The sequence below is a fragment of the Pelobates fuscus genome, chromosome 3 (assembly GCF_036172605.1).
Source record: "Pelobates fuscus isolate aPelFus1 chromosome 3, aPelFus1.pri, whole genome shotgun sequence".
Classification (NCBI taxonomy): Eukaryota; Metazoa; Chordata; class Amphibia; order Anura; family Pelobatidae; genus Pelobates; species Pelobates fuscus.
In genome coordinates this window covers 362,412,238-362,484,326 of record NC_086319.1, presented here as the reverse complement: position 1 = coordinate 362,484,326, position 72,089 = coordinate 362,412,238, and the positions used below count along the sequence as shown (strand labels likewise).

The following is a 72,089-nucleotide window of genomic DNA, read 5'->3' as shown; positions in this document are numbered from 1 at the left end:
CCGTCCTCTCACACCTCGAACCTCTGCCAGTCCTTACATTGGCTTCCTGTATCCTATAGGAGTCAAGGAACAATTCCAGCATCTCATATCTCTTCACTGATCCATAGGTATGACCAGCGGCGTACACATGACCTATAGGGCCCCGGTGCGAAAATTGATCCGTGCCCCCCCCCGCACGCTTACTCTGCGCAGGCCGGGGCCGCAACACATGGCAGCGGGCACCTGGTCGCAGGGGTTGCAGGGCTGCGACCGCGGTATGTACACCAGTGCATGCAGATGCACACACACTTAAAGGACCACTACAGACACCCAGATCACATCAGCTCAATGAAGTGGTCTGGGTGTCAGGTCCCTCTAGTTTTAACCCTGCAGCTGAAAGCATAGCAGTTTCAGAGAAACTGCTATGTTTCACTGAGGGTTAATCCAGCCTCTAGTGGCTGTCTCACTGACAGCCGCTAGAGGAGCTTCCGCGATTCTAAGACACTGAACGTCCATAGGAAAGCATTGAGTAATGCTTTCCTATGGGCGGTTTGAATGCGCGCACGGCTCTTGCCGTGCATGCGCATTCTGAGCTGAGCTGAGCGGCGGAGGGATCCCCAGCGCCAAGGGAGTCCGGCACTGGAGAAAGGTAAGTGCTGAAGACACACACACACTCTCACGAACAGATGCATACACACTAGCTAACAGACACACACATTTACTGACAGAGACACACTCAGCGACAGACATACATACACACTCACTTACAAAACATACACTCTCACTGACAAACACACACTTACTAACAGACATAAAACAGACTCACTAACACAGACACACACAGTAACACACTCACTGACACTCACTAGCAGACACACACTCACCTTTTGGAGTGCTGAGGGGATTCCCTGGGGTCCAGTGGTGCTGCTGGGCTCTTGGGGGGCCGGTCACCCGGCGGGCAGTCAGCCTGGCGCGCGCGCGAGGGAGCACTCTCACCTGAGTGCTTCCTCTTCAGCTCCCTCGCACGCCGCGTACTGATACCGGCGCCGGAAGATGACTGCCCGCTGGGTGTAAGCAGGGCCAGCCTCGGGGGGCCCGGAGGTGGCCGGCTCCTGGGCCCCCCAGGAGGAGAGGCTGGCCCAGAGCGTACATACCAGGTCGCAGGGGCGGCCAGGCCCCCTGGTGGGCCGGCCCGGTCGCAGCCGCGACCCCTGCGACCCTGGCATGTACGCCACTGGGTATGACCCTTCTTAGTCTCTCCGCTCTGCCCGTGACCTTCTCATGTCCGCTGCTCACACCCTTCCGGCCAACTCACGGTTGCAGGACTTCTCGCGGGCAGCTCACTTCCTATGGAATAGCCTGCCTATGACCATCAAGCTCTCCCCTAGTCTTCAATCCTTTAAGAAGTGCCTTAAAACCCATCTCTTTAGGAAAGCTTATGGCCTCCCAGAGTAACCTCTACCGACATACCTCTCTCTTTCTCTCTCCTAAAGGGCAGCACTTTACTCTCTCCTCCATCTCTGCCTCACTCCTACATTACTTGATTGCTATTTCCTGTCCTATTGTGTTTTATACCCCACCTCCTATAGACTGTAAGCTTGTTTGAGCAGGGTCCTCTTCAACCCTTCTTTTCTGTAAATTTTCTTGTGATTGTCCTATTTATAGTGAAATCCCCCCTCTTATAATATTGTAAAGCGCTACAGAATCTGTTGGCGCTATATAAATGGCATTAATAATAATAATTACAGTGTCTGCCTCTTTAGTCAATGACTAGCAACTGTTTCCATACTGAATTATTTAAAAGTAGCGTCAGGGACTTACCAGCAGCTGCTACTGAACTCCAGTCGCTAAGATGTGGCCCCCCATTATTCTTTGAGTGACGCTAACCACTACATAACAACTATTTTACAACTGGTCTTTAACCCTGTCGCTACTCATTACTGGCTGCCACTAACACAAAAAACTTCACACAAGCTTTTGAGAGGTTAATGAAAGCTAAATCCCAATACATTTATTGAAACAAAAGTCTTGTTTCCATCCTGTCAGTTTTATCACCAAGTTACTACTTGCGTAATTACTGGCCGCACTGTGTGTAGTGCGCATGTTCAGGCGTGTTCTATAATTTAGCAGCAAGGTCCTAATATGTGAGTGGTTGCTATCTGTGGTGGCAGATATTATTAGATATAGATATTAGACATTTACAACAAGGTAGGAAACCTGATGGTAATTTGCAGACACTACAAGCTACAAGGTTTGTTAATAGTGACACCATATTATTATTATTTTAAAATTTATATAGCGCCATCACATTCCGTAGCGCTGTATAGCAGTTATTCACTTCCAAGGTTTTAAAGGAGCCCTATATCAGGAAAGTAGAAGAGGCAGACACAATAGTTCACATTGATTTTGTATTATTTTTAGGCAAAAACAACATAAATTATTCCTAGAGGTAAAGTGTCCAAATGATAGCTATATATTTGATAGCATTATATTGGTTGCTTGTCCTATCCTGGTGTGTGTCACTATAGCACTGCTATAGATCTTTTTATATACAGAGCTCCTATGGCAAAATTTGTTCAAATGGTTAAAAAGAGCCATTATCCTAATATGGGCTGTGCCTATCGTGACATACTGATAACCATTTAGAGCAATGTATCTCAAATGCATAAAATAATCTCTAAACACATGTGTAGTAGTTGAAAGACATGCTTCTGTTAGTTCTGAGCGTCCAGAAAAGAGAGACAAAAGGGGTTAGGGTTCAAAATAGGGACTCTCCTTTCCAGTAAGACACGTAGTAAATATGGATAGAGCTTGGTTGCTTCATCTAAGTGTTGCTTCTAAGTGTGTGTGTGGTTGGAGATATTCTGTAGAGTTTTACAGAAGCTTCAACTGTCTAAGAGTTGTGCTAAGAGTTTTCTTTTTTACTGTTACAGGTAAGATTCATCTGTAGGAAAAGGTTACTGATTGCACAAGGTTTGATTTCCTGTTGGTAATTATAAGGCATTTGATTTGATTAGGTAGCTACTTGCTATTGATTGCTGTGTAAATTAGCGATTGTTTGCTAATAAGCAGAGGCCTGTCCAGGTGTTAAACATTCCTAGTGGGAGGTGATTTGAGGAGTATATAAGGGCTGTTGTCATTAGCTTGGCTAATAGAGCTTGGTTGCTTCATCTAAGTGTTGCTTCTAAGTGTGTGTGTGGTTGGAGATATTCTGGAGAGTGTTGCTTCTAAGTGTGTGTGTGGTTGGAGATATTCTGGAGAGTGTTGCTTCTAAGTGTGTGTGTGGTTGGAGATATTCTGGAGAGTGTTGCTTCTAAGTGTGTGTGTGGTTGGAGATATTCTGGAGATAACCTGGAGGTAATCTGAGGTATTCAGGAGGATAAATAAAAAAAAAAGGTAAAATTTGTTTGATTTAAATTATTCGCCTCATTGGAATGGCAGACTTAGTTCAGTGTAATAGTTGCTTTGCATTTGTTTCACGTTCCACTTTTTGGAGGTTTGGTTGTTGTCTAATCTGTAGACAGTTCTCTATCTTGCGGCAGGAGATTGTATTTTTGAAGTCTGAGATTTGTAAATTATCTGGTAAACAAATTCAGGCTGGAACTGCTGCAAAGCCATTGCCGCAGAGACATACTAGGAATGGCAGATGGATTACTGTAGGATCTCGTAGACTTGGAGTTGTGGATAAAAGGCATATTGCACAGTCTGTTGTTCTACATAATTCATTTTCTGCACTTTCAGAGTGTAGTGGTGTCCTGGAGATAGGCACTGAGGCTAGTGGTGTTGTGCAGAGAGGCACTGAGGCTAGTGGTGTTGTGCAGAGAGGCACTGAGGCTAGTGGTGTTGTGCAGAGAGGCACTGAGGCTAGTTGTGTTGTGCAGAGAGGCACTGAGGCTAGTGGTGTTGTGCAGAGAGGCACTGAGGCTAGTGGTGTTGTGCAGAGAGGCACTGAGGCTAGTTGTGTTGTGCAGAGAGGCACTGAGGCTAGTGGTGTTGTGCAGAGAGGCACTGAGGCTAGTGGTGTTGTGCAGAGAGGCACTAAGGCTAGTGGTGTTGTGCACAGAGGCACTGAGGCTAGTGGTGTTGTGCAGAGAGGCACTGAGGCTAGTGGTGTTGTGCAGAGAGGCACTGAGGCTAGTGGTGTTGTGCAGAGAGGCACTGAGGCTAGTGGTGTTGTGCAGAGAGGCACTGAGGCTAGTGGTGTTGTGCAGAGAGGCACTGAGGCTAGTGGTGTTGTGCAGAGAGGCTTGAAGACTATGGTGAGGCCTAATAGAAAGCAGTTGTTGTTGGGGGATTCCATCATAAGAGGTGTGGAGATGGACAATGGTGGTTGTGGCGAAACCAACCTCGCCACTGGGCCCTGGAGAAGCCTGTTTGCTAGCCTCCTACCTGCTGACTATGGCCCCTGGGTTATTTGGGGCATATTGTACTGTATATTGCTGCTACTGGCCCTTTTAACAGCATCTATGGACATATTGGGACTTTTGGGACTACTGTCCCTTTAAGACTGTGATACATATTCTAGTGTACTGCCTGTAATATTATATGTGTATTTGTGTGTTAAGTTTAACCTGGGATATGTATGCAGCATTCATCTGATTGTTCGGTAGAATCACTCCATTTATTATATTGAGTGAAACTACCGAACAACCAGACCACCCAGGAATAAGTGTGCCTCCAATTACAGTTTGCAACAATGTTGCAAACGGGTAATTGGCAATCAGTGTAATGTATTCTTTGTCCTCTGGGTGGCCGCCATTCGGGAAACAAACACGTGGCGGCGGCCATCTTAAACTACCGAACAGCGGTGTTTTGCCGTCGAGTGTCTGGAACTAAAATCGGACACTTGACTAGGCAAACACCGCTGAGACCTCCATACTTCCAGAAATTCGTATGGAAACTACCGAATGACCCGCCGTTCGGTAGAAAGAGCCCCATAAACAAGGGAATTCATTCAAACCCTCTCCAGGCTCTATAACACAGGCAATTCGCCTGTTTTCATTCCCTTGTTTGTGACCGACCGCAGGGCCAAAATGCATGGAACTGTTTTCGGATACTTTACCCATGCGGTCGGTCAAATCTTTGGAACCCCATATCTCACGAACCATTCATCCGAATTACTTGAATTTTGGATATGTTGTCCCCCTGAATAAGGGCTATCCAGCGATGCTGGATTTAAAGGTGTACCCCCGGGTTTTGGGGTACATCCAGAACTTGGCTGAAAAAGTGTACCGGATAATTGAGTTTAATGTTATCTGAGGGGAGGGGATGTGTGGGCTGAACCATGTATGTGATTGGTTATTTTATGCCTCCCCCTGGGTGTGGCCTGTATGTGGATTAGTGTAATAAAAGCCAGACTGGATGAGCCAGTCCAGAGTTCCTGTTTTACCCTCAAAGTGATGTGTCGTCTCATTATTGGGGGGAAGGATTTATTGCATGCTGTTCCAGTTGACTGCTAGGAGTACAAGCCTATTCGTATGGTTCCTATTCAATGGTCTACAGCATTCATATGCTTGGGAGAATTTAAAAGGTTTCTCGGATTCGGTGATTGTGGTGTCTGCCAGAGTGCTTGGAGTCCTCAGGAAGCACTAGGAGCATCCATTAACGGAGGTACCAAGTCGGGGTGCCAGGTGATCCGTTACAGTGGTCTTGTGAGGTGTCTTCCCGGAGCTACTGCTCACAGAGACAGGAGACGTATCTGTAATATTGTTAAGCAAGCAAAGCAGGAAGGGGAATTGGATGTACTTGTCCATTTAGGGACAAATGACTTGGCTTGCAATGAGGTTTCAGAGGTTAAGGAAGTTTTTAGTGTTTTTGCCAATGATATACGGCAGGTTGCTTCCACACTGTCATTCTCTGAAGTTCTGCCTGTGCATAACACTCAGAACGACAGGCGGATGCGTATTAGGGACTTTAACTTGTGGCTTGGTGAATGGTGTCGGGAGCAAGGATTTGGCTTTATTGCTCATGGTAGCTCTGTTTGGAATGGAAATAAACTGTACAAAAAAGATGGTTTGCATCTTTCTCAAAAGGGAACAAATGTTCTCAGTGAGCAGTTCAGAGGTTTTGCTAGGATGTTTTTAACCCCTTAAGGACCAAACTTCTGGAATAAAAGGGAATCATGACGTGTCAGACACGTCATGTGTCCTTAAGGGGTTAAACTAGGAGGGGGGGGCAAAAGGGTGATAAAACATCAATCCAATTGTCCCCCAAAACAAGGACAGAAGGTGCCTGTAGCAAGTGTGTTAAAAAATGATAAGCTTAGAGTCATGTCTACAAATGCTCGCAGTTTAGGGAATAAGATCCATGAACTTGTGGCAATAATGGCAACTGATAGTGTAGATTTAGTCGCTGTTACTGAGACATGGTATAATGAGAAAAATGACTGGGACATAGCAATACCAGGGTACTCTTTATATAGAAAAGACAGGGAAGGCAAGAAAGGGGGAGGGGTGGCCCTGTATGTAAAGGATAGCATAAAATCTAGCCTAATAAAGGTTAGTGAGGCGAACATAGAGTCCGTTTGGGTTACGTTAGAATTTGGTAATCACACAGTAACTCGTGTAGGTGTGATTTATAGGCCCCCAGGACAAATTGAAGAGTTAGATAATCTACTAGCTGAAGAAATAGCTAAAATGACAATGAAGGGGGAAGTTATCATCATGGGTGACTTTAATCTTCCTGATGTGAATTGGCAAACAAAAATAGCTACTTGTGCCAGGAGCACACATATTCTAAACTCCCTACTGGGATTGTCTCTAAAACAAGTCGTTGAGGAGCCAACTCGTAAAGAGGCCATACTAGATTTAGTGTTAACAAATGGAGATTTGGTATCAGATATTACTGTAGGTGAAAGTTTAGGATCCAGTGATCATCAGTCAGTGTGGTTTAATATAAGAACAGTGACTGAGTCACACCACACAAAAACAAAAGTTTTAGACTTTAGAAAAACAGACTTTTCTAAAATTAGAATATGTGTAAAGGAGTCATTATCAGACTGGAGCAATTTATATGGAGTCCAAAAGAAATGGGATTATTTAAAAGTTGCACTACTGAAGGCAACAGAAAATTGCATTAGGCTTGTCAGCAAAAGCAAAAAATTCAAGAAACCACTGTGGTACTCCGCAGATGTGGCCAAAATAGTAAAAAACAAAAAGTTAGCATTTAGTAATTATAAAAAAACCCAGAGTGAGGAAGACAGAATGACCTATAAGATTAGGCAGAAAGAGGCTAAGCAAGTTATAAGAGCTTCCAAATCCCACACAGAAGAGAAAATAGCACAGTCAGTAAAAAAGGGGGACAAAACTTTTTTTTAGATACATAAATGAGAAAAGAAAAGTAAAACAAGGATTAGTTAGATTAAAAACAAAAGAAGGAAGGTATGTAGATGAGGATAAAGGTCTAGCTGACTGCCTCAATGAATATTTTTGTTCGGTATTTACAGATGAAAATGAAGGAAAGGGACCTCAGTTAAGAAAAAGGATAAATGAGTCATTTATTACACGTGAGTTTACAGAGGAAGAGGTTCTATTTCAACTGTCAAAAGTAAAGACAAATAAGTCAATGGGACCTGATGGAATACACCCAAAGCTATTAAAAGAGCTTAGTGGTGTACTAGCAAAACCATTAACAGATTTATTTAACCAATCATTGATAACAGGAGTAGACCCAGAAGATTGGAAGTTAGCGAATGTTGTGCCCATTCACAAGAAAGGTAATAGGGAGGAGTCGGGCAACTATAGGCCAGTAAGCCTTACTTCAGTAGTGGGGAAAGTGATGGAAACCATGTTAAAGGATAGGATTGTTGAACATCTAAAAACACATGGATTTCAAGACCAGAGACAACATGGGTTTACTTCAGGAAGATCATGCCAAACTAATCTTATTGATTTTTTTGATTGGGTAACTAAAATTATAGATCAGGGTGGTGCAGTAGACATTGCTTACCTAGATTTCAGTAAGGCTTTTGACACTGTTGCACATAGAAGGCTTATCAATAAACTACAATCTTTGAGTTTGGATTCCAATATTGTTGAATGGGTAAGGCAGTGGCTGAGTGACAGGCAACAGAGGGTTGTAGTCAATGGAGTATATTCGAAGCTTGGGCTTGTCACCAGTGGGGTACCTCAGGGATCTGTACTTGGACCCATTCTCTTTAATATTTTTATTAGTGATATTGCAGAAGGTCTTGATGGTAAGGTGTGTCTTTTTGCGGATGATACTAACATATGTAACAGGGTTGATGTTCCAGGAGGGATAAGCCAAATGGAAAATGATTTAGGTAAACTAGAAAAATGGTCAGAGTTGTGGCAACTGACATTTAATGTGGATAAGTGCAAGATAATGCATCTTGGACGTAAAAACCCAAGGGTAGAGTACAAAATATTTGATAGAGTCCTAACCTCAACATCTGAGGAAAGGGATTTAGGGGTGATTATTTCTGATGACTTAAAGGTAGGCAGACAATGTAATAGAGCAGCAGGAAATGCTAGCAGAATGCTTGGTTGTATAGGGAGAGGTATTAGCAGTAGAAAGAGGGAAGTGCTCATGCCATTGTACAGAACACTGGTGAGACCTCACTTGGAGTACTGTACACAGTACTGGAGACCCTATCTTCAGAAGGATATTGATACCTTAGAGAGAGTTCAAAGAAGGGCTACTAAACTGGTTCATGGATTGCAGGATAAAACTTACCAGGAAAGGTTAAAGGATCTTAACATGTATAGCTTGGAGGAAAGACGAGACAGGGGGGATATGATAGAAACATTTAAATACATAAAGGGAATCAACACAGTAAAGGAGGAGACTATATTTAAAAGAAGAAAAACTACCACAACAAGAGGACATAGTCTTAAATTAGAGGGACAAAGGTTTAAAAATAATATCAGGAAGTATTACTTTACTGAGAGGGTAGTGGATGCATGGAATAGCCTTCCAGCTGAAGTGGTAGAGGTTAACACAGTAAAGGAGTTTAAGCATGCGTGGGATAGGCATAAGGCTATCCTAACTATAAGTTAAGGCCAGAGACTAATGAAAGTATTTAGAAAACTGGGCAGACTAGATGGGCCGAATGGTTCTTATCTGCCGTCACATTCTATGTTTCTATGTTTCTATGGATATAAGGTTTTATTCTCAGTGACCTCGAGTCTCACAATCTCTGTTTGCAAGATAAAGGTAGATTGAATATACTCACCGCTGCAGTACTGCCCACACCAGCTGACGAAGATTTATTGCTGCGGTGTATATATCATTACTAAGTGCTAGCTACCATTACATTGTGATGCAATATGCGGCATTATATTCAGCAAACAATAACGGTAGGTTTATATGCAGTCTGCTGTCTAAGTCGAAGTTAAAAAGTTTCTAGATTTTGGGGATGGTGGTCACCTGGTATTTGGTAAGGTGATCGCCCTAAAAAAAAGCTATAATATAAAAGGATATATAGAGTTTGTGGGCGCATAAAAACACATTCTTTGCACCAAATATCGCCATCCAGTTACACTTCTAAGACATAGCCCAGGCATGGGCAACCTTCGGCACTGCAGATATTTTGGACTACACCTCCCATGATGCTTTGCCAGCATTATGTGTGCAAGAGCATTATGGGGGATGTAGTCCACAACATCTGGAGTGCCGAAGGTTGCCTATCCCTGACCTAGCCCAAGGGTAGCCAAATGTTAGACATGCAGCTGTTGCAGAACTTCGCCTCACTTTGCGTTGTCAGTTATAAAGGAACATTCCAGACACATGGAGTACTTCAGATTAATGCAGTGCTTTGTGTCTCAATTTGTCCTATTTGTGAGAGTTTATAAACGTGCCAATTTCAATAGAATAAGTTCACAGAAATCAAAATGAAGACATTTTCAAAGGAGTGTTGCTGTATGGGTGGTAGAGCATCATGGGAGTTGTAGTTTTACAGCAGTTTGGGGATATACACCTTGGTCATCACTGGTTTATTCAATTCCAAAATGTCCAAAAAAGATTTTAAGGCAAGGACATGAATGCAAAATAAATCCCTACCATACTATTAGTTACACGGTCACGAATCATTCAGATAATGAGATAATACTGGTTTATAACCAACATGGATGTTAAAATGGTTTACAGCTAACCAATCTTTCATAGAGGATTGTTTCCTCTCCCCCCCCCCCCCCCAAATAAACCTCTAACTACACCATTGACAAGCTGATGCTATAGTTCAGCTAAAGAGCTTATGTCGCCATCTTGTGTCCAATATAAACAATGTTATCTCCATTGCAGACACTGAAGAGAGGCATTAAGTTATTTTCTTCATTAATGACACATGGCTCCGCATTACAGTAAATGTAAGCAGGTTTATTATTATTTTAAAATATTGTGTCTCATAAAATGTCAGGGGTTATCTTCCTTTCCATTTTTTTTGTCATCACTACCCTGGCTGAATATCTTGGACTATTATTCAAAGTTAAATCTGATTGGCAAACTCATAAGGTATACAAATAAATATAAAATGTCACTTTTATTATATTACCATATTAATGGGTCACTCTAACCACCATGACCACTTCAGTGATTTAAAGTGGTTATGGTGGTAGGAGTCAGTAGGTGCAGTGTTTCAGCTTGCATAAATAACGTCTGTTGTCAGAGTCCTCTCTGTCGCTCCCTCTGTCGCTTCTTTCTTTTTTTTTTTTAAAAAGACTCTGCCTCCTCCCCACTACTTTCCTCCCCACACCCGCCAATTACTCCTGTGATTGGACTGCGCGGCTGCCATGATGTCAGGTAGGGGCACAGAAAAGTTGCACCAGGGGCCTCTACCAAGCGCGGAATTTCTGGTAAGTAAAATATTTTTTTACCAGATGAACAGTAAATTGAGAGGCTGGACCTTCTCCACAATGCCCAATAGGGCAGATTACACTGGGAAGGTATCCCATCTCAAAAAGGGAGAGTAGCCCCTAAAAATGAAAAATTAAGAAATAAAAAACAGACATAGAAAAATGAAGAAACAAAAATGAACCAACCACCCTATAAATTAAAATGATAGACCTCTCTATGTGATAATCTCCTGAAAATTTCAACCGTAATCAAATGTTTCTTAACAGTAAAACATTGTTGCAGAAATGAATACATTAATGGATTGATACATTTCTATGAATCATTTAAGCAACAATGTAATACATTATGTAGCACAGAAAAATGTTGTGAGATTAATCTATATACAACAGGATATAAATAGTAATATTGTCAGATATATAACTCTCCACTGTCAATATAGACTCAAAATCATGGAACTGCAGAGTTAAAGGAACACCATAGTGTCAGAAATACAATTGTATAGTGCTAATATCACTATTTAGCCCCCCCAGCCCCCTGTTCCCTGGTCCCCCATCAGCAAAGCACCTGTATTCCTGCATCGCTGGCCCCACTCTCGATCAGTCTACTTGGGTGACATATCGATCAGTCTACTTGGGTGACAAAAATATGCAAGGAATTATTTATCAGTGTAAGGAAACAAGTGATTGATGATCTCAGTCAATCCAATGCCTCCCCATAGGAAAACATTGGGAAACTATTGCCCATGCAGGGCAGAACTCCGCACTGCGCCAATCAGCATTTCCTCATATAGATTAAATCAATATATCTCTAAGAGGAACGTTCAGTGCCTAAATGCAGGGCGTGGAGATGCTGAATGTCAGTGCATTGACCCAGGAACCACCTTCAGTTGCCGTGTAACTGTCACTAGAGGTGTTTACATTAAATAGTCTGCAGGGACTGACAATGCCCACCAAAACAACTATGTTAAGCGGTAGTTATTCTGGTGACTATAGTGTCCTTTTAATTTTCATCAGGTCATTTCCCATAAGAACCCCAGCAGGCAAGTCATTTGTCATGCCCCAGTCAAGGTGGGGCTCTGAATTGTAACCTGATCTAATTTGGTTTGGGTCCTTCCATGAGGTGGGCATTCTCCATTACTATCATATCCTTACGGTACTCCATGCCCAATGGTTGCACATCTTGTGTGAAAATTACTCCTTATGTGCCCCTGCTGTTATAAGCAAGTAAAAACATTGCTGTTCTGTAGAACAGCAGTGTTTTCATTACAGAGTTTAAATGCCTCTAGTTGCTGTCACTCAGACAGCCAATAGGGACACTTCCTCTGAAGTGGCAGAGTGAAACTCAGCTATTGCAATCAGGTGGTCACATAGATAAATGGGAAAGCATTGGATTGGCTGAGATGAGTGATTTTGATTATCTCAGCCAAGGAGGAGTGAAGACCAGCGCTGCAAGGGAAAAATGGTAATTAAACAAAAAAATTTAACTCCCTACAGGTGGGGGCTTGGGAACCAAATGTCTACCAGGCCACTAGAGTGTTAGGAATGCACATGTGTATTCCTAATGCTATAGTGTTCCTTTAAGGCAGGGGTAGTGAACGTCTGGCCCGTGGGCCACATAGGGACTGCAAAATCATTTAGTCCGGCCCGTGGCATACCCTCACACACACACACTGCACTCTTCACACACACAGCACTCCTCACACACACAACACCCCTCACACACACACACACACACTGCACGCCACACACACTGCACCCCTCACACATACCCAGTACCCCCTCACACACACCCCCACACACACTGTGTGTAGCAACATCATCAATACAAGCTAACATCACACGCATCACCAAAGAGAAGCAGTTCTGGCCATCACATTAGGAGTGAATTAATTAAATATTTGACCAAATACAGCAGGCTAATAATTTGATAATTTTGTATGGCCTGCAAATGATATTATAAATATCCAAATGGCCCTTGGCAGATAAAAGGTTCCCCACTCCTGCGCTAAGGCAACACAAACATATAGATGCTAACATATGTAAATGATCTAGCTTGAACATTCTCACAACAATGGAAATAAAGGACTTCAAAGACAGTGTATGTGTCCTTACATATTACTTTCTGGGGACAGCAAGTTATTCTTTGAGTTGTAATACAGTCACCGCTCTACTGTAAAGAGTCAACGCCTGAATGAAAACTCTTAGGGTTATTCGTTAAAGTGAGAATTCAAAGTGATTTTCAAATTAAAGGCCAAGGCAGCTGAACGGAAAGCATACAAAGATAATATTTTCAGTTCGGCTATTTTGATCTTCAAATTTAAATTAATTTTGATTTCACCTTGAATTCTCTCACTTTAGTGAATAGCCATAATAATGGCATTATATAGAGCAGTGTTTTTGGAACAAAGATATAAATACTGTGTTTTTAGAATGATAGGAGAAAGGGTGGGTTTAGAGATAATAATAATTATTATTTTTAATAAAAAAAAAAAAAAAAAATGAAACTAGAGCTTAGTAATTACAAAATAAAAACAAAAAAAAATCCAGCTATAACTTAATTTACACATTGTACTAAGGCATGTGAGCCCCTGGGGTGTATCTTCTAGCTCAAGCTGCATCCCAGGCCAGTGCTGTAGGTGTTTATATTGTACATCAATTATAATCTTATAATAATACATACATTATCGTGTGCACCTTGGGGGAAAAAAAGACAAAAAAATAAAGACCTGAGCCCCATCACACCTTTAATGCTATAGCTCTCCCACCTATTAATAGGATCTCACTGTCTCATGTGACTTGTTTTAGCGCTGCTATAAGATTATTACTCTAGTTACCCCTCCAACCCGCCATTTTACTCCCCTTCCTGCACTAATGAGCCATGCTGCGGCTGACGTCATCAACAAGCGCTTACCGAGCAAGTGGGGGCGAAGAGCGAGATAGGCCAATCACAGGCCGGCATTTCTCTCGTGCTCCTCCCTGGCGTTCTATTGGAAGGGCTTGGCGTTCCTCGTTGTCTTGGCTGGTTTGTTTCTGTGTTCCACGCTGGCTGTTCCCCTTGGCACTGGGTAGCCGCCATGTTTAAAGGGAGGCAGGCCTGGTTTTCAGACAGTGTACCCGAGGAGCTGTGCAGACTCTGGGGTTAGACATTATCTCTCTCTCTCTCTCTCTCTCTCTCTCTCTCTCTCTCTCTCTCTCTCTCTCTCTCTCTCTCTCTCTCTCTCAAACTCTGTAACCATGGAGATCACTGGCTGCCAATTACTGTAGTCATATCTGGAGCTGAGTTACCCCTATCACTGCCCCCTCAGGCCCAGTTTGGGTTTTCACATACATTTTAATATCTCCTATTCCTAGTTATAACATTTTACCCAGAAATTATCACATCTCACTTAGTGAATGTTTCCCTTTTTGGGTATTTCAGCATTTTATGTTTGTTTCCTTACACTGAGAAATATAATTCCTTGCATATTTTTAGATGCCAGTCATACCTCTCAATTTTTACATAACCAAAGAGGGATAAATATTCATTTGGAGAACACAGAGATTGTGTTTTTCCAAGTGGATTTTTAACTAGAAAAAAAATACAAGAAACTGGATATAAAGGAGGTATTTTAAACAACAAATACACTGGATATGACCCCCGTGTTATTATGCCTGGTAGATTATGAATTATAAAAGGATACCTGCAGTTTGGTTTCTGCAATACTGCAATTTATTCAAAGACCGGGAAGTGCAAAGCTGAAAGTGCTCAGGAGTTACTTGGTCACTCCGCAGCCAATAGGAGCAATTGCGCAGCCATTGAGGAGGTTTGGAATGGTCTACTGAGGTTATTCTTCAAAACAGGAAAAGTGGAAAATTGACAAGAGAGTTGTAATCTGTAGACCAAAAGAGCTAAACTGGAAAAACAGCTGGGCTGGAGAAGTATTTAAGTTCAGGTACTTTGCCCTAAATATTGCAATTCCTTTAGAATTTTCCACTTTTCTAGTTTGAATTCATGTGTGCTAAATTCTACATTGTCATAGTGGAATCTGGGAGTGTGATAGTAATAGTCACCTCGTTGATGTATTTAAAGTGGATTTTCTAATTAGCATTTTAATGAGTGTAGGTGATGCAGCATGTTTAAGAGGAAATTATAAATACTAGTCTTAAATCTCATTCCTGCTCTTCATAGAGGCTGAAGGAGGAGTTACCACCACTCATCATCGCGCTGAGTATCTTTTCAGTAATGATGCATCTCACAGGGACACTCAGAGGTACACCTTCTTTGAGATTTTTTCAGAATTATAAAGTCTTATATTACCAATGGCAAAGTATCTGACAAAAATTACTGAACCTTGTTTATTGTCAATTGAGGAACACTTACAATAGTGCTACAGGCACTTACTATGCAGGACAAGAGCCACATTACTCTGGAAAGTGGAAGCAGGTTCAGAAAATCTAGCTTTAACCTAGCATTGTTTGAAAAAGTAATTTAGCTGTCAATTGCTCTGTTGCAGAAATACTATGTTTGATTCTCCAACTTATGGGAAACAGACATTTGGCCACCCTTCACTACAGCAATAATGCCACTTTCATTGTAGGAACACTATAGTCACCCAGATCCCTTCATCTCAATTAAGTGATCTAGGTGCAGTGCCCCAACCCCCTTAAAGGAACACTATAGCGTTAGGAATACAAATATGTATTCCTAATGCTGTAGAGCCCTAGTCACCGTTTATTTGCTTACCTTAATCCAGCGCCGGGCTCCCTCAGCACTGGTGACCTCTCCTCCTCCATCGACTCCATGGCCTCTCCTCCTCCATCGAATGCACACGCGCGGCCATTACTCAATGCTTTCCTATGGCGATCTTTTTTTACGCTGGAGGTTTACTCAGTGTAAATCGTAGGAGCGCCTCTAGTGGCTGTCAGGGAGACAGCCACTAGAGGCTGGATTAACCCTGCAGTGTAAACATAGCACTTTCTCTGAAACTGCTGTTTTTTTAGCTGCAGGGTTAAAACTGCCACCCAGACCACTTTATTGAGCTGAAGTGGTCTGGGTGCCTAAAGTGATCCTTTAAAGGGACACTATAGGCACCCAGACCACTTAATCTCATTGAAGTAGAATTGATGCAGTGTCCCTGTCCCCCTTAGTCCTACAATGTAAAACATTGCAGGTTTTGAGTGTGATGAAGCTCCTTGAGTGTGATGGAGCTGGGTACCTCTGCCAAACTTGCTTCCTAGCAACCACAGGGGGAAACCTGGAACGCTTCTGCCCCAGTTGCTGTAGCATGACTGGGATCTTCTTGAAGCTTTCCTATCCTGCATTAGGATACAGTGACATAGCTCTGATGTGTAAAGCTGTATAGCAGTCTCACCCAAACACTAGCCAAGACTTAGTTAAAGGTGAAGTAGAACTGACTTTATTGAACCACCACACGGGGATTTATAGGCACATTCCCCACAGGAGGTCATCAGTTAAAACAATGTAAGTCCCTCCAGAGTCTTAGTGTCCTGGACATAATTACCTACCGGACACCAAGAAGTGTTGCACTATAACTATTTCAAGATCATACAATAACCTAGATAACTTCCATTCTGTTTTACATTAGTGTGAAAGCAGTACTGTGTTTACAAGGCTGAGTGGGGACAGACAATAACAAGGGCCAAGAACCACATGGGAAATTTAACCCCTTCAGGACCGGCCTGTTTTTGCGATGTTTGTACGTTAAGGACCAGAGCAGTTTTAACACTTTTGTGGTGTTTGTGTTTAGCTGTAATTTTCCGCTCTCTCATTTACGGTTCCCATACAAGTTATATACTGTTTTTTTCACGACAAGAAGGGCTTTCTTTACATACCAGTATATATATTATGTCATATATTGTATTTAAAAAAAATAATAAAATATGGTGAAAAATAAAAAAAAAAACATGTTTTTGGACTTTTACTTGAAAAATCTTTTACTTATCTACAAAAGCTAATGAAAAAAACTGCTAAATAGATTCAAAATTTTGTCCCGAGTTTAAAAACACCCAGTGTTTACATGCTTTATTGCTTTTTTTTGCAAGTTATAGGCCTATAAATACAAGTAGGAAATTGCTGTTTCAATATATATATATTTTAAATGTATCAATAGTGACATTGTTACACCGTTATCTGTCATAAATCCCCGAAACACACCTAACATGTACATATTTTTTAAAGTAGACAACCCAGGGTATTCAAAATGGGGTATGTCCAGTTTTTTTTAGTAGCCACCTAGTCACAAACACTGGCCAAAGTTAGCATTTATATTTGTTTGTGTGTTAAAAATGCAAAAAACGCTAACTTTGGCCGGTGTTTGTGACTAAGTGGCTACTAAAAAAAGCTGAACATACCCCATTTGCAATACCTTGGGTTGTCTTCTTTCGCAAATGGTATGCCATCATGGGGCTAATTCTCATTCCTTGGCTACCATACGCTCTCAAAGGCAACCTAACCAATCTGACAAATTTCAATAAAAAAAAAAGTAAAATCAAGCCTTATATTTGACCCTGTAACTTTCACAAACACTATAAAACCTCTACATGTGGGGTACTGTTATACTCAGGAGACTTCGCTGAACACAAATATTAGTGTATCAGAACAGTAAAATATATCACAGCAATAATATCCTCAGTGAAAGAGCTGTTTGTGTGTGAAAAATGCAAAAAACTTCACTTTCACTGACAATATCATCGCTGTGATATGTTTTACTGTTTTGAAACACTAATATTTGTGTTCAGCGAAGTCTCCCGAGTAAAACAGTACCCCCATGTACAGGATTTAGGGTGTCATAGAAAGTTACAGGGTTAAACACAGTGCTAGCAAATTAAATTATCTGGACTTTTGGCCTGGGTTGGCAGGCAGGTCCCTCAAATTGCAATCATTAAAATTACTTAATTAGGTAAAAATATTACATAAATATGCACGTAGAATTTTAATATATATACATATTTATATATTTGACGTCTACGTGTATATTTATGAAATTATTTATGTAATTATGTATGTGGACATATGTATATTTCGTATTATTTTTATTTATTTATTTATACATAGATATATATATCATTACATTCTAAGTATATTTTGATATAAATATATATATATCAATATCAAAATACTGTTAGAATAAAACTGAATATATATATATAATTTTTTTTTAATTATTAAAAATTATTTTTATTTTTTGTTATTTATTTTTATTAACATATTATTTGTATTTTATAATAATATATATATACCATATATATAGTTATTATATATATTGTATATATTCGTGTGTAATTTAAATATAAGTGTATTTTTATAATTATATACGTATATATAAATATAAAAATACACTTAGTGTGACATTATATATATGATATATATACATATATTATATATAGGTATATATAGATATAATACATGTATATATAGCATATATATACACATATTTTTTTTTTTTTTACACAGATTTTTTTTTACACTTTATTTTGGATTTTTCACTTGCAGGGAGACTGCCTGTCAGCACAGACAGTCCCCCTGCAGGCAGACACATGGACACCTATTGCGGTCATGTGATCGAGTGATCACATGGCCGTGGGGTCCTGATCTGCCGAAGGGGGACTGCCTGGGCAGACAGGCAACCCCCCTGGACCGGGTGGAGCACTGATCGCCGCCGTGGGACCGACGGCGATCAGGTAAGTAGCCCAAAACCGTTATGACGGTTCAGGACCGTCAGCGGTCCAAACGCACGTTTTACCGCTGACGGTCCTGAACCGTCAGCGGTCGTTAAGGGGTTAAGGGCATGGTAGAACAGCCAGTTTGAACTAGGCTGCAATTGTCCCTTGGACAATGAGACCCTTCTGGGAAAACAACAAGGAAATTGGGAGGGAAATAACTAATAAACAAATACATTATACACACCCTGTAACTATAATGGGCACAGGGTGACTAAAACATAAGAGCAATCTGGGGACGTACATAAAATGTGCGTCTTTAGTCCCAAGTGATGGTGAGTGCCGTCACATTGAGAAACTGGAATGTCTACACTGCAGTACTAAGAAAGCCACTAGGGGCACTTCCAGGGGTTTACTGTTCTCGTAAACAACTCTGGACGTCCTTACCCTCTGCATTAGAACATCCATCGTCAGTGAAACCTGCAAGGGAGGGGGGGACCAGAGGGCACTATATTGTGAGGAATACAGATTTTTATTCCTCACCCTATAGGAAGGATCCCTTTAACTTTGCAGTTTTTGAGCACCTGAAATGTTTTACATTTACTAGACGCGTTTCCGGTGCACTGACCGAGTAAACCCCAGTCACGGGACGCAGAAGCCACATAGGAAACCTTGAATTTTCTACCGCAAATAGGGGGGACAGCTATGGAGCGCTAGCGAGAGGGACACTATGGTGTTGGGAAGACAGATTTTTCCCCCCCTAAAGTTACTGTTTCTTTAAAAATAAATAACTTCAATTTTATATCATTGTATGAGTTTTTCTTCGTACTCTAGGATATATAATAGCTTGGATTATGTGGAAAACAAGGCGACAATTTTCCATGCCAGCTTCATTCAAGCAAAGACCAAATCAAAAGCTGAGAATCTCGTATTTCTTGGTAATTTCATCCTTCCCCCAGCTTGTTTACAAGAAGGTAAGAGAACGTGTACTAATTATATAGATCAGGGCTGTCCAACCTGCGGCCCCCCAGATGTTGCTGAACGACAACTCCCATGATTACCTGGCTATCTGTTTCATTGAAAGAATCATGGGAGTTGTAGTTCGGCAACATCTTGGGGGCCGCAGGTTGGACAGGCCTGATATAGATGGTTTGCAAGGATGCAGAGAGATTGTTGGTGTCAGAAGTGGTATAAATTATATGTAACTACGTATGTGGATAGTATAGTGGGTTAGTAGTTATGAATAAATTTAGGTGGTTGGTTATAAAATGTTCATGCATTTGATGCATCTAATGACATTTAATAAAATAAAGTTTACAATATATTAATACAACTTAATTTAAAAAAAAAGCCCTTTTCTTCTTTTTGTTCTTTTTTGATTAGCAGATAACTCCTTAATTTGCTATACTAATGCGGTATTGCCATATTTAAGGATACAAAATAAGGAAGCTATCTGCTAAACAGCTCCTAAATTTAATATCCTTAAATATGGCAATCCCACATAAAAGAACCAAGTTAGAGAGTTATCTACTAAAGAGCTGACAGACGGAATTAAGAAACAGACAGATAAAATTTAATTTGGTCTTGCAGTTCTTTGGTACATAACTCCCTAATTTGTTATCTTTAGGTGGGGTTGACTTATTCCAGAATTAAGGATCTATATACTATACACATGCTCATTTTTATTTCTCACGCACACATATACACACACATAATCACAGACATACACACAGCCAAATTTGATTTATTTTTAAGAGGTCCACCCAACCTCTACTTTTTCCTAAAAGAGAGCTGGAGATGATATTTCTCCTGTGGCCAGTGGTTGCTGCCGGGCACAGTGCTCTTCCTGCACTGCTGCCATACACACCTTGTAAGGATTTTAGGGCTGGGGTGAGGCCATATCCCAGCTGCCAGCACCCTAGATGTTGTTGTGCAGGAGGTAAAGAACCCCCTTGCTGCTGCCCCCCCAAGCATAGTTGGGCAGAAAACACACCTGCCATGTTGGTAGGCAGGTGCCTAGTCAACCAAGTAAGAGCGGACACTGGCGGCCACCCGGTGCTCTTGGTGCCCCAGGTCACCGCCTAAGTGGTTTATCAGAAGCGCCAGCCCTGGGTAAAGGTTCAGGACACATAGATTGTGAGACATAAAACAGACTTCATTCTTTAAAATGTTAAATACTCCTTTAGTATAGTGGTTGACTGATGCCCCCAATGTACATATTTAAATAGTTTCACTTCTTATCTGGAGTCTGCTGTGCACCACTTGCTGCCTCTCTGCAGCAAGATGCTGTCTTCACTGGCAGTGCAGGCATTAGTTAATTGGCTGAGAGCTATCAGCTAATGCTATAAGCCAGTGCACTGGCTCAGTAGAGTTAATGGAAGCTCCTGGCAGCCTCTCACATCCCTGGCAGACCTCAGATAAGAGACCAAGTAGCAGTCAGCTAGATTACTTACATTCTGGGACTGCTAGGGCAATTCTGACACCATAGTCACTACAGTGGTGCTTTCTTTGAAGGATTACTCCAAGCACCATGGCTATGTCAGTGTTTTGAAGTTGTTATAGTGCCTGGAGTCTGTATGTACAGTATTTTGCTATGAAATGCTGCATATACTGAGTTTAACCCCTCTGCTGCCCGAGGAGTAATCTTGAATCCTCTTTAAAATCCAAACATGTTATAACTTAAAGGGACACTATAGTCCCCAAAACAACTTTAGCCTAATGAAGCCATTTTTGTGTATATATCATGCTTCTCAGGTTTCACTGCTCAATTCACTGCCATTTAGGGGTTAAATCACTTTGTTTATGAAGCCTAGTCACACCTCCCTACCAGGGCAGGTGTGACAAGGGCTGCATAAACAAAAACAAAGTGATTTAACCCCTAAATGGCAGTGAATTGAGCAGTGAAACCTGAGAAGCATGATATATACACAAAAACGGCTTCATTAGGCTAAAGTTGTTTAGGTGACTATAGTGTCCCTTTAAATTGTGGTCCCTATGTCAGCAGATTTATGGTCTGCTGGTATTGTATTCCTACTATAAGAACTTTTTGAAAAACAACTTTATTTTACATTTTTTCAGAAATCAAAAGGACAATTGGCAGCTTCATTTGGGAACAGTGCAGTGGATCTCACGTGGAACAGGTCAGTATGCAACAAAAGAATAAAAGATGAACTTTGGTTTATTAAAAATATTCAAAAGGCAAACTGACATTTTACAATATTTATTTGGCAGAAGCATTACTTCTTGAATACACTTCACTTGCAGGTGTTCATGCAGCTGTCATTGTGTCTACAAAGTGAAGTTGTTAATTTTTTAATCTGCTGTTAAACTGCACATTTATCTTTTAATTTTTTTTTTTTCGGGGGGGGGGGGGGGGGGGGGGGGTGGGTTATTTTTTCCCAAGCTCTCAGCGTCAGGTGCTGAATGGCTGGGAGTGGTAGACTATCCAAGCACTTTGAAGAAATCAGTGCTGTCCAGTTTGGAAGGATCCATGCTTCCCAAGCAGAAGTGTAAATAATGCATTATCAAGCTGAGTAAAGAGAAGGGCAGTCTCCGGGTGCTGGGTAGAGCCCTGAATTTTGTCATACTTTTCCGAAATGGTTTGGCAAAAAGCACAGAACTATGCCCAGCTCTTGGCACCTTAGTCGCTTTAATGAGTTGTATTGGCTATGTTGCTTACAAGACCTATTTATAGTCCATGGATAAAGCACCAATCTGTAGAACAAAGAAACTTGACTATTATTGTCACGATTTCATATTCTATCAATATAACAAAATATGTGTAAAGTAGAATAATGATGTAACAGCTTAAGGAGGTTTATTAAACATCTGATGAATAGTTAATTCTTTTATGACTAATGACAAATAAAACAATGATATACTGAGGCAGAAGACAACAATTAAAATGGGACTATGTACTGTATTCCTGCCCTGTATTTCATAGCAGAGTCCACTTTATATTAATATTATTAATAAAATAAGCAAGACGTCAGTGTGTAATATTTACAATAATTTGTATTATTTTAACATTTTATTTTAAAATGTGTTTTCTTTTAATACAGCAGAATGTAGGTACTTCTAATGGAGAAGCATTATGTATGAACGAAGGGACACTGCATCAGCTAGAAGAATATGATATGAGGTTAGTTTGCTTTTAGATTTTAAGCTCATTTGGGCAGAGCATTCTTCACCTGTTTTTCCTGTATGTCAAACGTTTTGTTGTCTTGTTTTACCAATTTTACAGTGCTGCAGAATATGTTGGCGCTATATAAATAATTTTAATCATGCGCCATGCTTTACCTGTTTAATTTCCTTGAGCTTTAAGGGTCATGTGACCGTAGAACCCATCCCTGTGACAGGGGGATCTTGGCCACTCCACTACCTCCCCAGCGGCAGTTTGTTTTACAGGGAGCAGAGATGGTCAGTCCCCTTTCCCCAGCAGCAGTTAGTCTCACTGGAAGCAGCGCCGGTCAGTCCCCCTCCCCAGCAGCAGGGTACAGCACCAGGAGCCGAGGTAGCTGATCTCCCTTCCCATCGTCAGTTGGTTTGTCAGGAGGCAGAGATGGTTGGTCTCTCTCCCCAGCGGCCAGCAGAGTTACAGGGAGTGAAGACAGTTGGTCTTCCTCCCAGTGGCAGTGTTTGTTACAGGGAGAGGAGACAGCCGGTCTCTCTTTCCCAAGCGGCTGTGCTTATTACTGGGAGTAAAATCAGCCGTTCCCCTTCCCAGCGGCAGCTGGAGCAATCGGGAGTGAAGACAACCTGTCTGCCTCTCCAGCGACAGGTGGAGTGGAGACTGTTGGTCCCCGTCCTCAGCTGCAGTTCGAACTACCGGGAGTAGAGGCAGACGGTCTCCAACCCCAGTGGAAGTCGGAGTTACCAGAAGCCGAGGATACAGATCCCCCTCCACAGTGGCAGGGTTCATTTTCGGGAGTGGGGACAGTAGGTCTCTCTCCCTAGCTGCAGCTTGGGTTGCTGGGAGTGGAGGTTGTCAGACTCCCTACCCAACGAGACAATGAACTTATAGTATGGAACTTTGTTCAGGAGATTACAAGGTTGGCCGGACGTTTTGGGGCGGGTTGCCTCTCTAACTCAGAGTTGGAGGTCTGGTACCTGGTTAGTCAACCTTTGGAGGGGAAGATATGTGATGGTAGTCACCATCACTGGGAGCAGAAGGATACTTTACAATGGTTCCTAAATGGCTCCTATGTCTAAGTCACCCTGTGCCCTTTATAGGTTCAGGGTGTTTATCATTATAATTTATTTATAAAAGAATTTACCATCTTGGTAAAATATTTTATAAATAAATAAATGTGTGTGTAATGTAATTGTTTAGGGTTACATGTTAGTGTGCTCTACTGTATTGCTAATGCTTGCAATCAACTAGGTGGATGTGGCTGTGTTGCTTGTACAGCGCCACCTGAATAGCAAGAATTGCTCATTTGCATATTCAGGTAGATCTGCATGTTGTCGTTTCTGCAGGTCGGAGAGATGTATTGTGTTAATTATTGTCTTTCGCACCCCTTTATAAATATGTTATTATAAGTTCTTGTATGTTGTCTAATGTGATTTGACTGCTGTGTATTTTTATTGAGTTGTTACAGTAATCTATATGTAACAAACATATGGGCTAGTCCCAAGTAAAAATAAAGTTATGTATGTTAGTTCCACTTGGAACTGAGTTTTCTGTGTGGATTTGTAGGGATCCCAGTGACAGAGTCTTTGGACTTGTTCGCTGGCTGCACAATCCCTCTAGCCCTGTGAAGAATCAAGAGAGTTAGGCCTGAGAGCAACAATTGCCTTTGTAAAGGCAACAGCTATCATTGGAAAAAACGGCTGCAACAGAATAGGCAGAGGGCACGATACCTGCCTGGAAGGAGAGAGCTGCAGTCTGGTTGGTTGGAAGAGCTCCGGAGAGACCTCAATTAAGCCTCGGCGACTGGGGCGGAAGGTTTCTAGGGTCCCTGCAAGCGGCTAGGAAGTGGATTGGGCGGAGATACTCGATCGGAGTACAGGAGCTCAGTCACAGGTCACTATAGGCACCATAACAACTATTACTCAATCCACATGTTGTGGTGTATAAAGTATCCCAACACATAATGCTTGTGACCACAGCAATTTACAAAAAATATAATACTGCCTTTAACATGAAGCCCGCCTCAGTTATGCATGCTCTCTTTGCATGTTTTGCATTTTTTCTGTCCTCCTCCAGCTATGAAAAGAGCTTTACTGTTCTGACACGCACCTATATACTAGTCAGCACGCTGCCTTGTTCTAGTAAGGGCTTGGAATTATGATGTGGTTACAGTCAGATTATAGAGTAGTTTCAATGGCTTCACTCTGCATAACTCACACATTAAAGAAGGTGAAGCAAATTGTTACAGAGCATTCTCAGCTTGAGAAGCCCAATCACTGATCATGTTTCTAAGATGTATTTTCTTTTTCAAGTTTAACCAGAATTTCCAAGCCACCCCTCTCTCACTGATAGTGAATAGAGATATGCCTTTGCAATGAGGTATCCCAGTCGGTGCATAGATTATATACACACACACAGGCAGTATTGGGGTTTATTCACGAAGTATCCAATTGCGGTGAATTGAATCCTGAATTTCATGTACCTTACCAATTTGAAGAATCTGTGTGCAAATGTTACCATCATTTCTCCTGCTACTGAATGTCGTGTCCACCTTGATTGCAGTGGGGATTTGTTTCAGGGGAAGGTTCACTTTACACAAGGCAAAATCATGAGAAATGTAAATGAATTTGTATTAAATGTAGTTGCTCAGCCTTTTCTTAAAGTGGCAGTGGTGACCTCCCCGGGCAAATGCACACTTGCTGCATGATCTAACTGCTTAGCCGGACTGATCCTGCTAAATGACTGAATCCTGTTCTAATACTCAGTTCATCTGCCAACCATCTGTCCCATGAAGCAAGTATTTTCTCCTCATCCAGCAGCAGGTCTTTAGCTGTAATATTGTATCCTTTTGAGCTTCCTAATTTTGTTCTTTTGTCCAGTCTCCCCAATCTTGTATAACCTTGTTCTGCCTGTTTCATCTCTGTGTGCCATTTCATATTATAAATTACTCTGTAGGCACTGTAACTGCATTTTCTTCAACCTGCCATTCGGTTCCAAATGATTTTTAATACTTAACTAGAGACTCCAGCTGCCCATCCCCTGTATGCTGCTTGGATAATTGATTACACGTGAGCCTGAACAGCAATGGGTGGCTGTGATTGGCTGAGAGTGTCAGGAAGAGTGTAATCTCATATTTCCAAAAGGAGCTGGGCTCTGGGATGCCAGGGACCCTCATTCAGTGTTAAACTACTTGGGACAGTGGCAGGACACTATAACCAATTCACCGAGATAATGTGGTTATAATGCCAGTATTGTCCCTTTAATTATTGTTTATGTTACCTTGCTTTTTTGTGTGTGTCTTTCCCTTGTGCATGTCCTTCATATTTCCTTTCTTGCTCTGTAGCCTTCACATTGTAAAATAGTGACTCTGTAGTTTGATTGACTGGACCAGGCTAGATTTAGTTGACAACATTTTCTGTTCTGCTCAGGAATGAGAGTTCGGAGTCAGATAGTCCTATCCCAGAAGAAGGAATGTACTACACCCTACAGAACTACCCAGTAAATAATATGTTTACAGGTAAATGTAAAGATATCACTAATGAAAATAAAATGTGGCTATCAACATACGTGTACATTTAAAGGCTGAGGGCCTATATAGCTCTAATAACCACCAGACCAGGAACAAAAAAAAACTGAGCAATTCAGGGGGGGGAAAACAAAATGAAAACCAAAAGAAACTAACATAACAAAACAAATAACATTATTTAAGTCTCCTCTAATAATCCTGCTGATTTAAAACAGAGAGAAATCACTCAGTAAAGAGACACTCCAGATCACTAAAGCACTTGCTTGCTCTATGGATGTTTAGGAGGTCCCCATTACTCCTGTTTTATAAAAGTGTCTATTTCAGAAGAAGGCATTTTATTAAAACAGGAGAGGAATGCATGCCACCTATGAGGGCTTTCTCTCTCACTACGAGGTAACTAGTTCTTCAGAAGTCAATTCTTTGATAGGGAAGTATTGGCCAAAGTTTCCATATGAAAAGCATCTGATCATATTCCTCATTTAATGCCATGAAGTATCGTATGTGTAATGTCTCTGTCATGCAAGGTAGCATTTTGATAATCATATGACTTTTGACAGTATCTGCAAATCCCATTTTTTTTTTTTCTCAGAAGAATTTGCACCATCGGAAATGTTTCCAAATGCTGGATGATTGTCTCACCAAGAATTCAAAGTGATTTTCAAATTTAAGGTCAAAATAGCCACACAAAAAAAAACCCAAACAAACTTAAGTCATCTGTGCTTTCAGTTCAGCTACTCTGCCGTTAAATTGAAATTTCACTTTGAATTCTCACTTTCGTTAATACCTTGTATGCTGTGATAGGGAGGGGTTACATCAAAGCAGAACATTAGTAAGAGTCAAGTCATCATTTAGATGAAGGTTATGGAGATAAACTATCAAAGTTTACATATGGTTCAATTTTCCCAATTCATGGGGACTTAAGTAATCTAATGTTTCAATTAAATCCTAACTGGGGGGACAGAAACAACTCAATCAACTATATCAACTACATGGAGCCCAAAAGAAAAACAGACAAACAAACCATTTCCCCCGCAGTGCCCTAGAGAGAGACATTAATATTTCTCTTTACATAAAGTCTTCACATTATATAGTTTTTTTTCACAAATATTGGGGTTTTGAATATACAAACTTGTCATAAACATATTAATCATTGTAAAGGTACATTTTCCATACTCTTTGTATGTTTGTATTGTAATTAGCTTGATAAAAACCTGTATTTGCATTTCATATGTTACATCTGGGTATAGGTAGTTTTGTCCGCATTTAAAGGCTATGCTCACTATAGTGTTTATTGCAAGATTCCCCCAGCATCGTCCCACAGTTAGAGGTTGACAAGTACCTGGGTTCTCCTGGAATTCTTTGTTATCCTTAAAGTGGAATGGGAACTTCAGCAATATCCATTCCATACCTTGTAGGGCTTAATTGGATGATTGTGTCAGCTGACATTAATCAGCCAATAAACAGTGTTCATATATGTGAACCTGATACTGCTGAAGAGGAATGGGAAGTTTCATTTGAAAAATATCAAACAAAAACCAGACATGCGAGAGGAGCAGAAGGAACTTGGTAAGTGTCAAACTATTAAAAAATGGTTGCCATCCTTACCAACCAATGGGCTTTAACTACTACAAGTGAGTACAATAATTTTTTATTTGACCATGTCTGCTGTGTTGGGCTGTGGCTAAGGAAATGTCTCTATTGATGCCAGGAGCCAATTCTAGTTGTTGTCCCTGAAAGTCACAAGAGGGGCTTCTTGGATGAGGTTTTTCAATCTTTGCAGGACCTCCTTTCTGCGTCTCCACACTCTGCATGGAGACACTGAACAAGATGCTGATTGGCGCATGAGCAATAGCGTCCCAGTAAATCCCTATGGGGAAGCATTGGAATGGCGGAGATCATCAGGACTGATGATCCGACCCATAGAGGCATGGCAACCACAGAGAGAGCACCACAACCATGGAGATAAGGTAAGTAAAACCACCTTTTTACTTTACATGCGGTGGAGAAATATAACCAGCTAGCAGGTCACTATAGCGTTAGGAATAGAGGTTTGTATTCCTAAAGCTAATGTCCCTTTAAAGGGATGGTGCAGATTGGAGATTAAAGGGACACTCTAGTCACCTGAACAACTACAGCTTAATGTATTTGTTCAGGTGCGCTCTATAGCTCCCTGCAGGCAATCTAATGTAAACACTGTATTTTCAGAGAAAATACAGTGTTTACATTGATTGATAGGAATACCTCCAGTGGCCGTCCCTCAGACGGCCACCAGAGGGACTTCCTATCATGTAGGGCCCTAAAAAGGCCATGTACACGTCAGACGTTTGAAAATACGTCTGACGTGTGCAGGAGAGAGAAGGCACTGTGTGCGCGCCTTCTCTCTCCAGCCTGTCAGAGAGGAAAGGGGGCGGGCAAAGACCGCGAGCTGAGCTGTCAGTCAGCTCAGCATCGCGCACATGCGCTCAGGACTTCAGAGGGTGGCATGAAGTATGTGCGGCGAAGCCGCGCTTGCGCACAAGGGAGCAATGACGCTTCCAAATGGAAGCGTCTGATTGCTCGCGCCCGCCTATTTCGTCATTTTGACGAAATAGCGGGCGGGGCTTCACGAGGCTCCCGGCGCTGGAACCAGGTGAGTAAAAGACTCTGCCTGGAGAGTCGCTTTAATCTACTTTTTAACACATTAATGCAATACAAATTAAACCCATTTAAAGTCCTGACATTTATCATAAATCCCTAGCCTTTGCATGGATATCTGCCCATATCAGGAAGTGAATTGACCTGTCATGATGCTCCTTTATTAACATTCTATGAGCTCATCTCATAAGTCTATGCACTTTATGACTGCGGCAGGGTTTCTGGAAGTTAAAGCTGCTGTAAAAATTACACTAAAACGCACAGATCATTCTATGATGGCTCCTCTACAGCGCTTGGAAGGGAGAGCCACAGTGAATGTGCAACCAAAAAGCAAAAATAATAAACAAAATACACTTGCTACCGGTGTACTCAATAGAGACATGTTAAAAGTTGAACAGCACCTTATTATCTTTCTAAAGAGAGTCTCAAATGTGTTATTTTCCCAATAGGTTATGTGTCCATTGACGAACTGCCAGCATTTTCAGAGGAACTTCATGATTTCACACCCAATACTTCACAACATTTCGCCTTTTGTATTCGCGATGAGTGTAATGCATTTTCTGTGGTTAAAAAACAAAGCAAAAAATAAGTGCCTACCTTAAAAACACACTCCAAGCCCCAAAAGCTACTTACTGTAGCTTATTTTATATATATATATATATATATATATATATATATACACACACACACACTTTTTTTATATTGTCAATGTGTTCTTTGTAAGTTATTTAATAGACCGTACCCATTTGCATTGTAAAAAATGTTAGTAACTTATAAGGGAATGTATCGGATTGCACAATAGAGGAGATTTGCTCTGTATATTAAAATCGATGGATTCTGACTGAAATACAGTGTTTTAGTTTTAAGATTTCATGATGTGTATTTGATTTTAAAAAAAAAAGTTATATTTTGATGACGAAATAGATCGATCGTACAAACATGTTTAAAAGGACTGAAATAAAACATTACAAATTATAGTTATTCTTCCAAACAAAACGAAGACACAAACAAATTATATATATATGAATATTGTCACTTTTGATTACAAAGAACAGAACTGATACATCAATTTGATTAATTTAGTTTTGTCAAAAAAAAAAAAAAAAGTATAACAGGTTCAAGTGCAAGTACCACAAATGTTGCTTTGTTCAGGGTAGTTTATATGCTGTTCTCCATCTCGTGTGATTTTAGGTGCGTTGCAAGTTGTGAACTTTGTGCAAACTGTCTATCACAATTATGACAGGCGTAAGGTCTTTCCCCAGTATGGGATCTTCGGTGTACTATAAGGTAGGAGCTGTGCTTGAAGGTTTTCCCACATTGCTTACAAGCATAGGGTCTCTCGTCCGTGTGTAACCTTTGGTGTGTGATCAGATGTGATCTGTGAGTGAAACCTTTTCCACATTCTGTGCAGATATAAGGTTTCTCACCTGTATGTGATCGCTGGTGTATAGTCAATGCTGAGCTCTGTGTGAAGGTATGTCCACACTCCTTGCAAATATACGGTCGCTCTCCTGTATGAGTTCTCTGGTGTACTATGAGATATGTGGTAAGGCTAAATCTTTTACCACATTCAGAACATTTGTGTGGTTTTTCCCCTGTGTGTATTCGTTGGTGTTTCGTTAAAGAGGAATAGTGGGTAAAACATTTCCTACACTCACTGCAGACATGAGGCTTTTCACCTGTATGAATGATCTGATGTCTCCTTAAGAGGCACACCAATTTAAAGCATTTCCCACACTCTGAGCATTCATAAGGTGCTTCTCCAGTATGGAACTTCTGGTGATTGATTAGGTAGGCTTTATTAGCAAAGCTTTTACTGCACTCATTACAAGGATATGGTGATTCTCCCAGGACAGGTTTTTGCTTTCTTTTGCAAACACTTTTAACTGGCTTTCTCTCTAAACATTCAGCTGGTCCATCAAACGTATTGTTGTTCAGCTGCAAGTTCTTAAAGGAACATTTCTCCATTTCGTCTGAATCTGCTGTGTATTGTACCAGTACTCGTTTACGCAGGTTATACACCTTGAGCGGTGGTGTACAGCTTTCCTTTACATCTATGATTTGCCTCTGCATTCTATATGACCTTTTGCCATTTTGCAGTTCATCAGTGTGGGCATCAATTTCTATTTTACACTGTGGGGCATCAGATCCTTCCAGGCCATCTGTTAAGACAAATATTACATTTTGTTATATGAATATAACATTAAACTATGGCAATATCAGTCACGAGTCCAGAGGCATGTTTTTGTGAAAAATATAAAATATTGCAATTTCTCAGATGCCACATTGTTTTACAGTGAAAAAGGGACATATTAAAAAACAACGAAAAAACAAAAATAAAATAAAAACACAACTAACAACCTATAGCAGACTCAAAATGTCATCCCTATTTATAGCTTAGACAATTTATTGTAAACCTATAGGAATAGAGGCATGTATTTTGGCCTTTGTCCCACTGAAAAATGACATTTGCTTTAACCCCTTAAGGACCAAACTTCTGGAATAAAAGGGAATCATGACATGTCACACATGTCATGTGTCCTTAAGGGGTTAAAGGAACACTATAGTCACCTAAATTACTTTAGCTAAATAAAGCAGTTTTAGTGTATAGATCATTCCCCTGCAATTTCACTGCTCAATTCACTGTCATTTAGGAGTTAAATCACTTTGTTTCTGTTTATGCAGCCCTAGCCACACCTCCCCTGGCTATGATTGACAGAGCCTGCATAAAAAAAAAAAACTGGTTTCACTTTCAAACAGATGTAATTTACCTTAAATAATTGTATCTCAATCTCTAAATTGAACTTTAATCACATACAGGAGGCTCTTGCAGGGTCTAGCAAGCTATTAACATAACAGGGGATAAGAACATCTTACTTAAACAGAACTTGCAATAAAGAAAGCCTAAATAGGGCTCTCTTTACAGGAAGTGTTTATGGAAGGCTGTGCAAGTCACATGCAGGGAGGTGTGACTAGGGTTCATAAACAAAGGGATTTAACTCCTAAATGGCAGAGGATTGAGCAGTGAGGCTGCAGGGGCATGTTCTATACACCAAAACAGCTTCATTAAGCTAAAGTTGTTCAGGTGACTATAGTGTCCCTTTAACATACTGTCCTGCATCAAATGCCTCACTCCTAAGGCTTCTAACCAGTTCTGCCAGTTATTTTGACAAAAGGATATATGGAGGAATACATCCATCACTATGACACTTGGTGAGCATATAATGTATGTTGCCATCTCTGCCGTAAAGTGTTTCAAAAGGCACTATTTAATGTAGGAAAAGTGGTTCATAAACAAATAGGTACAGGCTAAAAAGATCTCACTACAGTGAGCGATGCGGAGAATCTCCCCATAGTCTATCCCACCTCTTCTCATAAAGCACGAGAACACACAAACTTAAAAGAACACTGTAGGCACCCAGACCACTTCAGCTCATGAAGTGGTCTAGGTGCTAACTTCCATCACCCTTAACCCTGCAAAAAGTTCTCCTCTAGTGGCTGTCTACCAGAAAGCCACCAGAGGGACTTCCGGGATCTTAGACGACTTCTAAACGCTGCTTGACATCCTCACACTATGCATGAGGACTTCGGGGGTCGCCAGAATCCCCATAGGAAAGCATTGAATAATGCTTTCCTATAGGGAGGTCTAATGCGTGCACTTTAATGCGCGCCATTGCCGTGCATGAGCTTTAGGTCTTCCCCGCCAGTGGACATCAGCAGGGGAGAAGCGTGGGTGGAGCCTGACCCAGCGCCGATGTGCCTCAGGTCAGATTCAGGTAAGAGTCTGAAGGGGTTTTTAACCCCTTCAGCAACACGGGATGGGGGACAGAGGAAGGGGGGCACTCCAGGATTCTCTATGCCAGAAAAAAATGATTTGTTTTCCTGGAACTAGAGAATCCCTTTAAACCTTTTTACTTTACATACGGTAGAGAAATATAACCAGCTAGCAGGTCACTATAGCGTTAGGAATACAGGTTTGTATTCCTAAAGCTAGTGTCCCTTTAAAGGGATGGTACAGATTGGAGATTAATCTACTTTTTTTTTTTTCATTCTTTATTTTATTTGTGCTTGGAGTAACAGTAAACGAGCAGAGCCACAACAGCTGCTGCAAGCTTGCGGCATTTCAAACAGCACATTTTTGTTATAATATGGAGGTAACAAACTTTGAGGTATCATCGATTTGTAGTGGTTAATAAACATGCTATAACATGAAGTGGTCAAGCTAGGCAGTAGGGATCGACCGATTATCGGTTTTACCGATATTATCGGCCGATATTATCGGCCGATATTATCGGCCGATATTATCGGCCGATATTATCGGCCGATATTCGGTATTTTCGGCAATATCGGTATCGGCCAATAGGGATACCGATATTGCCGATAATACCTCCCAGGACCGCCAGGCTCATTACAAGCCCGGCGGTCCTGGGGGGGCGGCAGCAAGCGTTTACTCACCTCCCTGCAGCTCCTCCAGCTCCCCAGTGTAAATCTCGCGAGACCCGCGGCCAGCTCTGACGGCCGCGGGTCTCGCGAGATTTACACTGGGGAGCTGGAGGAGCTGCTGGGAGGTGAGTAAACGCTTGCTGCCCACCCCACTTCCCTCCCCTCCCCTCCCCCAGCTAAGCCAATGCCACTGGACCACCAGGGATTAACATATCCCCCCTCCCTGGCAAGGCAACAAGCAGGGAGGGGGGACAACAAAAATGTAATGATAATTAAATATATAAAAAAAATAAACATTTTATATAAAAATTTAAAAAACTTTTTTTAATAAAAAATGCCCCCTCACACACACACTATTATTATACACATACACTACACAAACACACTGTGTATATAATTCAGTGTGTTTGTATAGTGTGTGTATATATATAATGCAGTGTGTTTGTATAGTGTGTGTATATATAATGCACACTACACAAACACACTGCATTATATACACACACACACACTATACAAACACACACACACACTATACAAACACACACTGCATTATATACACACACACACACACACACTATACAAACACACACTGCATTATATACACACACACTATACAAACACACACTGCATTATATACACACACACTATACAAACACACACTGCATTATATACACACACACACTATACAAACACACACACTATACAAACACACACACTATACAAACACACACACTATACAAACACACACACTATACAAACACACACACTATACAAACACACACACTATACAAACACACACACTGCATTATATACACACACACTATATTATATACACACACTATACAAACACACACTGCATTATATACACACACACACACTATACAAACACACACTGCATTATATACACACACACTGCATTATCTACACACACACTGCATTATCTACACACACACTGCATTATATACACACACACTATACAAACACACTGCATTATATACACACACACTATACAAACACACTGCATTATATACACACACACTATACAAACACACTGCATTATATACACACACACACTGCATCCACTACACACACACTGCATCCACTACACACACACACTGCATCCACTACACACACACTGCATCCACTACACACACACTGCATCCACTACACACACACTGCATCCACTACACACACATACACAGCTCCCCTGTCTAAACACACTGCATCCACTACACGTGGCATGTATATTTTGTGCATTTACCTTTAGAAATAGTTTTTATTTTCCAAAATGGTAAATGTACAGAATATCGGCAAATTATATCGGCTATCGGCCTGAAAGTTCACAGAATATCGGTATCGGTATCGGCTCTAAAAAATCAATATCGGTCGATCCCTACTAGGCAGTCGTGGTAGTTAACAGTAACTAGTGAACATGTTAACACGCTAAACTAGGTACGCACACAATATAAATTTTTTTCTCTTAGGGTTATGATCCTGAGAAGGTGTTTAGCACTGCGTTAGGAGAGACAAAGAGGCAAAGCAACCGGCGTTTACATCACAGCAATAGAAATGTTGCATGGTGGGTTTTGTTGCCATGGAGTTGCGTTGTGCTTGGTTGTGTGTTAGTGGTTCAGTTGGTGTCATATGTGGATATGTGCACTGTGGTGCTAAAAATTCTGAGTGTAGCTTGTCTAGGTCTGACTTGTTGGACTTGCTTACTAGTGCGACATGTATTCTAGTGTGATCTTTAACGCTCTGTTACATATCTATGCATGGGAACGTGCTAATCTGGGCGTAAATTATTATATTAAAGCTAGGAATACATCAGATTAATCTACTTTTTAACACATTAAATGGGTTTAATTTTTCATGCATTATTTAAAGTCCTGACATTTATCATAAATCCCTAGCCTTTGCATGGATATCTGCCCATATCAGGAAGTGAATTGACCTGTCATGATGCTCCTTTATTAACATTCTATGAGCTCATCTCATAAGTCTATGCACTTTATGACTGCGGCAGGGTTTCTGGCAGTTAAAGCTGCTGTAGAAATTGCACTAAAACTCACAGATCATTCACGCTATGCATGAGGACCTCCAGCGTCGCCAGAATCCCCATAGGAAAGCATTGAATAATGCTTTCCTATAGGGAGGTCTAATGTGCGCACTCACGCGCAGCCATTGCCACGCATTAACTTTAGGTCTCCCCCGCCGGTGGACGTCAGCAGGGGAGAAGCGTGGGCGGAGCCTGACCCAGCACCGATGTCCCTCAGGTCAGATTCAGGTAAGCATCTGAAGGGGTTTTAACCCCTTCGGCAACACGGGATGGGGGACAGAGGAAGGGGGACATTCCAGGATTCTCTATGCCAGATAAACGGATTTGTTTTCCTGGCACTAGAGAATCCCTTTAAACCTTTTTACTTTAGTATAGATTTGTGTGTTTTTTTCCCCTCAACACTTCTGATATACTGAATACAGATTTGTTTATCCCCCCTGCAAATATATTAATGGTCATTAACTGTCAGGAAGTTTGACAGAGGCTGATTGTTACAGGGTTATTCACTAAGACAGTGATTGATTCCCAGGATTGAGGGATTACCCACTTGTGTAAAGTGGGTAAAAAAAAACAAAACACTGTACACACAGCTGGGTAATCCCTAAATCCTGGACTGGTAGGGGTACCTTGAGGACTGGTTTGGGAACCACGGCACTAAAGGGAATTTAATATTTAAAGGAACACAAACATGGAGAATGGAATGAATAGGTATTTTACCTTTTCTCCATCACAATTGAATAAATGTTATGCTTTATTCTCACACTTAGAAAGGTGTGTTACTTAGTATTCATAATAAAGTCGTGCTATTAGACATTTGCTTTACTTACCTTTGAGCGAATGTATCAGGTTATTCCCATGCTGGATGGGGTCCAGTAAATAAGGCTTCTCTCCTTGCTGAATCTTTGAAACAACCCTTGGCATTTTGTTGAGATAACCTAATATGTATGACATAAAACAATATATGACACACAGTATTTGCCAGTGTTTTATAGGAAGCGAATGAATGATCATCTTTATTTTTTAGAAAAAACTAAAATGTGTTTATGAAAAAAAAAAAAAGTAGAAAAAAAACGAAACAAAAAACAAAACACAAAAAAAACACCCCAACACACAGAGTTTGGATTTATGACAAAATTGTTATTTTATTAATTTCTTCTTTTATATAACCAAATATATATATTTTGTTGTTTATTTAGAAGTATGGCATCATGAAGACAAATCTAGATTAAAAAAAAACAAAAAAAGCCACACACTGGAATAGAGCAGAAGTGGCTATGGACATTGCAGTAACCCTCTAAACAAAGTTATTTTTCAGTTTTAGGCCAACAAGCAAACAGTCCTAGGTTTAGAATTCAAATGAAGGTAATGCATTTATATATAGCAGGAATCATTTCCCCCAACAAGACAAAAAAAAACACAAACAAAACATATCATGGAATCATGGCCCCCATAAAATGATGGTGCTTAATAATTCTCCATGGTACCACTTTTTTCATGTTGGAACCCAGACCAGATTCCTACTGGGCCAAGTACCTGACCCATCCACTATACCCTTTAGTGGTGATCACAGGAATGCATACATTGAGAGGAGTCTATGGAAGCAGTTTAAGAAGTCAGTATTGCAGTTAGCATGCAAATCTATCCCACTGAAGGACCCACTGATATTGGGGTACGGTGACATAGTGGTGGACTAACAATATGGCCATATGGTGTAACTGAATCCCCATATTTGTTTGCCAAGAAAAGTGGTAAAAATGTATAGTATTTTATTTGTGTGTGCATTGTTCCTTAATCTGTATAATGCATTTTTTTTATTGCCGGAATCACGTCCACCAACAAAACACATAAAACTACAAACGCAACTCCCCTTAAAATTCTAATCCTTCATAATTCTACATGGTATGTTAGCCCATTTTTCTGAGCCTATCTATTCTCACCCATTGATCTCAAGAGTGTGTAGTTTTCAAGCATCACATCCTTATAGAGCAACTTCTGATCTTCCTTTAAATAGTTCCACTCCTCCTCCGAAAAATACACTGCCACATCACTGAACTGTACAGGAACCTGAAACATAGGAAGATTAGAATAGACTTTGAATTGAGACCTGGAAACGGCAGGTATTCCCTATTTTCTACCAGTATATTCACCCTCATTATTAATAAGTTTTATTCACCAAAAGAAAAAGAAAAAGGCATAGTATGTAGGGGAAAAAATACAATATATATATATATATATATATATATATTTTTTTTTTAAAGGGTCACCATAGCCATCAGAACCACTACAGCAGTAGTTCTGGTTGCTATAGCCTGTTCCTGCAGTGTTAGCACTGTAAATACTGCCTTGTCAGAGAAAAAGCTGTGTTTTTATTGCTGCTTACAAACACCTCTAATGACAGTCACTCAGACGGCCACTAGAGGTGCTTCTAGTCCAGCACAGGCGTTCAGCACCTCCACGCTCTGCATGGAGGCGCTAAATGTTCCCCATATAGATTGATTCATTTAATGCATCTCTGAAGAGATGCAGATTAGCGCAGTGCTGCGTTTGCGCAATAGCCTCCCAATGCTTTCCTGTGGGAAAGCATTGGATTCGCTAAGATCATCAAGATTAATCTCAGCCATGGAGGTGTGGCCTGCTCCGACGAGACAGCATGGCATGGGAGAAAGCTGAAATCACATTTTTACTGCACAGAAAAGGGACTGGACACAAATAGCCATTTAAAAGTACTAAAGTGTCAGTAATACATGTATAATATTCCTTTGAGTGAACATGTTTCTTTTACTCATCTAATCCTATTCCACCATAAAATTTAACCACCTCCACATACGATCTGTATGTATTCATAAGTCAATATAATGCCATTAAATGCAAACTACAGTGCCAGGAAAACAAACTCGTTTTCATGGCACTATAGATTCCCCCTCTGTCAAGGCCCCCCCATGGTGCAGAAGGGGTTAATAACCCCTTCTGTCACTTACCTGGGTCTAGCACCGATGTCCCGCAGTGCTGGCTCAGCTTCGCCAAGCTCCTCCACCGACAACGTCAGCTGACGGGGGAGACTTAATGCGCATGCGATGCAATGACCGTGCTCGCATTAGGATTTCCCCATAGGAAAGCATTATTTAATGCTTTCCTATGGGGATTATGGTGACACGAAGTATGCGTGAGGCTGTCCAGCGTAGTTTAGGCGACCAAAAGTCCCTCTAGTGGCTATCCGGTGGACAGCCACTAGAGGAGGAGTTAATCCTGCAAGGTAAATATTGCAGTTTATAAAAACTGCAATAATTACATGCTCAGTGTTAAGGGTGATGGGAGTTTGCACCAAGACCACTTCAATGAGCTGAAGTTGTCTGGGTGCTACAGTGTCCCTTTAACCGTAGCCAGGTTTTTTTTTTTAGGGAAACCTAAAGTGATTTCAGATCTTCCTTGCAGATAAAGCAGCACTGCCATATTGCAATTTTTAAACAAATTCTTGTCTGCCCCCTCTATTTCCCCTTGTTTTACATAATTTGGAATTGGTTTTATACATACCAGAAAAATAGTATGATCTTTGGCAATGTGAGGAGTTAAAGACCCCCGCAAGTGATTTCTCTGGTGATTGGTGGCTGCCAGGTGCAGGGGAAGGTAGCTATACTTTCTTCAAGTTGTCACTCAGCCACCACAATCTTAACTGTACAGATCTGTGACAGAGTTCTATACTCAGAATCTCTGCCAAGTATCCCCTCTCCTCTGAAACAGATCAGCTAGTGTGAATTTAGCTCAGTTCCTAAGCATCAGCTGATGCTTGAAGGTAGGTAAAACAGATACAAGTTTTATTCAGAAAAACACATTTCAACAGACATTCCCAACAGAGAGTCAAACTAAACACAATCCGAACCCAGCGCTTTGGTGTCTGGGACATAACTTAATCAAAGACAGAATAATTTAATTAACTATAGCCACCAGGGTGACTTACGATAATATCCCCAAAACAGAGCATTTACAACAAGTTATACCCAAGAGCTATATGTCCCCGAAGAGCTCTGGTTTAGAGATGCAAGATGTCCGAAGAGCGCTCAGATCATAGGGGTCTAGCTCGAGCAATCAAGGATTGAAGTTTATAGACACAATAAAAAAAAGGAAGTGAATGGCGCTTACACAGTAAAAACAAAAACACAGTACTGGAGTGAAAAAGGTGTTCCCCAACACCCTAAAGTCAAAATGTAAGAAAGGTATTAGAAGCAACAAGTGCCAAAATACACACAACACTCCCTGTGTATAAAAATATAAAATAATACTTATACATGTACAGATGTATGTGGGGGATGTCCCATGTAGTCAGTACCTACAATAATAAAAAAAGTACATAGTATAGACTGTACATACAAAGAGAGAAATATGGAGGTAATTGGATACACTCACGGATTTCAGAGCCGTACCAGGCTCTGTATTTAGTGCCCAAGGGTGCCTCAAAAGGCTTTGCTGGAGAATCTTGGATCAGTGCATGATGAAAACTCGGACTGAGTTGAAACGCGTCTGCATGACTGTGATTCTGTGAGTCACCATATGGGACCTGCACAGTTACTATTTTAATTTCCATTTACAATAAATCTATACTTTTTTATCATCACTCTGCTGCTGTTCCTTCTACCTCTGGGGGATATCATCCAGGATTCTCCAGCAAAGCCTTTTGAGGCACCCTTGGGCACTAAATACAGAGCCTGGTACGGCTCTGAAATCCGTGAGTGTATCCAATTACCTCCATATTTCTCTCTTTGTATGTACAGTCTATACTATGTACCTTTTTTATTATTGTAGGTACTGACTACATGGGACATCCCCCACATATCTGTACATGTATAAGTATTTTATATTTTTATACACAGGGAGTGTTGTGTGTATTTTGGCACTTGTTGCTTCTAATGTCTTTCTTACAAGGATTGAAGTTTAACCTGGCTGCGACCATCCACCGTGCCGGCGGCAAGTTACGGACTGTTTTGTACCAAGTCCTGGTCCCAAATAATGGCTTCCTGAAAGTGACCTCCCACAAGTCCTTGGTGGCTGTCGCATCACCTCCTCTCCAAATAGTCCTCAGTTTGGTAGTCCTGGGACTGAGCGATACCCACTTGAAGTTTCACTGGATCGCAACATCCTTCTGATCCGGAGAACAGTTTCATGAGGTTTCTGGGTAACTCCCAGTCGAGCACTTTGTGCCCCCTTAAGCCTATTGAGTGCACCGACAGTCTTTGTGGCAAGCTGGGCCATAGGCTCGTCTTGTAAGGCAAACAGTGATGAAGGACAGCATGGTGGCAAACAGATGAAGCTCTCTTGTGGAAGAGTTGGTCCAGAATCCCACACCAGTTGTTAAAGTGACTGGGACAGCAAGAATGCATCACTAGATTCCTCTGTTTTATGCTCACTTGCACCGACTAAACCAGCTAAGGTTTCTGCTTTGCTTCGGTCCTCCAGCCCACCACTTGTTCCCTCGATCCTATTCCCTCACATCTCACTCGCGTTCTGTCTCCTTCTCTGACCCTCACTAAAATATTCAATCTTCTCTCGCATATTCCTTCATTCTTGAAGCACGCAACCATAATCACGACTCTAAAAAAGCCAAACCTTGACCCTAACTGCACATCCAACTACAGACATCTCGCTACTACCGTTTGCCTCCAAGATCCTCAAAAGTTGTGACCGATTTCCTTGAATCAGACTCTCTGCTCGATCGGCTTCGATCCAAATTCCTTACTCATCACTCTGTTGAAACTGCCCTGACCAGAGTATCCAAATGATTTAATTGCTGCTACTCTCTCCTAAATGTTTCTGCTGCTTACAACACTGTTGATCACCAACAACTTCTTATCCTCCATAACTTCAATCTACAAAACTCTGCACTTTCCTAATTTCTCCTCCTATCTCTCGAAGCGCTCTTTCAAGGATTCCATTTCTAGTTCTTCCTCTCCTCTGCAACCCCTCTATGCATGGTTCCCTACTGTTTTCAATCTAGATAGCATCCCTTGGTAAACTAGTCAGCTCTTTTGGCTTACAATATCATTTCTATGCGTATGACACGCAAATCTATCTGTCCTCTCCAGATCTCTCGTGTTTCTGACAGCCTCTCTGCTATTTCTAACTGGATGGCTGCTCATTGTCTTAAACTTAACCTGTCCAAAACAGAGCTTTTCGTCTTTCCTCACTGAAGCGTTGCTACTCTCCAAGTCAATGGTACTACCATCAACTCTACCTCGCAGGTATGCTGAATAAGTGTTCTCTTTGACTCCAACCTCTCCTTCACCCCTCAAATCCAGTTACTTAGCGCTACCTACCACTTCTATCGCAAAAACAATGCAAATCCACCCCATATTTCACCTTGACTACTGCAATCTTCTTTCCCAGCTGGTCCCATTACAGTCTATAATGAATGCTGTGGCGAGGCTCATCTTCCTCTCTGCCCACACCTGCCATGCCTCCTTCGTCTCAGTCTTTACACTGGCTTACTCAGGGCCAGATTAAGAGCCCAGTGGGCCTGGTGCTGACAATTATGATGGGGCCTAATTACAGAATCTTATCGACTAAAAACACTAAAACAACCATACCACCCAAGCGTCATGTATCTGGTGCAGGTGGTGTTGGAGGGAAATTCAAAGGATGCAGCTTTAAGAAAACACATACTCTATGCTAATCTCTCTCTAATTCATGCTTTCATCTTTCAAGTAAATCCATACCTCCCAAAAGCAGTATACCATGAAGTAGGAAGTCAATGGGTGGGGTAAAAGGGTGGGCCACTGACGCGAATCACGTGACCAGAACTGCCAAAAGGAGCGAACATGCTCAAAAAGGGGGCATGTCTGTCCAAAGAATTGGAAGGCCATCCTGGCATCAGTGTCCCTATGTATCACAGTGTCAGTGTCCCCATGTCGCCCAGTCCCCTAGTCTCCCAGTGTCCTCCTTTCTCCCCGTGTCCCCATGTCTGTGTTTCCCATGTCACTAGGATACCAGGGGACACAGACTTGGGGACATGGGGGCACTGAGACACTGGGAGACATGGGGACACTTGTGGATACAGACATGTGGACACTGGGAGAAATGGGGACACAGGCATTTGGGGACATTAAGACACTAGGAACACTGGGAGACTAGGGGACACTGGGAGACATGGGGACACAGACACTAGGGACACTGGCTGGGAGGCGTGGGGACACAGACACTAGGGACACTGGCTGGGAGACATGGGGGCACTAGGGACACTGCTTGGGAGACATAGGGACACCGGTAGACATGGAGACACTGGCTGGCAGACATGGGGACACAGACACTGGAGATTAGGGGACACTGGGAGACATGGAGACACTGTGTCCCTAGTGTCTCCGTGTCCCAATGTGTCTCCCAATGTCCCTATGTCTCACAGCGTCCCCATGTGTCTCAGCATCCCCATGTTTCCCTGCTGCCTTTCTCCCCCCCATCTTTCAGCCTTTATCCCATCCCTCACTTCCCTGAGCTGTAGTCTGTCTCTGCAGGCTGGGAGCTGCGGTCTGAACTCTCTGTGCTGTGTAGCTGCGCCCCCGCGGATAAGTGAGTAGAGAGAGGCAGGAAGATGCTGTAACTTCCTATCCCTGCCTCTCTCCACACACAGTGACCCCTATTGGCTGGTGCTGGTATTGCATAGTAATCTCCGTTTATACTGAGAAATTTCTGCATTTGTATTGCCGGTATTACTGCAATACTGGCACAGCCAGGCAGTCTCAAATACAGACTGTGCTGGTAAAATACCAGTCAGGAGGCAAACCCAAAAGTAGCGTGTAAAAAAAAAAAAAAAAAGAAAAAGTAACTTTTTTTTTTATTAATGGGCCTATTCCATGGGCCTGGACCTGGAGCTGCAGCTCCATCAGCCCCTATGTTAATCCGGCCCTGGGATTACTGTGAGATACAGGGCTTAATTTAAAATTATAGTCCTTGCTCACAAATCTCTACACCTCGCTACTGCTAACTACATATCCACATGGATAAATAATTATGTACTATCCAGGCCCCAATGGTCTCCCGAAGATTGACGTCTATTCTCTGTTCATGCTCACCTTCAAGACTTCGAGGGCTGCTCCGTTCCTATGGAACTCCCATCCCTGCTCCATTAGACTCTCACCCAGTCTTCAAAAGATTATTAAAAACTCACTTCTTAAGGAAAGCACATCAATTAAACTGTTATTAGCTTTCCCTCCCCGCACTTTGGTACCCAACCCTGCTTCCTCTCCTGCAATTGTGTCATCCAATAGACTGACCTTTCACTGTAAACAATTCTAGTAAGCCATTTTTCCCCCATACATGAAACACATCCCATCCGTACTGTAACACTTTGCCGCACTCCCTCTAGAATGTAAGGTTGTTTCAGCAGGGCCTTTAACACCCTCTGTTCCGGTGCATCCGTGTCCAGCTCATCTTGTTGCAAATACATGTCCATCTATTGTACAGTGCTATGGAATTTGCTGGCGCGTTGTTAGTATTAATAAATAATGTAGGATCCCGAGACTGCGTAAGGTGAAGAACAAGCAACATAATTTCTCAAATGTATACTGTAACACAATTTCAACTTTCCAAACTATATGAAAAGATATATATATAGATGGAACTCATGAATGTGTTTTCCAGTCTCTACCAACAGAGGGCAATGGAGATCCTGAAATATTCCTGTTTTAAAACAAGGATATCCCAACCTCACAAACCCAAACCAGGTAGGAAAGCAGTCTGAATGATCCCCGTGTACCTGCCTCCCCAAAACAGAACCCAATTCCAGTCCAGGGCGCAAAATCAATTGAAAGGACCCTGACCTGCAGTCCTCTCCAAGTGCCAGGTACTGGAAGATTCAGTTACAGCCTCCATCAATTGATTACTGAATACCACAGCTGTCAATTGTGACGGCTGCCATGACTGGTTGAAAAAGTTTAATGGAGCTCTGCCTTTTATCAACCTTAGATTTACCATAAGACCAAATAGTCTCTACATGGTCTTATGGAATCTCTGGATTGCTTGGAATTTCAGAAAAACACCAATGCAGTCAGGATCAGTATCTCATAAAGAGTGCATCTTTCTAAACTACTGAAAGGAGACAGATCCACTTCAAGCAAGGTTCTATGGTCAAAAGTAGTTTACCAACAATGCATTTGTCAAAAGAATCCCACAGCAGGGCAATCTACATTCATCATGAAGAAAGCAAAACAAATTGGCAGCAACCTGATATTGGCATCTGACACAAGGAATAAAAAAAGGGAATCTTAAAGAAGCATGAGATGGAGAGAGAGAAAAAAAAAGGGGGGGGGGGGAGGGAAAGACTAAAAAAAGTTTTTTTATTACCTTCAATGGCACACTGGTTTTGCAGGTCCCTTCTCTGCATAGATTCCTGTGTTTTATGTCCAAGTCAGATTCATACATTCTTGACAAAGGCAATGGATTGAAGAAAGACTGCATAAAAAGACACCTTTACTCAAATCAAAACAATCATGGAGCCTGCATTAAAAAAAAAAAAACAAAAAAAAAACATAAATAAATCAATAAATAAACGACAATGGTTTCAGACCAAATTACGAAATGTCAGACTATGCAGAACAGTGTACAATATAAATACAATACTGGTGTAACACTCATAAATGTGCGTTAAAACACTGTGACAGACCCTCTGGGTACATGGCCCTTATACTCCCACACCCTCTCAAAACACTAACACTATGGGCTAACCCTCCAACCCATATCTCCCAGCATCAGCGGCCCTTTCGGACAACAGAGTACCACTTGTCTACCGCCACAGGAGCCGCTGAGACATGGTGCGTCTTACAGGGAGTAGCCCTAAATCAGCGTAGAACGCAGAGCCACGATCCGCTAAAACTTTAAATAGAGTGCTTTTGGTCCCACGTTCATCTATAAGCTTTTTGGAGGGTTAACAGAGGAGGTGGAGAGGCATCGAATGACACAACAAACTTTGGGAAGCTCCATGTACACGGAAAGCACTGTATATTTAGGTGACCGGGGAACTCTACCCAGCACTCTGGAACTTTGCAATGGATTTGAGCCTAGCCGCGTCCAGCTGAAGTTTGTACTTCCTTTGAATTCGGGCTAGTCACGTCCGATCCGAGCGCTTTTTTGACAGAATGGGCACTCCAGAGAGATCATTACAGGGATATATGGTATGTGGGGCTCTTTTGCATTAATTTAACCAAGGGCTGACAATTATCACCTAGACACAGAGACGCCTGGGTGGGATAGTACTACTATGAATAGTTCTGAGTATAAATCTGTGTAATTTTCTCAATAAAACCAGTTCTTCGTCACCCTTCACTAGTGTGTGGGGGAGACAGTGGTACTTCATGCAGGAGGGTATAATCACTCCGGGGCTGTATTCACTAGGAAAGGACACCCTAGGTGGTTGTAACCCATCTTCTTGAGGGTATACCGCTACAAACACATATACCAATAGTAGATAGCTAAATGACAAGGGGAGGATATCATACCCGCTATATTACGTTATAAGTGGGGAGATAAATCCACAGTAATATGCAAAACAGAAGAAAAAATATAAAATATAACACAATTTATAGTTTAGTGTTACAGCACCAAGGTATGTCCCCTCCCCCCCGAGCCATCATCATATTGTTTTCACGGACACAATTTCTGCCTGTTGATGAACAGCACATGAAAGGTGCTACCCTGCAATATGCTGCAATTGTACAATTGGTTTTCCCATCTGCAACATTTAACGGTTACACTCTTCATACACAGCACTTTGTCTGTGTTGCCCAACATACATATTCGATGTGAGGCCTGTCCAAGCATGATGTAATATGATCAAATATAAAAGTTTGAATTTAGCAACACACACACACACACCCCAAACAATTCATAACACATGCCTAATAAAAATATTTAAGAAGAAAGTATAGTAGCGGTTTTTGTGTGTCTGAGAGATTATAAATGGCACCCAATGGGACCAATCATGGGTTTTACTTACAGGTCCCATAGGAGAGATGGTTAATGAGAGAGCTGGGCGAGGGGAGAGACGGTTAATGGGGAGCTGGGCAATGGGGGAGATGGTTGATGAGAGAGCTGGGCAATGGGGGAGCTGTGTGATGAGAGAGCTGGTTAATGGCAGAGATGTATAATGGGAGAGCTGGTTAATGGGAGAGCTGGCTGATGAGACAGGCCTATTCAATAAAGAGACATCCCTGAGAGACCCATAATAAATACAGCTTCACCTCCTACCTGTGTTTATGGCGCTGTAAGTGCGATAAGAGCCTGGGAGAGCAAATTATTCCTCACTAATCGAGAAGACAACCTGCTGTGCCGAAGGAATCATGGGAAATGTATGCTTTTTTTTTTTTTTTTTAGATTTATATAAAGGTTTATATTAACTACAAATACCTATGTCCACGTGACAAGAATCCATCACGTTTATTGGTTGCGGTATTACCCAATCACTTGGCTGAGAATGAAAACGAGGCGTGGATCGAGTTCCTTGTCCTCTCTCGAGTTCTCTGTGCACGTCGCGTGAAGTGCTAAACACTAGAGACTGAACGTTTTTTTTTTTAATTATTTTTTTAAGGGTGCACTCACCAGTCTACACGTCAGTGTTATATAGTGTAATGCATCACATAATAAGCTTCATTGTGTTTAATTTTTAACAGCAATGTTTTACTGGGTGTGATGAAGATCTAGTTATAGTTATAGATAGGTTACAGCAATCTTTATATCAAAACCACTTTAACCACTTTTTGTTTATAGCAACAGAGCCTCAGTTTCAATAAAACTATTCATAAGCGGTCTGACAAAAATGATATGACCAGATGGCACCTAAAAATTCCTTGCGTTGTAGCCGCTACAGTTTATTGTAGTGTTTAGGGTGCAAGGAGCCTTGGGATTCCAGCTGGCCATTTTTATTTATTTTTGTCAAGCCATTTTTGAGTCATTTACTAAAACGGAGGTTCTTCTGCCAAATTAAGGCAGTACCTTGGCTTCTGCATTGTCCATACAAATTCCTACAGATTTGGAAGGCAATGAAAGGTTGCGAATAATGAGCTAATCTTTCCCAGCTTGCTCAGTCATGGACAAATCATACAGAAATGAAACTGGTTGATGACACGAGATAGACCAAACGTTGGATTGCCAGTTTTATTAATTTATTTCATTTTTTTGTGAAACCACTTGAATTTATTATTATTATTTTTTTTAAAAGCAATGTAATATCTTCAATTGGTTGTAGTAATTATAGTGCTTATTGTGCTCCTATAAAAAAAAAGTATTCACGTCATACAATTACATTATATTACGCACAACGTACTTATATTTTAACACTATATATTACACTTTTTTTTATTTGGAAATACTCTTCCAATAGAAGATGCAAACATTCAAAAATAGTTTTACTTTATAGCAATTGAGTCTAAATAGACAAATAAACTGAGTTTACTACACTATAGCAGTGATTTGTTAATGTTTTAGCATGAGCATTGCAGTAAATCCACAGCCAATTTGCAGTGTGTGTGTGTGTGTGTGTGTGCTTTTAATGCAATATTTTTTTAATACATCATTTATATTATATATAATTATCTGTAACTATTCTTTATCATGTCTAGCCTTTCCTGTTTATTATTTCCACAATGTCTGTCTTATTATTACTAAGTAATAATAAAAAAAAAACACAAAAAAAAACCAGCAAGAAAAACTTTATTGACAGCGTGTTTTGTTGTTTTTTTTTGACAGCCAAATCACAGCCAGGCATAACGGTAACTCTCGCGATACTGGGAGCAGCAGCCGAGATTCGGGGAGGAGAAGCTGGATATTGGGAGAGAGAGAGAGAGAGAGAAAGAGGGTCTCCGGGACACCGACAGTGACGTCACGGGTATGATGTCATATAACGGGGGGAAGGGAGGGGGCAAGCTAGGAGGCCTTATGACCTCCCCAGGTATAACATGCCAGGCCATCATCAGGACTGTGATGACGATATGCATGTTGGGGTCCCCATTCCAGTCTGGGGGTGCCATGCATTGTGAATGGGGGACACCATAACCACTGCATCTTCTGACCTTCCTGCTATGGCTGCTGCTGATAATAATAATAATAATAAGACACAGTGATGGTGGTGATGGTCCCCAGGCTGTCTCATTATCCTGCATGCACTGGTAGCCAGTCATGGCTGTCACCATTCATATCTCAGGGTTTTCACCAAGGTGGGAGTTAAATTAAATAAAAAAAAATAATAATTTTAATTAATAGTTTATTTGAGAAATTCAGCTAGGAGTCCAGTTCTTCTTCTATTTTGGCCAGAAATGTTCAAATGTTCACCCTTTTAGGAGTTTAATCGTTACACTCCTGAATTGTAGCGAATTATAATCTGAATTGAGGCTAAAAAAAAAAAAAAAATATTGCAGAATTAATTCTTGCACTCTGCTATTGTTGCTACTTAGCATTCATATTATAATTTGCTACGATTCAGGGTTGAGAAAATGAATCTGTTTAGCAAATAACATTGTATATTTGCATGGGCCAGGTGGTTGAATGACATCGCTGCATAAAATAATGGAAAATTGCACGTTTGGGGAAAATGCATGTTAAAACATGTACGTGTGTACACACATTAAATGTATGAAGATCCAGAAATGTTCATTATTTATGTGTTGAATCTAATTTGCAGTATTCTCCGGTGACTTTTTTTTTTTTTTTTTAATTAATTTTTTTGAGCGGGTCATTTTGAGAGTTTCCGACTGTACAATAAAAATATTAGCCAAATATATTAACCCCTGAAGCAATTATACACGTTCTGACCAAAACAAAACCTAGAAGTTGAACTAAATGATTGTTCAACCATAATTTACCTCTTTCATATACAATGCACCCACACTTATAAATCATTTTGTTCAGGAGAAATAGGGCTTTTATCTCACATCAAATATTTATATGTGAAACATAATTGCATATGAATAAAATCTAGAAAAAAAAGTGTGAGAAATTAATACATTTTGTTTAGCATGGCATTTTAACTGTGCATCTCATAATACTGTTAGCTATTTCTGCAATAAAACATACATGTTGTTGCTCAGTGATGTCTCATGAATACAACAGTACCCCCTGTATACAGGTTTTATGCAGTTTTGAAAAGATACAAGGTCAAATATAGAGCTTTAGCCTTTTAAGATTTTACATATTGAAATTTGCCAGATTGGTCTGCTGGGCTTATATTGCCTTGAGACCATATATCATTATTATTATTATTATTAATATTTTTTAAAGCTCCAACAAGTTCTGCAGTGCTGTTCAATGGATGGACGAACAGACACGTATTTGTAACCAGACGAGTTGGACACACAGGAACAAAGGGATGCAGAGCGTGGGGACGCTGAATGGCAGTGCTGCCTACTGGGCATCTGAGGATTGGCCACTTGGAGGTGTCCCTAAGGGGGATGTCAACCTTCCCCAGTCTCCCACCCCAATTTGAGCCCTCTACCTCAGGGGACTCCCACAAGGATGAGGAGTCTAATGCCAGGGACATCTACTGGGAGTTTGATGAGGACTCTTCCCCACTTACTAAAGGGGATATTAAAAGGCTGCTGTTGGATTTAAGGAAAGTGTGGAAAGCTGATCTCCAGGAAGCCCAGGCTGAAATGGGAATCATCCAAAAGAGGCTCAATGTGGTTGAAGTGAGGGGAACAGCAAGAGACAGCCAGATGAAAGAGACAAAAAAAAATCAAGTGGAAACTCTTACCAACCTGGTCCAGAGGCTGACCAGATCTGTCGCTGTATTAGAATCCAGACACAGGAGGCAGAACAAACATCTGAGAGAGTCAGGGGAGACAACTTACTGCCTTCTACCCAAAAGCTAGTGGCCTCTTTAGGCCTCAAAGGGAGTACCAACCCCTCGGTGGTGATATCGGCAGTCAGAGCTCGTAAAGCATCTACAGCCCCCGTAAGGGGTCCCCAGAGACACTATCATCATTACTGTATGTGACCGTAGTCACCATCACCAGGAACCTCAGACAGACTACATATGTATGTCCCTGAACTATTCTTATGTTTTAGTCACCCTGTGCCCGTTGTAGAATCAGGGTTAGTGTTAAATATTTTGTATGCTCTCCTGTACTCCTGAGGATTGCTACCAACTAGGTTGATTTGGCTATGGAGCCTGTGTAGTGCCCTCTGTTGGTAGCAACAGCAATTTGCACTACCTGAATAACAAGGCTGGTTAATTTGTATATGGCTAATTCTGCAGGCAGGAGAGATGTTTTGTGTTTATTATTTTTTTCACCCTTTTATAAATATGTTATTATAATTCCCTGTTGAGGGCTCATTGAGCAGGGCCCTCAACCCCTCTGTTCCTGTGCGTCCATTTGTCTGGTTACAATTACGTGTCTGTTAGTCCACCCATTGTGCAGCGCTACAGAATTTTGCTGGCGCTATATAAATAATAAAATAATAATAATAATATGTTTTCTGACATGTTTTGGTTATTTGTATTTTATTAAGTTTCTCACAGCAATCTTTACGCAACGAACGTATGGACTAATCCCAAATAAAAGTATTGCGAGTCATTTTCTTTTGGTGTCCTGTGTTGATTTTTAGGGATCCCAATGACAGTCTTTGGACCTGTTTGCTGGCTGCAGGATTTCTTTAGCACTGGGAAAAATCAAGAAAGCTAGGCCTGAGAGCCGCAAGTGCCTTTGTAAAGGCAATAGAAGTCACATTGCAAGCAGAGGTGGATACCTGCCTGGAAGAAGGACTGCAGTGGAATAGGCAGAGGGGCCAATACCTGCGTGGAAGGAAAACCTGGTCGGGTTGAAAAGCTCTAAAAGGACCCCAATCAAGCTGCGGCAACTGGAGCAGAACAGCTTCAGGTTTTTTCTGGTTCCAGCTAGGGAGTGAGCTTGGCGGAGGTACCCAGCCGGGGTACAGGGTGCTCCGTCACACTGAAGATGTAACCACAAGATCTGCTATTATGGCTGCTCCAGAGCCCTGGGGACTGTAGAGTTTGAGGGCTCCTCGGTGGCCTTATATGAAGAACTCCATTTGCAGTACTGACGGGATACAACTGGCTCCAGTCGCCAGGAAACTGCAGGACCACTCTGTCAAATATTGCTGTGGAATGGAGGGCTCCCTCGTAGTCACAAAGGCTGACAATACACTCACCTTAACCTCCGCTGCGCTGACAGCCCAGAAACATTCCTTCGGAAGCTCAACTTGGCGTCTGAGCCACCCACAGATGCTACGACAAGGTTGGAATACATACAGCTTAGGAATGACCCAGCAGAGGGACCTTCGAGACCCGAGCAATTCATTCAGGGACTAATGTTCACAGGTTGCAATTTAAAGAGTAGCCTTTCGCCTTCTAGTGCTCACTTCTACATCGTTTCCACCACACCCTGAGAGATTGCACTGGAATATGTTGTTTTATTCTATTTTATAGTTTTAATCTTGCGAATAACCAAAAGCACTTATTATCATATCCCTTATTGCTCCTAAGCTCCTATAGTGCTCCTATTAAGATCATTTTTTATTTGTAAAATGCTCCTGATATAATGCAGAGTACTATTTTTTTTTAATTTTTTTACATTGCACGTAGATATGTTTTCCTTTTTATGTAGGACTTTATTTTCTTTTATTGTACCTCCTCTATTATATTGATTTGGATGTATGTTCAGTATACAAACCTCCAATAAACTATGAATTGAGAAATAGATATACTATTTTTCTATAGCTATATTTATATTATCTATATTTGTAATACACCAAAGTCAAGATGCAATTAAGCATTATAGGGGAAATGTTACCTTTCTGGAATTTATATAATTGAAAATAACCCTTTTTTATGAGGTGTTCCATTTTTTTAAAAAAAAAATTCTATTATACATTAAATTGTATCATAATTTAGATTACTTCAGCCAAAGCCAGAACAAACCGTGCAAATGAACAGTAGAAATATATAAACACAGTTTCATTCCTCCTCTTTGGATGCGTTCTCTATGCTGAATGCCAGGTGCTAAGGACAAAATCTATCCAGTGATTAACACAAATACAAATAGGTGTGATAGTTGACGCCTAATGTGCATATATTATATATAAATAACAGCAGCTGGAACACCCTAGTGCAGGCATAAGCAAATTCGGCACTCCAGATGTTTTGGACTACACCTTCCATGATGCTTTGCCATCATTATGGGTGTAAGAGCATTATGGGTGATGTAGTCCACAACATCTGGAGTGCAGAAAGGTTGCCTATCCCTTCCCTAGTGGATACTCATTATATCACACAAAAAATCTCAAATATAAAAAACAAAAAACAACTCCGTGTTTAGGTGATATCCTCCCCCAAAAACACAAAGCGCGAGTGCAGCGCTAAAATTCGTGTCGGATATCTCTTTAAAAGGCTCATTTCAATGTAAGTTTATAATTTCTCACTTTTGATACTAATTAATACTTAACACACCGAATTGCACTTTTTTTGTTTGTTTTGTATTTCCATTTCTATGTCTACATGCTGCCCCGGTACATGCTTTAAGGGGTGAGTGTTGTCTCAAACGTTGACAAATTTTGGGCATCTTTTTTTTTTTTATATGTAACAAATAAAAGTTATATTTTATAAAGATCAAGAGTGCGGACCATCAACTCTACATATATATACACACACCAGTTTTTAACATTCAGTGTCCGTCCCGAGGGGCTGGAAGTTGAATGAGTCACATGGAGGGGCTGGGGGGAATAAGACACAGGAAAAGGCTGGGGGAGGGGGGAATGAGATACACGGAAAGGCGGGGGGAATGAGAAACCTGCAGGGGCTGAGGAAGGGGATCAAGAAACACACAGAGGGGCCGAGGAAGGAGATCAAGAGACACACAGAGGGGCTGAGGAAGGGGATAATGACACACAAGTTATGGATCCGCCCCTGGCGCAATGTCTGGGTGACCGGCAGAAGGGGAGCACACAGCACAGTGTTTCCGTTCCTGCCAGTCAATACAGAAGATCCTCTACCGTGGTCCGCTCTGCCATGCTACTTGTAGGTCAGCAGGCACAGGAAAGGAGGGAGGAAGACACATAGAAGGGGCAATGGGGAAGGAAATGAGACACGTGGAGGGGCTGAAATGTGAATGAGACACATGGAGGGGCTGAGGGTGGAATGAGTAACATGAAGGGGCTAGAAGTTGAATGAGTCACATGGAGGGGCTGGGGGGAATGAGACACACGAAGGGGCTGGGAGGGGAATAAGACACCTGGAGGGGCTGAGGAAGGGGATCAAGAGACACACAAAGGGGTTTGGGGAAGTAAGAGACACACAAAGGGGAAAATTGTGGGGATGTAAGACACAGAGGGGAAAAATAGAGGATGAAATAATCTAAAGGGGATAAGAAACACAAAAGGGCGATATTTTTTTTTTTTTCTCACAGAGACTCTCTAATGGATATTGAGATGGCCTCTGTTGGAAAGACCACCTACAGGGCCCTTTATAGATATTATTATTACTGGCATTTATAGGGTGCGGGAAGTGTTGTGGGTGCAGTCTGGTAATGTGGGTACTTTTTGGTGCTGTATCTACTGATGTGGGATTATTTAAAAAACCTTATTGTACTTGTATTCAATTATTGCACTAACTCCATTTTAACTTTATACTGTGACAATCCTCCATTTTGTCCTCCTAACCTGACTTGTTCATTTTAAAACTACCTTACATGACAGAATTTCCCAGCACATCTAATACAATAGAACAAAGACTGTATTTTCTATAAAGACATGATTAACACAGGAATTGCTGACTTTTCCTTAGATTTGCAACATAGTATAGTTTGAAGGCCATGAGAACACAGTAGTAATGAAATGTTCTATTCATAAGAGACCTTGCACCTGGCCACGAGGCCTGAGATCACCGACTGTGTAAAATGACGCTCAAGACCCCTTGTCCCCCACCCGTGTCCAGAACAAACCCACCTCTTGGTGGGTGGACACGGGACTAACCACTTAGTTGTTTGAACCAATTAATTATATTGATAGGAGGACACTAATTCCGACACTTAACAATTAATCCAATTAATGATGTCTATTTGCTGATATTCTAATAATCAATGATGACGTAAAATGTCTCTTAAAAGGACCTGCGCGTCCGCTTTTTAATCACTTGCCAATAAATTTTCTCGAAGTTATTTTAACCTGAACCTTGTGTGTCAGACTTAATTACTTCAGCGTATATACGCAATTTATTTTATTAATTTGGACAGGAACAGATAGACATTTAAACATTTTGGTTTACTGCTAAAAAGTACCATAACACTACTACTGTAGTAACTGCTGTGCATGCTACCTATTCATGTGGCCATAGCTTTGTTTGCAGTCTGGTGCTGTTGCAAGTGAAACCTGGCACTGTGGGTGCAATCTGGTGTGTGATGTAAAAAGTGCTGTGCATACAATCTGGTGCTGTGCATGCCACCTATTGCTGTGGCCAAATGTAACACCACTTGCAGATTCTACATTTTTATTTTTATAATTCTGTTATAGCTCTTTGATCGTGGGTGTATGACTAATTGAATAGTGTTAACATTAAAACAGATTAGAAATTGCAATACTTTGCAATAAATCGGACAATATCAACTTGATTCTTCTAATTTTGCATCAGGTTTCTCAACCCTTTGCATGCCTGCGCTTTATCTGATAATGACTATGCCCCTTCCCTTTATGACACTGTCAAAAAGGGGCCGAGCATTGATGTCATTACAATGTCATGCCCCCCCCCCGAAAAAAATTCCTGCGGATGCCCATGCAGTCACAGATTTGTAAACAGTGCCTTTTTTTTGTGAAATGCAGTCCTTAAGAACACTTCCAGTGGCTGTCTCTCTGAGAGCCACTAGAGCCCTGTAGTATTTGCAGAACTTATATTTGGTATACTCACACAAAGCATGAAGACACTGAATTCTCCCCTTAGAGATACATTATTATATTGAGGAGATGCTTATTTGCGAAGTGTGGTGATTGCTGCTCCTGCGCAGTAGCCTCCCCCCAATGCATTTCTGTTGAAAACACTGGATTGGCTGAGAGCATCAGTAAGATTAAACTTCTATATTTTACTTTTAAAGTGGAGGGGGCAAACCCTAAATAACTAGAAAGAAACTCTGTTAGAAATACACGCTTCTTTCACTTTAAATTTATTTTGCACACCTCATCAATACATATTTCCTAAATATACAGACAAGTAAACAATATTAAACATTCTCGGAGGTGACTTTAGAGGAAATAATGTATTTGTTAATGGAAAACTTCCACTAGTCTAACAAGTTAGACTAGTGGATATTTATGGTGATTCCAATCTGTACTCAAATTCCATTGAGACACAGTACACAGTTAATGCAATCATGAAAAAGAAACAAATTATTACAAAAGTTTTGCATTGTAAATCTGTCATTCCTTGTGATCCAGATCTGTGTACAGAAACCCAACCTCATTTGATTAATCTTTTCTTATTGTGTGTTCAGTAATCCTTACTGGAGTACATTTCCAGGATCTGTCAAATTCGTGTGTTGCCATCAGATTTGAATGATTCATTACCTGCCTCCACCCTGCCTGTTTTCACATACTATCCACGACTTATGAAACCTGTAAACATTGTTGTATTGAAAGCTACAATAAATGTTTTGAGCGAGTAAAGGACAATGATGAAAAATCTAACTATATAAAGCAAGATCTATATATCTATATCTATATATTTCCTCTCTTTTAGTCTTTCGTATTGCTCTGGAATTGAGGACAGCAGCGTTACCTCCTGATCTTAGCCAGTGATTTGCAGCACAATGTCAGGTAAGATATTAGTTGTGGCTGGGTTTGTAGTAATGGGGACTAAAGGTTTTTCCAAACAGTCAGGGTTATTCATTAAATTCACTGAATTTGCAACGAGTAACAGTTTAATATATAAAACTGTGTGTTGTGGTATAAATTGAGCAGATAGCAATGTTTTCGCTCAGGTATGAAGACAAGGAATGAACACAGCAGAAATACGAGCTTAGAGGGTAGTACTTGTCCACACAAATGTATGGCAGAATACTGCTCCTGATTTAATGGGAGAAGACACAGATCTTATATCCAATTCTGTACATATCCAAAAAGGGGTTGTCTTCACACAATATGTTAGATTTTACATAAATAGTCATGTCCAGTGAAATCACCTGGCATTAGCCGGTCAAAAGATGTTACTTGATTAAACAAACACTTTACGACTGTCACACAGATAAGGTGTTAACAGGATATAGGGGGCTGGGGGGGACAAGAAGAAGATACAAATCAGGATCAAAGGCCAGCTGTTATAATAGAGCATCCTGACATTACTCAACCATTGTGTGGTGTGACACAGGATATAGGGGAGAGGTGCTCATTAACCCGTATCACTGTGTTTTCCATCTTGGCTAGTAAAGGGTCTTTCTAAGCACTAGAACGCATACAGCCCGCTGCTTGGTGTCTATGGCACTAGCACCCCTGACCGTACAGTATACTGCCATGTTGTATTCTGACACATAATGCTCACATATCACTCCTTATTCCCACAGAGAAACAGAATAACTTCCCCCCTCTACCTCGCTTTATACCACTCAAACCATGCTTCTATCAGGATTTTGAGACTGACATACCAGATGGTCATCGACCTTTAACCAAGCGCCTCTACTACCTATGGATGTGTGAGTATGGCTCATTATCTGAGCAGTCGCCTTACTAATTATTATACCTCTAATCACAGAACCCTGTGATTAACGAATACGGGCAGAGCACAAAGTAACAATGTAATGGGGAACACTTGCAAAAGGTGATACAAATCACTTGTTTAGGGTTCAGCAGTTGTTTTTGTATAATTGGCATGATTTGCTTGATTTATTCGTAAATGCATCCCACCTGCCCTACTTCCTGGTTTAATTTAAACATAGTAACTCTGCATTGTATAATGTTTGAGCTCCTTTGATTTCCGTCCATTTTCATTGTTTGTATTTTAATCTATTTTTGCATTTTCTCCTCCCTCTCATTTCATTTGAATTAAATTTTACTTCCTCTGTTTTTCTTCTCTTTCCCTTATGTTATCTCCAAATCCTCCCCTACAGTTTTATTTATGTTATTTCTTCCATCTCTTTTTTCAGTATACCTTTACCTAATTACCTGGGGTGCTTCTAATTGGATTCTCTTTTTTTTTTTTTTTATTTACACTGCCCCCTGCTTTATTCATATCTTGTTTTATCATTTCTTTTACCCCACAAGTACATTCTCTCCATCCACTGGTGCATCCATACACAGTTTTCTTTTGCGTATGCATATACCCTCTACTGTTCCCTCTCACTCCTCCTTTTTGCACATTCTGCATTTTTCACAGGGTATATCATCTTTCCTTCCTCCTTTTTATTTCACATCCCTCGATTTTCCTGCCTGCATGTTCTTGGTTTCCTATGATGATTACATTGTCCTTGTCCTTGTCAGTAGTTGCATTTGTATTAATACACACAATCTTCCTGCTACATGTGACTTACTCAGCAGAGATTGTATCAAATCAAATGGGGAAGGAGTCTCATTTTAGGCAACAAAGATGCGCACTTCCGATCTTTCTGTGATCTTACATTTAAAGGGAATCACTCATAGCTTTGTCTCTTTTTAAAGAATATAGTCTGAAGATAACATAATTGGTGGTTGATTCCCTTTAAAGTCAGCATGTAAATACAAGATTGCTTGTTTTATTGATTTATATTGCTGCCATTGAGATATCATTTTCAAGGTGGAATCATAGTCAAAATGACCGGTAAAGCATGTAGCTTTGAGATATATATTTGCTACTGTAAGTGACATGAAATAAACAGTTCTCTGGCTGCTTGCATAGAGTGACAATTTAAGAGTTGGACACATATTCTATTGTAATTCGAAAATGTTATTAAGATGATGGGCCACACTTATAGCCAATTGACCTGGGTGTCACTACTTAGCATTAGATCCTAGTTACATGATTACAACCATATGCCTTGGGAGCTAGTACTTCTCTACAGTGAATGCTGTGTTTATAGTATATTTGCAGCTTCTAATCATAGGACTAAAACCATTGGTCAGGGCGGTAGTAGGGCGGTAGTAGGGAGGTAGTAGATTACAGATCCCTATTCCTGAACTCTGGCTGTCTCCAACTTCACTCTGATCTGTGGCTCTCTTCTCCTTGCTGCATGCGTGTGCCTCTGCGTGTCCCCCATGTGTGCGTGCAGTGAACAGCATCACGCTTGCGGTGAATCTGATTGGCTGCCTCGCTTGGCTGATTGGAGGAGGCGGAGCCGTTAATTTTGGCCTGGCGTTTCTGTGGCTCATCCTTTTTACTCCCTGCTCCTATGTGTGCTGGTTCAGACCTATATACAAAGCTTTCAAGTAAGTATCTGTCATCCTAATTCACGTACTCTGTCAAGCTCTCCTCTACCTGTATCATGTCTTCACTTCACCAGCTCTGAATCACTCTTTCTTTTCTTTGTATCCATTACATCTCATACTCTTTCACTTTATTTCATTATCACTATCTTATATAAATGTTTACCTCTTATAATCACGGCCAAAGCCATGTCAGAGCAAAAAACGTGTGGATTGCAGTGCTATGCAAGGATAATAAAGAAACAAATTACCTTATTAAATCCTGTAGGTGAATGAAGTCTATCATCTTTAGCATGGATGTTAAGGCTACTATTCAAACAGTTATACATCAAGCCAACATGATTGCTAAACTAACACTGCAAACAATAAAATATCACTTTTATACAGTGTGCAAGCTATATATATTAGTCTATCATGTAACTGATCAAATTTGAACTTGTTCAGCAGTTTTTCAACCAAAATTAAATGAAATGGCCGCAGAGAGCATATTATATATTTTTAAAATTATTATTATCCGTGTGAGATTCTGATTTCAAAGTGCAATGCAATTCCTGTAAAAGAAAATTTCAGGTGGCACAGCTATGTCAGATATAGAAATGTGTAACACTGGTATCTCTTCTGGCCTGGGATATAGAGCTTATCAGGGTCCCCCAGTAGTATCAATAGTGCCAAGTTAAATGTTAGGCTTAGTACTTACAATACACTGAGCTAAGTTTGTGCTTCCATCCAGGTCTTCTTAAAAGTGGACTTCTTAAAAGTTCCCTGTGGAATTACAGAATTGATGATCTCAGCCAATCCAATACTTTCCCAAAGGGATGGGGGCGGGGCCAAACACCGACCAGGCCAATCAGCATCTCCTTAAATTCCTGTGCAGCAATGCCCTTGGAAGCACCTCTGGTGGCCATCTGAGGCGTGGTCATTGGAGGTGACCCTAGGCTTTAATATAAACACTGGCTTTTCTCCGAAAAGACAGTGTTCGCATGAAAATGCCTGCAAGGACTGCCTATACTCCCCAGAAAAAAACGACAATGAGCTGTAGTTGTTCTGGTGACTATAGTGTCCCTTTAAGGCTACCCACTTTGCAAGCCACTGTATGCAGTCTGCAATTTGTGGGCATCAGAACTGGGATTTCATTAAATACCACAAACAATCCAGACTTATATGTGTTAATGTTTAAGCACAGATTCAGTCATTCTAAAGATACTATAGAGAGGTTTAGGAGGCTACGGCTGCTGTCTTGTATGTTCCATTGGTCATTGCGTGTGAGTGTCTAAACATTCTTTTCTGTCTATGTTACATGAAACATTTGTTTTACAGGACTGACAGCTCCTTTAACTTCATGGCTTTCTTCTTTGTGTTCTGGATTCAACTGGTGATCAGTATAATACAGGCAGTGGGAATCCCAGGATGGGGAGTCTGGTGAGTTTATTTCATTATATAATATGCTATCCTTCTGAATCTACAGGCACATTGGGTTATGTATCAGGCCCATTGTAGATTTGTGTTTTACATTTAAATAGAGTTTATACACAAACATAGGTAGTGCTTAACCCCTTAAGGACCAAACTTCTGGAATAAAAGGGAATCATGACATGTCACACATGTCATGTGTCCTTAAGGGGTTAAAGCAAACCTCACTCGTTGTTGGTTTTGGCATAAATCTTTTTTAATCTTATTGTAGAAAAATGTGTCCATCTTTGAAGTTCAAATAAAGAATAGTAAAATAAGGACACCTGCGGACATCTTAAATTTAAACCCTGCTTTAGTTCTTCTGAACGATCTATGTATAATTAGGCTCTTGGCTGATCTTAAGATGACCTTAGTCTTTAAAAACACTTCAAACACCATAACTACTGCATAAACTATTTGTCTTACCTGGGGACCTACTAAGAGCTTTCACTAGCTCTCTTAAACTAAGCACTACCGTGGGTTGTCAAAGAGGCAGGGACTGGCGTCTGGTGAATCCCAGGTAAGAATTTAAAATATCAGCAGATGTTTTGACTGCATACATTGAGAGGGTGCTGTTGCACACCTGGCAGGATAATCTCTACAAAGCATTGTCGTGGTTATGGTGCTTGCAGTATTCCTTTAATCAAATTTTACAGCAGGAGAATCCATGTAACATTGTGATATTGCCTCTCTGATGGTAGCTCATAATTTTTGTAAATGTGGCTATATCTGGTTTAATTAACTTTGTATTGTATGTTGCCTATCAGCTATTTGTTTCACTCTTTTGCTTTTGTCACATGTGTCATCTACTTGAGCAGCCTGGCCATTTACTTAATGTAAACGCAGTCTGATGTGTCTAATAACTGCAATAATTCTTTCCCATTTTTTTCTTTTCTCCTCACACTCTAATCCGGCTTCATGCTCCTCAGTGGATGGATTGCAACGATCGGCTTTTTTGGTACAAATGTAGGATCTGCAGTGGTAATGCTGATTCCCACCATCATGTTTACAGCTATGGCTGTGTTATGCTTTGTAGCCTTGACAAAGGTATGTCACATTTCCCTAGAATCTTAGTATGGGCTGTTTTATTCATTGATTTACTATGAGATCGATTTAGGTGGTAATGAGTTATTTTAGTGATATGGATGAATTCTGATGTATGTTGATGAAAACAAATTGAGGGCTCAAAATTTCTTGTTGCCCTCTCACGATTGCGGAGAGGAAATTAAGCCCTGATGGCCATTAAGTTTATTCAGACTGCAGAAGTGGTCTGCACGCAATGCTGATTGGCATCTCATCTGGAAATCAGAAGGTATGTCCCCTGCCTTCACACATTCATCACAGTAGATACCTGCGTTTGTGAGCACGTGCCAGGTTGTGGTGGTGAGTTATTCTTTAGGCTTTGTTAATGGTGCAGGACACAAACTATGAATGTATAACCGTGTGTACATGGAGATTATACTATCAGCATGCTTGTTTTCCCCCCAGACTGATTTATGGCAAATAGTGAAATATAGTATACATGAGGGATCAGACCCTTGATGGACACTTTTAACTTCTGTATCCACATTTTACATTGAGACATCAATATGTTGAAAGGATTACGTAAACAGACTTTGAATCGTAGCATAGCTTTGATATCGCAGTGCCAGAAAGCCCACTCATCAACAAGCTGATTCATCCTTAATTGGAATCATCAGTGTTATGCGTTGTGCTGCTGCAGCTGGTAGATTTTATTGAAAATATGCATATCCCACAGTGTTAAGCTAGGAACATGTCAGCTTAGTTATGCAGACTTGTAAACTAAATGCTGTGCAACAGATTTGTCAAAAAAGATGCATACCCAGTTGTAGAATACCTCCTTTAAAGGGACACTATAGGCACCATACCAACTTCAGGTTGTTAGCTAGTAGCTAGAAAGATCTAATGTTTACGTTTCCTTTATTGCACGGTCGGTTTTGTATTTTCTGCTCTGTTAATAGCCTTCTAGATCCTACAGGAGCCTCCTGTGTGTGATTAAAGTTCACAGAGCAGGAGATACAAACGTCTAAAGTAAGTTACATTTGAATGAAAATGAAATAATTTCTCCTTCATGAAGGATGTGTCAATCGTAGCCAGGCGAGTGATTTAACTCCTAAATGGCAGAACGTTGAGCAGTGAGAGATCAGGGACATGATCTTTATACCCAAACTGCTTCATTAAGCTAAAGTTGTCTTGGTGCCCACGGTATACCTTTAATGCTTTCTTTCTTAATGCTTAGCTTTTCAGAGCCTAATGGAGGTTGCAGTTGTAAAATAGGTACTTATTGGGCATCCCTGCCTTAGACTCATGGTTATATTTGGGCAGTGCGTTTTCTATAAGTTTCACTTGACTCAATGCAACCTGGTCATCTTTGCTTGATCTGTAAACCTTAGGCACGCTGCTTCCAATTATCTAATCAAACCACATTTACAGCTACAATAATGAAATTATTTCATCCTTTATCTGTTCCTTTGGCAAATCTGTGAATTTGCCACACATTTCAGTTACACTGTGCTACATGTCACGTGAAGTGACAGGTCAGTGAACACAAGAGCCCAGAAAAGGACTTTAAATCACAAGACATGCCTACTTCATCTGTAGTTTATGCAAACACATTTAAAGACCTTGCCCTGTGACCTCACCAAGCTAATTAGAATGCAAATGAACGGTTTTAAATCAGAATCATTTCGATAATCGATTTTATGATCAGTACTGAATGTATTATAAATCTTTTTTATTTTTACCCATGATCTATACATGTTCTTACAATTATTTTTTTAGCACAATGTTTACAATATATAAATTTCAAGTATTTTCCCTATCCCAAAATCACTGCAGAAGACATATCCTATTAAACATGTGTCAGCAGTTATCTACAGCTTTTCCAGTGGATGGTGAGCACATGCAGATGACGTTATTTTACTCAGTAGAGGTTTTATTGCAGGCAACAATGTGCTAAATGCGGTTATATACCATGTTTTAGTTTAATTTTTAATTACACAATAAGCAATATATATATATATAACTGCAATGCATCATCTGCATATTGCAAGATGGTCTTCGGGAAATCTAGATGGCACAGAAACTCGAGACGTCATGTTTCCAGTATTGTGTGACTCGCTGTCTTTCCTTGGTGCTAATTATATTTAGACTGCTGCAATAACAAGGGATTTATTTGTATTAATGAGAAATGGTACATCTTATAGTACAGATGTCATACATCATCAAATCCTTACTGTAATACCACCATCTAGTGGACTAAAACAAAGAGACCAGCCATCGAATTCACCGTTATATTATTATTGGTATTTATATAGCGCCAGCATATTCCGTAGCGCTTTACAATATTATGAAAGGGGGAGAAATGTAACAATAAATGAGACAATTACAAAATGATACAGGAAAACTAGGTAGATGAGGACCCTGCTCAAACCAGCTTACAGTCTATTATGAGATTCTGATTGTAAAATCCAAGTAAAAAGGGCAAATTTAGGAATTGCACCCAAACTTTTGTATGTGAATAGTAAAAATATAGAATTATGGCTCTGGCTTGCACATTTGTTTTGGGGACAGATTCAGGGAGTTCTAATTACTACTCTCTCAATAAATAAGTGCTTCCTTAATAACCAGCATGGAGCCAGCTGTATTTTGTTCACTTAGCCATTAAATGATGGGTGAGGGTTAATACCAACTAACGAGGATCCTGCAGACAAACGAGGATAGACTCAAAATCAGTCCCTCTTGGTTAGTACGGGAGTTGCAGACAGTCATTCATTTTACTATACTAATATTGCCCTGTAAATTCCTTATTGACTGAACAATAATACTTTCAGGTCTGATGCAAAATGCCTAATACAGTGACTGAACATTTTTTTTCCTTTACAGTATAGTACAGGTGTCTGACCTTTATATCATGGTCCAGGTATAATGAATGAGGTCAACTATCTTTAAATTAAGCTTTATTTCAAACATGTATATAAAGTATGTGTGCCATGCACACACTAACTGTAAAGGAACTCTCGATTCATTCTGATACCATTCACTTCACATCACTTGGATGTTATTTTTGATACAGAGTTTCACTCATTTGATCTGCCTTTTCGGGTGTTTCATCAAGACATGTTGTACCAGTTCCATTAGCTCCCACAAGGCATATTCTAAAGATTTCTCTAGATACAATGAATAGTGCTGTGGAGGTGTTCTGTAGTGATCTCCACTCACAAGCTTTCTGCAGTTATAGAAGTCACCAGTGTCTTAAAATTACCATTATTATTATTGCCATTTATATAGCGCCAACAGATTCCGTAGCGATTATATTGGTTATATAGGTTGATATAATTTAACATATTAAACACTATTTGGAAAGTTAAGATATGTGAAGTATTAAACGTGTGTCTACAACTCACAAAACTGTGAGAGTGGAACACACAAAGGGCAGGATGGTGGTTGCAGATCCACCAGTAAAGGACTTGTACCAAAAATAAAATATTAGAAAGTAAGGAATGGTAGAGTTGTGAAAAAAAAGTGTGAGCTAAACATGGACTCTATGCTTAGCTCACACTTTTTTTCACAATGGTGGCACTAGGTGTTTGATTTTGATTTATTTTTATTTTTCAGCACTGATTTATTCAATTTGAGGGGAGACAGTCAGAGGTAGTCTTTTCATTTCCTTGCTCTCCTTTAGGGATAGTATAGAACACCCTTGAAGGTGTTTGCTTTAGGAGTTACGGGGATTATATATCTTTGATCTATATTTCTCCTCTTATATGCTGTTCTGTCTAGTATTTTCTACTGGGGTTTTTTCCTCTTTTTATATATTATTAGGGACAGCTTAGAACACCCTTGAAGGTGTTCCATTTAGGAGCAATAGCGTAGATTCATAGTGTGTATATATATATATGTTATCCTTTGACTACCTGTTTTTTGGCTATTTATTTTACCTCATTGTTTTTGAGGCTAGCCATTACATTACAACTTTAAGGTTTTGGTCTCTCCCTCTACAGAGATTTTGTCCATTCTTTCGATATATTTTACTATTATTTTTTTCTTTTTTTGACATTCCATTTATAGTGCCCCCTTCCTCTTAGCAGAATCATAATAAAGTATCTTTTATTTGATCAATTTTGTGGCCCTTTCTGGAATATATACAATATATTATATATCAATGGCCAATTTTGTCCACTAGTGCTCAGTGCTGATTGTTCAGCCATAAAATGTACAAAGTATTTCCTATATATTGTGTTTAAAACCAGCCCTGAGACTCTGCCATTCCTTACTTTCTACTATTTGGAAAGTTACTCCAGAAAGTGTAAAATTTTGGGAATTCCAACTTACTTTTAGGCCAAAATAGCAGACCTTGATTTTTTTTTTTCAAAGTAATCTGTTTTTCACGGACCTAAAATTTGAAAATAACTTTGGATTCCCAATACTTTTTTAATGAATAATCCCTTGAATTGTATTTACTTACCGGAATGTAAAATTCTTACTGTGCAACCTGTAAATACAGTACAGAGAAGCATACATTGTAAATACAATTCTTTTCTCAGTAAGATATGTTTAACAAAATAAAATGATTAAGTGTTCTCTGGGGATGACCAAGTCGTCCTTGTCGTTTGTTTGCACATAAATACATATGTATAAATATCGCTTTAATGATTTCTTGAATATTAATGATTTGCACATTATTATTTTTTTGAGTTGGGAATTGTGGGTTTGCATTTTACTGATATGCTTCTTTTTCCATTAAAAATCTAATTATTATTTACCTACATTTACCTTATTTACCAACAACAGGTACATAAATTTTACCGTGGTTCAGGGGGTAGCCTTAGCAAGGCACAAGAGGAATGGACAACAGGTGCCTGGAAAAATCCTCATGTTCAGCAAGCAGCCGTAGGTGCGGCACAAGCCGCCATGACACAGAACGAACCTCAGTACTCCGCTGCACCAAACTATGGCTACACCAACCAAATGTGAAGAGGTGAAGACGATACTGGAAGTACATTCCCTGGGGTCAGAAAAGCGCCCTATCTACTGTCCCCCTAGTAGTTCACTTGTCTTATCCAATCTCATTTCTCCTTCCCTTTGATATATGGTGTATAATGATTGTGGCGTGTATGTGTGTGTGTTAAAGAGAGAATCTGCCCCCAGTCATAGCAGATATATATGTATATTCATACAAATGAACTATCTTCAGTTTGTAGAATTCAGACAGCCATCTATAAACTGGACTTTTAAAATTGAGAATCTAAAAGTGGGGCATGGAAATATATAAGCAACAGTGATGGTGCTAAATATGTGTACATAACTATGTAAAGAAAGTCATGATATAGATATATATTAAATATGCTACTGCTTTTATCCCTTTGCAGATACCTACATGTTTGTATACACATTTACATAAATACAAATGTTTACGCACGTAAACATGGAAATATTAGTGAGTCAGTTTCTCAGAGTTCTCCCTCCTCTTCTAGAGCCAGAAAGGTTTAGGATCCTGGCCAAATAAGGAGGTCTCACCCAAATAATAATAGTTATTGTGATAGAGGTTGGAGAAATGCTCTTTAGGAGCAGTGCCAAGTAGGAAGTAGTCAGGCCAAGCTACCTCTCTTTCCTGTCCTTGATAATTCAACTTTGATTACCTTCTTTGCATAATGTGCAGTTCCTCTTCATAAATCTTTATTTTTATTTTTTGTGTGTATGCCTTGCACTAGCCAAAGAGAGACTAATTGTGTAATTTAATAAACCATTTCCGCCTTGTTGCACCAGGTACCTGGATGGGCATTTCCTGCACACATGACCTAGCAGGTCCCAGAATGCTTTGTGTATGGAACAGTTTGCAATGACTGCTGGGTAAGGTAAGCAGTTACCTTGGGCAGTCAGAGCAGGAACTAGTTGTATTAAATATCTGTCCATTTGTTATCAGTTTGGCTACTGTAATGTATAGAGGAAAAACATTTGAATTTGAAGAAGACTCTCTGTGACGCAACAAAGTCCTTTTTAATATGACGTATGAAGGCACGGCAGATAGTTGTCAAATCTTGAGCCTTAAGGACAGGGCCAGAGAGTTCACTGGTATACAGGATCAGTGAGGAACCAAGCAAATATCTCTAAGAAGCTTAAAGTTTGATGACCTAAGCTAACCTGCCCTACAGCAGGGTTAGTCTACCATTAAACATCTTGCGTTTATCTATCTGGGTCACTCTTGACTTTTGATTTAATCTTTTATAATCAGAACACACACACAGGTAATTTTACAGGGATCAAAACAGAAGCATATGCAAATCACTTTGCACCAGTACATGCTTACACTGATATAGACAAGCATTTTAAGCACAGATTTTATCTGGTTTACCATCTAACAATTCCACTAACTGTATATTTGCTAGGCTTCCCTTGCTAATAACTTGCATTATTTATTTTTCCTTCTGCATTATAAGCAAACTGAATCTCTTCCTCAGTTGCTGCATTTTTCGTTATTATTTAAACTAGATGATTTGTTCCTGGAAAAGAATAACTGCATCACCATTTCAAACATTGACACTTAAAAATGTTTGATCGCTGTGAAATAGACAGGGTGAGAGTTATGAAACATGAAAATAAAGTCTGTTTTAGTCCACAGGGACAGATTTTAAAGCCCTAAGTAGAACGTATTTAATAATATTTAACTGTACTCTTTTATTTATTACCAAGTCGTTCTGGCCAATTATCCAATGTTGATGCCACTGGTACACCTTTGGTATGTCCTCTATAAAAAAAACAACATGGGGACAGTAATTTCTTTTTAATGTAGTTGCTTAGCCACTGACAACGTTTCCCCTGTGCAGGTGCAGAATTGTACCACTAAAATAAATGTGTGTGTGGTGCTGTGATTCAATATCCCTTTCCCCATTTAGCCTGAACATGGAATTCAGATAATTAAGAATCTTCCATTTCCTCTAGACAAACTTGTAGCACTTTTTCTATTGTGTGTATCTGTATTCTGGCAAGGCACACACAGCCCTTGGGTTTGTGTATTCTACACTCCAGTAAAACCAAGAATGGGAAAATTAGGGTCAATTAAAAAAATTTTGTAAAAGGGATTAACTGTAAGGCAGGTGTATTCTGTTTACTACTTTAACACTACTTATAGACTGATACAGTATAATAAATTGGGGTGCAGAGATCTAGCTATTGGTTTATTTATGTGATTGTGGACCAGATCTGTTCTACTTTACATACTTCTAATCATAGCCCCACGTTGGACATGGTGGAATTGCATAAAGTAGGTTATCATTTATTTAACCTTTTAAAGGACCAAACTGGAACTTCTAGTGTATCATTTTAATTGTGAATTATTATTATTATTATTAAACAGTGGAACTTAGTATAATGACGGCAGCTTCAAAGGGATAAAACTGAAATAATTGATGTCAACCACAAAAAAAATGGGAAATGAACTAGATATATATTATTATGTTTAGATTTCTTTGTTTTTTGCTGTAAAAAAAAAACAACAAAAAAAACATGTTTGGGTGCTACCTGTCAAAGAAGGCAGTGTAAATACACACATCATAGATTCAGGAGTCCAGGTATATACTATCAGAGATATGGGGACTCCAGAAATAATGGAAAAGGCCTGAGTATTAGAACTACTGCTCTTGGTTTTCAGTATTTGCCATGTGGGTAGTTCATACCAAAAGGCACCCGTAGTCTTATAAGTTAGGCTGCTAGCAAGAGGATTAGACTACTCAAGATGCACTAAAACCCTCGGGGGTTACGTGGAATCCTTTTTTTATTTTTCTTGTTTTGTTTTTTGCACAGAAATGTTCTAAATTTACACTACACCCATCACCTCTCTGCGGTATGGAATAAACACCTCTATGTAGCCATTAATGTAAATAGTGAGTCTCTTGACTTTATGGTATTAGGTTCTTATATTAGATGTACATTCCATAATATGAACATGACCATTTCCTCTGTGTCTGTACCTCAACCTCCATTTCCAGAAATCCAGGAGAAATACGTAGAGGTGTCGGTCTGACGGTAAAATAACACTCCCCCCATGACATTAAAAAAAAAAAAAACATCCAGAGTTCTCTGTAGATGGAAAATCCAGGTTGATGGTCTGTGAGTCTGGTACTATTTTAAAGTCTTACTCCAGAATTCTGGGATCAGGTCAATTTTGTTGTAAATCCATGTGTAGTTTCTCTTTAACTTATTGACGTTTGTGGGAAAAGTTGTGGAAATTAAGTGTGTGATTTAAACATGGAAATAAAGAAAGGTTTCAAACTATGGTTTCCTGGTTTACTTTATTGGACATGAATTCTACAAAGTCACTAGACAGATTAAGATGTGCTGCAACAGCAGTGTCTTACTCAGGTCGCTCTACAAACAGGGGAAAAAATAGAAAATCCGGAAAGAGCACACGTTTAAAGGATTTCTTCTGATTATCCTACCTCTTCAAATACAATATTTTTTTATTTTTTTTCTGGTTTGATAACTTCCCTCTAACCTGAATTTTTATTTTTGTACTATACAGGAGAAGTCCTAGACACAAGTTTTCTCTCCTATTTTTTTTTTTTATTCCTGTGGAACCGTTAAGTAGGTGGCAGTGCTCGGAGATATCGTTGCTCCACCATGATGGGGAGATCCAGTGGGGACATGCTATTGGCTGTAAGACAGAGTGATGGAACAAGCTCTGTCATATTCTTGTGTTTGCGATTATCAACTAAAGTGTGAATTGTAAGAAATTCAAAGTCTAGCACAATATTGCCAAACTGCAATTCATGTTATCACTTTACAGGGTTATTTCCTAAACTCCAAATGTTACGAAATTAAATCCAAATGGCACGACAGAGGTAAATTAGCTTTTGTGGAAAAATTCCCTAACTGCTATCATCACAGTTTTGTTAATTTAGCCTAAAAGTTACCATTTGTATTTAATTTGCCGGAATTTAGTGTATAGTGAATAACCCTGTGTTATTAATCGCCATGCTACCATTAAAGGGACACTGCGGGTCAGGGATAGGCAACCTTCAACATGCCAGATGTTACGGATTACATCTCCCCAGACGCTTTACCAACATTATGACTTAAACAGCATTATGGAAGATGAAGTCTGCAACATCTGGAGTGTCGAAGGTTGCCTAGCCCTGCTTGAGGCACTGTAACAACTTAATTAATTGAAGTGGTTATAGTGTCTGGAGGCCCCTGGAACTGTCCTTCCATTCAGTGTTAAGGTCTATAATGTTTTAATGCTAAATGAGAGTCCTGAGCAGCCCATCTAATCTGTGTTGCTTGGGTTAATGAGGAAGCATTAGCCTGAGCAGCAATGAGTTCTTGTGATTGGCTGAGAGTGTCACCCGACCTCTTTCAGTATACCACAGTGTGAGTTGCTGGTATGCATTGGTATGGCTAGAATGTGACTTGGCCCTGATTCAGTGTTAAAGTGCTCGAAACTCGTTTAAAGGAGGGACTCCAGACACTATAACAATTCAATGAGAAGAAATGGTTATAGTACCTACAGTGTCCCTTTAAGTTGTGCTTGAAATTGGGCTCTTGCAAAACAGATTTTCCAAAAGAAGAATTCTTGTGAGGTTTGTGAACAGTGTTTCCCCTCATATTATCCACCAAATTAAAACATACATGTAACATTCTCCAGCAGGTGGCAGTATTAATACACTAAAAAGGTTAACAACTTAAATAGAACTATAGGGAGATTAATTCATGTATAGTCGCTTTAAAACCAAGTTGCTGTGATACCGGAGAAACTGACGGAAGCGAAGCACAGAGAGATGGACACAGGTTTCTTCAGGAAGGAAGAGATTCTTTATTGGATCACCGATCGGGACTCAGAGGGACTAGCGTCACCAAAATACAGCAAGTTCTGAGTCCCGGACAATAGTGCAGGCTCCTTATATAGGCACATAACTCCTCCCATATTAAGCTCCACCCGCACATTCTCTTGACCAATCAAATACAAATAAGAATTAACTTCCTGCTTGACCGCATGGCTTGTCCAGCACAATGGAGGAGGGGGAATACTACATCCTGTATTCTTGCACATGCTCCGTACACTACTGATCGTATCTTGCCTCGTGCAACCAACTGATCGATACGTCAGCATATGCACGTACACATGCCACGTGGTAATCTCGGCCTACTAAATTTATTTTTACCGAGATTCCACCACATTCCCCCCTTTGATGCCTCTTGATATTTCACAATTACTTGAGGCATCACTTAACCTTGGTTTGCATACACCGCAAGTTACCTTGAACCAGACCAGACTTATCTTATGATGTGAATCTTCAACACTCATCTTCCTGCATTGGTTCTCCCTGATCTAGAGCTTTATACTTATAAACCGCCATTATCTGGGCAGCAGCCTTCCTCTCTGCTATATTTTCTATCAGGCTTTGCACAGACCTAACTACTAAGGGTATAAGACACGGCAGGAGTAGACACAACATTAAAATCAGTAGGACTCCACCTACCACTGCCTTAAGCCCTCCAAACCACTCATACCAGCTACCAAACCAACTACTTGGATTATACCCTTTCCATACCTGAGTAGGCACATGCGCTAGTTTAACCATATGGCTAGTAAGCTCAGCTATTACTTGCCCTTCGTCATCTATTTGAAGACAGCAATTGCTCAGGTTAAACTTCCCACATACACCTCCCTCTACTGCCAAAAGGTAATCCAAGGCTAATCTATTTTGGTAGACTGCTGTCCTCATCCTGGTGTTATGCTTCGCTAGAAGATTGAGCGCTTGTGATGTCTCGTTAGTAATAATCTCAACCACCGCCTGTAATCTTATAATACGGTTGAGCATATAAATAGGGGTTCTATAACCAAAGGTACCATCCTCAGCCCACGTGGCTGGCCCATAATAATCTATGATACGCTGGGGAGGCCATTCATTATCTTCCCAGGTGCCTATCTCTATGGGTCCCCTTTTCTTCCTATGATTCACATCATACACTTTAACACCTAAAGTCTCACCTGTTTCAATCGGTAACAAGAAGAAGGATGGT

The 72,089-nt window shown here is 40.4% G+C and overlaps 3 protein-coding genes across 3 annotated transcripts; 2 read left to right on the top strand and 1 right to left on the bottom strand.

The window, feature by feature from the left end:
• The first annotated feature begins 13,864 nt into the window (after positions 1-13,864).
• On the top strand, positions 13,865-29,355 carry TERB2 (telomere repeat binding bouquet formation protein 2). Its single transcript, XM_063445878.1, has 7 exons — positions 13,865-13,928; positions 14,959-15,040; positions 19,284-19,423; positions 21,528-21,589; positions 22,511-22,590; positions 26,010-26,098; positions 29,191-29,355. The coding sequence occupies exons 1-7, from the start codon at positions 13,865-13,867 to the stop codon at positions 29,328-29,330; spliced, it is 657 nt and encodes a 218-aa protein (XP_063301948.1). The 3' UTR covers positions 29,331-29,355.
• A 485-nt stretch (positions 29,356-29,840) lies between these two features.
• On the bottom strand, positions 29,841-46,621 carry LOC134601400 (zinc finger protein 25-like). The gene is made up of 5 exons (XM_063445877.1): positions 46,464-46,621; positions 44,565-44,717; positions 37,178-37,304; positions 36,068-36,175; positions 29,841-30,903 (listed from the first exon to the last, which is right to left on the bottom strand). The coding sequence occupies exons 2-5, from the start codon at positions 44,676-44,678 to the stop codon at positions 29,900-29,902; spliced, it is 1,353 nt and encodes a 450-aa protein (XP_063301947.1). The 5' UTR covers positions 44,679-44,717; positions 46,464-46,621; the 3' UTR covers positions 29,841-29,899.
• Positions 46,622-47,988: 1,367 nt separating this feature from the next.
• Positions 47,989-69,342, top strand: SCAMP5 (secretory carrier membrane protein 5). Its single transcript, XM_063449271.1, has 7 exons — positions 47,989-48,099; positions 55,948-56,024; positions 56,768-56,896; positions 58,445-58,601; positions 59,916-60,017; positions 60,977-61,094; positions 65,862-69,342. The coding sequence occupies exons 2-7, from the start codon at positions 56,018-56,020 to the stop codon at positions 66,042-66,044; spliced, it is 696 nt and encodes a 231-aa protein (XP_063305341.1). The 5' UTR covers positions 47,989-48,099; positions 55,948-56,017; the 3' UTR covers positions 66,045-69,342.
• The last annotated feature ends 2,747 nt before the right edge of the window (positions 69,343-72,089 follow it).

What these genes read in the sequence shown, in the direction of transcription:
- TERB2 (XM_063445878.1), top strand. Translation starts at nt 13,865, where the DNA reads ATGTTTAAAGGGAGGCAGGCCTGGTTTTCAGACAGTGTACCCGAGGAG. An exon ending in TCTCACAGGGACACTCAGAG is followed by an intron (nt 15,041 to 19,283) that starts GTACACCTTCTT and finishes TTCGTACTCTAG; the next exon opens with GATATATAATAGCTTGGATT. An exon ending in CTAGAAGAATATGATATGAG is followed by an intron (nt 22,591 to 26,009) that starts GTTAGTTTGCTT and finishes TGTTCTGCTCAG; the next exon opens with GAATGAGAGTTCGGAGTCAG.
- LOC134601400 (XM_063445877.1), bottom strand. Translation starts at nt 44,678, where the DNA reads ATGCAGTCTTTCTTCAATCCATTGCCTTTGTCAAGAATGTATGAATCT. An exon ending in CACACTCTTGAGATCAATGG is followed by an intron (nt 36,176 to 37,177) that starts GTGAGAATAGAT and finishes CATACATATTAG; the next exon opens with GTTATCTCAACAAAATGCCA. An exon ending in CCTGATACATTCGCTCAAAG is followed by an intron (nt 30,904 to 36,067) that starts GTAAGTAAAGCA and finishes TTGTCTTAACAG; the next exon opens with ATGGCCTGGAAGGATCTGAT.
- SCAMP5 (XM_063449271.1), top strand. An exon ending in CCTATATACAAAGCTTTCAA is followed by an intron (nt 58,602 to 59,915) that starts GTAAGTATCTGT and finishes TTTGTTTTACAG; the next exon opens with GACTGACAGCTCCTTTAACT. An exon ending in GCTTTGTAGCCTTGACAAAG is followed by an intron (nt 61,095 to 65,861) that starts GTATGTCACATT and finishes TACCAACAACAG; the next exon opens with GTACATAAATTTTACCGTGG.